At 29.9% G+C, this 51,898-nt stretch overlaps 4 protein-coding genes, 1 long non-coding RNA gene and 1 other non-coding gene across 9 annotated transcripts; 2 read left to right on the plus strand and 4 right to left on the minus strand.

The window, feature by feature from the left end:
* Positions 1-20,820: 20,820 nt before the first annotated feature.
* On the minus strand, positions 20,821-24,812 carry LOC105648203 (Thioredoxin superfamily protein). Of its 4 annotated transcripts, none has more exons than XM_012234518.4 (8): positions 24,652-24,812; positions 24,067-24,131; positions 23,645-23,734; positions 23,353-23,472; positions 23,176-23,254; positions 22,816-22,902; positions 21,796-21,858; positions 20,821-21,253 (listed from the first exon to the last, which is right to left on the minus strand). In XM_012234518.4, the coding sequence occupies exons 3-8, from the start codon at positions 23,698-23,700 to the stop codon at positions 21,176-21,178; spliced, it is 483 nt and encodes a 160-aa protein (XP_012089908.1). In that variant the 5' UTR covers positions 23,701-23,734; positions 24,067-24,131; positions 24,652-24,812; the 3' UTR covers positions 20,821-21,175. The 4 variants fall into 4 exon arrangements, with proteins under 4 accessions (XP_012089908.1, XP_012089906.1, XP_020540611.1 ...); XM_012234516.4 differs by having other exon boundaries at positions 24,063-24,131; XM_020684952.3 differs by having other exon boundaries at positions 23,645-23,750; positions 24,063-24,131.
* Positions 24,813-26,381: 1,569 nt separating this feature from the next.
* Positions 26,382-26,828, plus strand: LOC105648204 (cold-regulated protein). The gene has a single exon (XM_012234520.4). It carries the CDS (start codon positions 26,492-26,494, stop codon positions 26,714-26,716), a length of 225 nt encoding a protein of 74 aa, XP_012089910.1. The 5' UTR covers positions 26,382-26,491; the 3' UTR covers positions 26,717-26,828.
* A 3,576-nt stretch (positions 26,829-30,404) lies between these two features.
* Positions 30,405-31,097, minus strand: LOC110010958 (uncharacterized). Its single transcript, XR_002286011.3, has 2 exons — positions 30,896-31,097; positions 30,405-30,801 (listed from the first exon to the last, which is right to left on the minus strand). It is a non-coding gene; the product is annotated as an uncharacterized LOC110010958 (long non-coding RNA).
* A 3,183-nt stretch (positions 31,098-34,280) lies between these two features.
* LOC105648205 (plastid movement impaired 2) lies at positions 34,281-36,445 on the minus strand. The gene is made up of 2 exons (XM_012234521.4): positions 35,770-36,445; positions 34,281-34,549 (listed from the first exon to the last, which is right to left on the minus strand). Exons 1-2 carry the CDS (start codon positions 36,352-36,354, stop codon positions 34,484-34,486), a joined length of 651 nt encoding a protein of 216 aa, XP_012089911.1. The 5' UTR covers positions 36,355-36,445; the 3' UTR covers positions 34,281-34,483.
* Positions 36,446-41,806: 5,361 nt separating this feature from the next.
* On the plus strand, positions 41,807-41,878 carry TRNAT-UGU (transfer RNA threonine (anticodon UGU)). Its single transcript has one exon. It is a non-coding gene; the product is annotated as a tRNA-Thr (tRNA).
* Positions 41,879-46,825: 4,947 nt separating this feature from the next.
* On the minus strand, positions 46,826-48,220 carry LOC105648206 (transcription factor MYB3). Its single transcript, XM_012234522.4, has 3 exons — positions 47,974-48,220; positions 47,706-47,835; positions 46,826-47,589 (listed from the first exon to the last, which is right to left on the minus strand). Exons 1-3 carry the CDS (start codon positions 48,101-48,103, stop codon positions 47,145-47,147), a joined length of 705 nt encoding a protein of 234 aa, XP_012089912.1. The 5' UTR covers positions 48,104-48,220; the 3' UTR covers positions 46,826-47,144.
* Between the last annotated feature and the right edge of the window lie 3,678 nt (positions 48,221-51,898).

A 51,898-nucleotide genomic window follows, 5' to 3' on the forward strand; every position in this document is an offset into this window, starting at 1 on the left:
AAATTGAAAATTTCATGTAGAAACGAATAAATTATTTAGCTAAAGAATTTGGTAAAGGAAGTTGAGTTATTATGGTCTATTTGTTTGATTATATATTTTGATGGTAAGGCACCATTAGGTCAAGAATTAAGAAATTTTATTAAAAACCTCAGTATTGATATATTTAGGGCATGTAATAAATGGTAGGTTAAAATGTTAGCGAGTAGGTAAGTCATGAGTGATGATGATTAGTAGTATGGAAGAAACCAAGTGGATAAAATAATTAATAAGAGTATTTAATATCCTTAGGATGAACTAATAGCAACATTGGTGGAATGAAAAGTTATTAAAAATAAGAGCTAAGAGGGATGAAAGGTATTATTATGAAAGTCCATTAGGTGATAAGTTTTAGAGTAATTAGAGAGATTAAGTTAAAGAGAAGTTGATGGTTGAGTCAAAAGCATGAGAATCTTTGTAAAGGTAAGATATTTATGTAGTGCAGTGAGATCCTTTAGTCCAGGAGTCATCGAATAGTGGAACTGGTATAGGATAAGAATATCATAGGAAGAATAGGACTTGCATAGGTAAGAACCAAGAGAATGAGCTTGAGTCGCCCTGTGATACTAATAGACAACGAAAGTTACAAGACGACTTTTTCTTAAAGTTTTGGATTAAAGTAGTGGTTTCTAAACTTTTGATTAAGAAAAGTTTTAGTACTAATATATGTAATTAGACAAGTTCTTAGTATATAAATGAATTAAATTTCAATTGTTTTGTGTTTGAAAGCTATGTGTTAAGTTTTCCTGAAGAAATGCCTAGTGAAAGTTTAAATTTTCATATGAAATTATATAATATAGAAAAAAAAAAAAAAAAAACTATATATTTTCCTGTTAAACCCAGTTTTATCGTAAGATTTTATTCAAAAGAGATTTTCTAAAGAGATTTCAGTAGCTGTCTGAAGATAGTAATTAGAGAATTAGACAATAAGCTTAAGTTTCTCGTAAACTTCAGCCAAGTGGCACTAAATATGATTGTTAGCAATAGAAATACAATTAGAGTACTTGACTCTTTTCTTTCCTAGGTTCATATTATCTACTCTCGAGCTGTGCCCATGGTGTTGGGAGTAATTTCTTATAGCTTTGAAATTCTCTGTGTGTTCATTCTTACTCTCTCCTACTAGACTTCAATTCGAGGACGAATTGTCTTAAGGGGGGAAGACTGAAACAACCCGAATTTTTATTTTCAAAACATTTTCCAATTAAATTTAATGAACCGACAGCCTAGAAATTTATATTAGTATTTTAGTGCGAACACTGTGAGAAACCAAACCGAAAACCGATTGAAAAAGCCGTAAACCAATTGAAAATCAAAGATTTGGGCCGAACCGAATCAAATCGAACCGGTTTGACCCAGACCATCTAGAATTCTCTTCTTCCTCTATTTCCAGCGTATGCCTCACTTTCCTCACCCATATTTTTCCTACGCCTTCGACCACCGCGTAGCACCACCAGTGCCACCGCCATCCTCTCCTCTCTTCTTCTTCTTCTTCTTCTTCTTCTTCTCCTTTCTTTTTCTTCTTCTTCTTCCATTCTTTCTTTCCTTTTCCCTTCACTGCATCTGCGTCCTTGGCGAGACAGAGCTGTAGCAGCGCCGCGCGACACCTCCAGCTCAATCGGACTCCTCCGCGCGCCACATCCAGCCGCTCCACGTCGCAGCGACTCCACCAGCTCCCTGGATCAGATCACGCGGCACGAGCAGACCCGGTGTCACGACCCGTTTCCATGGACCGGACCGGCACTAGGGCCCAGGTAAGCTTAAGGCCCCCGAGGCCCGTAGTAAGCCTGAAACACTAAAATTTACTATTCCAATATAAATTTCAAGTATTCAGCCCATATTACTAAATAAATAAATCTCAAGATTTTATTACATCTCGGCTCAAATTTATCTTCTACAAAATTCCACAGTTCGGCCCTAATTAACAATACATCACATCTTAATATGGGCTCACATAATTATATCGTCTATGTTAATACACGACTAATTGTACACAAATTCTACAACTGCGGAGTCACTAACTATTTTGTATACATAGCTTTTTATACATATAATTACATAGTAAAATAATTATGGAACTAGGAAAACTTCTTAATAGCCCTGTGGCGAAGAAATATAGCTTAAACCGTATTAAAGAGAAACTTACTTCCTGAAAAATTCAAACAAGACAAGTGAGTTTTCTAAGGAGTAATAATTATTGCACAACACACGCAGTCACACAAATGTGTAAACATATCAATCTAGTCATCCGACTAGTTATATGCTCACGCAGCCAGTCACTCAAATGGCATATCACCAGCACTCACAATCATAAACATCTTCATATAATCACATCACGTGGAAATTGGTCTGCGGCGTCACCGAAACCCCCGATGAGCCGTCCTCCCACATGGCCCATCCTCTCACGTGTGCACAAGGGAGCTGATCCCCCATTCTGGCCGACCGGTCTAATCCTCACTTGACCAGCCCTCTCACTGTTTTTTTTTTCCATTCTCTCTTTTCTTTTCCATACCAACAGGTGGCTACCCGGTCGTCTCCATCAAATCTAGATCATCAGGCGCTCACAACAGGAGGCCACCCTGCGGGCTGCGATCAAATCTAGATTATCAGGTGCGCCCAATAAAGAAGTCAACCTGTGGTTTTACATATCATATAGATCACAACGGTAGGTGCACACGGGGGCGCCGATCTCCCATTTACCCGGCCGACGGTCCAGTTTCATAATTTATCATAATCAGGATCCATGCTTTATCGACCGTCCTCACAAACCCATGGTGACCCACTTCATCCCAATTCCACACAAACAAAGCACAACAATATCACAACACAATTAATCAAACATTGCAATTAAATGCAGACATATTGATCAACTACATATCGAAATGTAATGCACGATTAGACATTCATACTCAAATGCAAACAAACAAATAAATAAATAAATAAATAATATTGACAATAAACAACAATGATGAAATAAATAAATAATTGAATAATTAAATGAACAATCATGATAATAGTAAAATAATCATAACAAGTTATAGAATTAATCTAAATAAACTTATTAATTATATTGTTAATTAAAACAAGTCTAAGTTCTATAGAAATTTCGGCAGCACCTCCCCTAAAAATTGGACTATCTACCTGCTCAAATATCACAATATTATATATATTTATCAACTAATGCACACAGCCCATCCGTCGGGCGATCAGACAGTTAAATTTCCCTTCCTCCATCTAAATAATATTGTCAACATTCAATTATTAATTCACAACTTATAATAACCTCCAAACATGTTCCAATAATATTATTGAACATTCATTGCTTTACGTAAATATAATCAGCTTTTTTTTTAGCTAATTGACAAATAAATGAAATCGTTTATACATATACATATAAACAGAAGTTAATTAGCTTCTAACTATTATAAAACTCCTTATTAAACCTTTATTTCATCATCCTTGCTTAAGGTATAAACAACATCTTTAAACATTTACTAAAATTCTAAACTAGCTACTAAGAACCAATGCTTCAATTAAATTACAATTTCATAAATACTTCTACTAGGTAACCCAACTCACAACTTGAACATATAACTAAAGCTTCCTAAATTTCCTTCATCTTGCCACGAAAATACAATTTCTAGATTATAGTAAATTATGTTTACCATCGATCGTTACCTAACAAGATTGAAGCTATTGAGCATTAACCAATGGTATACATCACAAAAATATTAACAATATATCCATTCCTTCGTTAGTTCATATAAAAATGGTAACGATTACCTGCAATAGCTACTCCCTACCAAATGCAATAGGTTCTCCATAACTTAGACTTATATATATACACACAAATTTCACTCATTTCCCATCAAAACTTAGATTCTTAACATCCTATAATCCATATCAACATTAATTCATAAATTTTTCTTTAATTCCATAAACCATAATTTCCTAACAATTTATTTATTACTAGAATTAAATTCGTGAATTAACCAAGTAATTTGAATTAATCAACACTTACATTATAACTCAATTAACTACTCACAATTACTAAATTAAATTAACTAAATTAATTAACTACAAATAATAAAATTAATTTAATTAACTAATATTACTAAAATTAAATTATACCCAATATATATTATTACCGGAATTTTGATTAACCGGAAATGAAGGCTGGTGGCCGGAGGTTGACTGGCAGTGGCGGAGGGAGGCAGAGGCAGCGCGAAGGAGCTGGACAGGCTCATTTCTGGTGGTCGGAGGCACGTTGGAGCGATGGCTGGGCAGTGGCGATGGCGCGACAAGCTGGATGCGGCGCGATGCTTGCGCGATCGAAGGCAGAGGGAGGCCGGGTCTGCTCGTGCCGCGCGATCTGATCCAGGGAGCTGGTGGAGTCGCTGCGACGTGGAGCGGCTGGATGTGGCGCGCGGAGGAGTCCGATTGAGTTGGAGGTGTCGCGCGGTGCTGCTACAGCTCTGTCTCGCCAAGGACGCAGATGCAGTGAAGGGAAAAGGAAAGAAAGAATGGAAGAAGAAGAAGAAAAAGAAAGGAGAAGAAGAAGAAGAAGAAGAAGAAGAAGAGAGGAGAGGATGGCGGTGGCACTGGTGGTGCTACGCGGTGGTCGAAGGCGTAGGAAAAATATGGGTGAGGAAAGTGAGGCATACGCTGGAAATAGAGGAAGAAGAGAATTCTAGATGGTCTGGGTCAAACCGGTTCGATTTGATTCGGTTCGGCCCAAATCTTTGATTTTCAACTGGTTTACGGCTTTTTCAATCGATTTTCGGTTTGGTTTCTCACAGTGTTCGCACTAAAATACTAATATAAATTTCTAGGCTGTCGGTTCATTAAATTTAATTGGAAAATGTTTTGAAAATAAAAATTCGGGTTGTTTCAGTCTTCCCCCCTTAAGACAATTCGTCCTCGAATTGAAGTCTAGTAGGAGAGAGTAAGAATGAACACACAGAGAATTTCAAAGCTATAAGAAATTACTCCCAACACCATGGGCACAGCTCGAGAGTAGATAATATGAACCTAGGAAAGAAAAGAGTCAAGTACTCTAATTGTATTTCTATTGCTAACAATCATATTTAGTGCCACTTGGCTGAAGTTTACGAGAAACTTAAGCTTATTGTCTAATTCTCTAATTACTATCTTCAGACAGCTACTGAAATCTCTTTAGAAAATCTCTCTTGAATAAAATCTTACGATAAAACTGGGTTTAACAAGAAAATATATAGTTTTTTTTTTTTTTTTTCTATATTATATAATTTCATATGAAAATTTAAACTTTCACTAGGCATTTCTTCAGGAAAACTTAACACATAGCTTTCAAACACAAAACAATTGAAATTTAATTCATTTAATTCATTTATATACTAAGAACTTGTCTAATTACATATATTAGTACTAAAACTTTTCTTAATCAAAAGTTTAGAAACCACTACTTTAATCCAAAACTTTAAGAAAAAGTCGTCTTGTAACTTTCGTTGTCTATTAGTATCACAGGGCGACTCAAGCTCATTCTCTTGGTTCTTACCTATGCAAGTCCTATTCTTCCTATGATATTCTTATCCTATACCAGTTCCACTATTCGATGACTCCTGGACTAAAGGATCTCACTGCACTACATAAATATCTTACCTTTACAAAGATTCTCATGCTTTTGACTCAACCATCAACTTCTCTTTAACTTAATCTCTCTAATTACTCTAAAACTTATCACCTAATGGACTTTCATAATAATACCTTTCATCCCTCTTAGCTCTTATTTTTAATAACTTTTCATTCCACCAATGTTGCTATTAGTTCATCCTAAGGATATTAAATACTCTTATTAATTATTTTATCCACTTGGTTTCTTCCATACTACTAATCATCATCACTCATGACTTACCTACTCGCTAACATTTTAACCTACCATTTATTACATGCCCTAAATATATCAATACTGAGGTTTTTAATAAAATTTCTTAATTCTTGACCTAATGGTGCCTTAACATCAAAATATATAATCAAACAAATAGACCATAATAACTCAACTTCCTTTACCAAATTCTTTAGCTAAATAATTTATTCGTTTCTACATGAAATTTTCAATTTATACTTCAATCATGTAACAATAACAAGTCCCTAATTAGTACCTATAATACATAAGTTAATTGTTTTATTTTCCATCCTATAACCTATATATCTTCAAGTTTAAAAATATACTATCCATCCATTCACCTTATATCAAAACTCAAGCTAATGACTAGACAATTGTTACCATACTAAATTTCAATAGACGTAATAATTTCCTATTTCTACACCTTTATCAATTGTATTTACGATAAGAATCCACTCCATATATCAACTTACTTATTTTATCTATCTTTAGTCAATCAATCTTCCCCTTATTCAAGTCTAGTAAGGTGTTTATAAATTCTCAAACTTTTATCTACCACTTACTCCTCATATATATATTACAACTCGTTATATATATCGTTTCTATACCCTTAAATCATTCAAGTCCATTCCTAATGTTATGTCTTCCATGTATTACATTAAACAATCCTATACTCCACATCTAATCACCACTTACCTTCTATACCAAAATCGGCTACCCGACATTTCCAGCGTTCATGTTCTAAACTTGACTGCTAACTGTCTACTTACTTATTATTATCACCACCAGTCTCATTCTTCTTTTCCCAATCTTCTTTCAAAATTTTACTATCCTTGTAATCATTTCATTTCATGCTCTAATCCAATTCGCCCCGTGATATAAATAGACGGCTTTCAAAAAAATAATTTTCTATATAAATAATCAATTTCAAATTATTTATCATAACACAATTTGAATTCAAAATAAAAATGGGGTTTTAAATTTAAAATGTCAGGTAAATAAAATGAAAACAAAAATAAAAGGTTTATATTTTTAAATAAACTCTAAAGATATTCAGTAGCTGTGTTGAAAACTAGACACAAATTTCTAATGACCTCAAAGTTATTATTTGTGTTCATGAATCTACCATACCAATGAAAATCCTATTTATTCTCTACACTATCCTACTCACTGACAGGAATAGAGTTCACATGAAAAGTAGTGTACTGGGTGATCAGGCCAATCCACTACCATCAGGTATTACTCTATTCCCTAGCTTAAGGGTTGATACCATTCTAGCCCCTATAGGTACTGCGATAGATGTATCTTATTGTCTAGTGTTTTCACCTCAAACCTTGAATTACTTCTTCTATAGCCTATTGATCTACACAATAGGTGTGGATTTTCCCACCTCATAGGGTCTAGTGCGTCCACCATCCCTGGAGGGGAAAATCACAAGTTTCCTTCCTTATGCTGGTTACGGCCGATCCCAACATAAAGAAATTTCCTATACTCCGCAGTTGTGTCCTAGAATCCCTAACCTAAGCTCTGATACCAACTTTGTCACGACCCGTTTCCATGGACCGGACCGGCACTAGGGCCCAGGTAAGCTTAAGGCCCCCGAGGCCCGTAGTAAGCCTGAAACACTAAAATTTACTATTCCAATATAAATTTCAAGTATTCAGCCCATATTACTAAATAAATAAATCTCAAGATTTTATTACATCTCGGCTCAAATTTATCTTCTACAAAATTCCACAGTTCGGCCCTAATTAACAATACATCACATCTTAATATGGGCTCACATAATTATATCGTCTATGTTAATACACGACTAATTGTACACAAATTCTACAACTGCGGAGTCACTAACTATTTTGTATACATAGCTTTTTATACATATAATTACATAGTAAAATAATTATGGAACTAGGAAAACTTCTTAATAGCCCTGTGGCGAAGAAATATAGCTTAAACCGTATTAAAGAGAAACTTACTTCCTGAAAAATTCAAACAAGACAAGTGAGTTTTCTAAGGAGTAATAATTATTGCACAACACACGCAGTCACACAAATGTGTAAACATATCAATCTAGTCATCCGACTAGTTATATGCTCACGCAGCCAGTCACTCAAATTGCATATCACCAGCACTCACAATCATAAACATCTTCATATAATCACATCACGTGGAAATTGGTCTGCGGCGTCACCGAAACCCCCGATGAGCCGTCCTCCCACATGGCCCATCCTCTCACGTGTGCACAAGGGAGCCGATCCCCCATTCTGGCCGACCGGTCTAATCCTCACTTGACCAGCCCTCTCATTGTTTTTTTTTTTCCATTCTCTCTTTTCTTTTCCATACCAACAGGTGGCTACCCGGTCGTCTCCATCAAATCTAGATCATCAGGCGCTCACAACAGGAGGCCACCCTGCGGGCTGCGATCAAATCTCGATTATCAGGTGCGCCCAATAAAGAAGCCAACCTGTGGTTTTACATATCATATAGATCACAACGGTAGGTGCACACGGGGGCGCCGATCTCCCATTTACCCGGCCGACGGTCCAGTTTCATAATTTATCATAATCAGGATCCATGCTTTATCGACCGTCCTCACAAACCCATGGTGACCCACTTCATCCCAATTCCACACAAACAAAGCACAACAATATCACAACACAATTAATCAAACATTGCAATTAAATGCAGACATATTGATCAACTACATATCGAAATGTAATGCACGATTAGACATTCATACTCAAATGCAAACAAACAAATAAATAAATAAATAAATAATATTGACAATAAACAACAATGATGAAATAAATAAATAATTGAATAATTAAATGAACAATCATGATAATAGTAAAATAATCATAACAAGTTATAGAATTAATCTAAATAAACTTATTAATTATATTGTTAATTAAAACAAGTCTAAGTTCTATAGAAATTTCGGCAGCACCTCCCCTAAAAATTGGACTATCTACCTGCTCAAATATCACAATATTATATATATTTATCAACTAATGCACACAGCCCATCCGTCGGGCGATCAGACAGTTAAATTTCCCTTCCTCCATCTAAATAATATTGTCAACATTCAATTATTAATTCACAACTTATAATAACCTCCAAACATGTTCCAATAATATTATTGAACATTCATTGCTTTACGTAAATATAATCAGCTTTTTTTTTTAGCTAATTGACAAATAAATGAAATCGTTTATACATATACATATAAACAGAAGTTAATTAGCTTCTAACTATTATAAAACTCCTTATTAAACCTTTATTTCATCATCCTTGCTTAAGGTATAAACAACATCTTTAAACATTTACTAAAATTCTAAACTAGCTACTAAGAACCAATGCTTCAATTAAATTACAATTTCATAAATACTTCTACTAGGTAACCCAACTCACAACTTGAACATATAACTAAAGCTTCCTAAATTTCCTTCATCTTGCCACGAAAATACAATTTCTAGATTATAGTAAATTATGTTTACCATCGATCGTTACCTAACAAGATTGAAGCTATTGAGCATTAACCAATGGTATACATCACAAAAATATTAACAATATATCCATTCCTTCGTTAGTTCATATAAAAATGGTAACGATTACCTGCAATAGCTACTCCCTACCAAATGCAATAGGTTCTCCATAACTTAGACTTATATATATACACACAAATTTCACTCATTTCCCATCAAAACTTAGATTCTTAACATCCTATAATCCATATCAACATTAATTCATAAATTTTTCTTTAATTCCATAAACCATAATTTCCTAACAATTTATTTATTACTAGAATTAAATTCGTGAATTAACCAAGTAATTTGAATTAATCAACACTTACATTATAACTCAATTAACTACTCACAATTACTAAATTAAATTAACTAAATTAATTAACTACAAATAATAAAATTAATTTAATTAACTAATATTACTAAAATTAAATTATACCCAATATATATTATTACCGGAATTTTGATTAACCGGAAATGAAGGCTGGTGGCCGGAGGTTGACTGGCAGTGGCGGAGGGAGGCAGAGGCAGCGCGAAGGGGCTGGACAGGCTCATTTCTGGTGGTCGGAGGCACGTTGGAGCGATGGCTGGGCAGTGGCGATGGCGCGACGAGCTGGATGCGGCGCGATGCTTGCGCGATCGAAGGCAGAGGGAGGCCGGGTCTGCTCGTGCCGCGCGATCTGATCCAAGGAGCTGGTGGAGTCGCTGCGACGTGGAGCGGCTGGATGTGGCGCGCGGAGGAGTCCGATTGAGCTGGAGGTGTCGCGCGGCGCTGCTACAGCTCTGTCTCGCCAAGGACGCAGATGCAGTGAAGGGAAAAGGAAAGAAAGAATGGAAGAAGAAGAAGAAAAAGAAAGGAGAAGAAGAAGAAGAAGAAGAAGAAGAAGAGAGGAGAGGATGGCGGTGGCACTGGTGGTGCTACGCGGTGGTCGAAGGCGTAGGAAAAATATGGGTGAGGAAAGTGAGGCATACGCTGGAAATAGAGGAAGAAGAGAATTCTAGATGGTCTGGGTCAAACCGGTTCGATTTGATTCGGTTCGGCCCAAATCTTTGATTTTCAACTGGTTTACGGCTTTTTCAATCGATTTTCGGTTTGGTTTCTCACAGTGTTCGCACTAAAATACTAATATAAATTTCTAGGATGTCGGTTCATTAAATTTAATTGGAAAATGTTTTGAAAATAAAAATTCGGGTTGTTTCACCCGGCCTCCCTCTGCCTTCGATCGCGCAAGCATCGCGCTGCATCCAGCTCGTCGCGCCATCGCCACTGCCCAGCCATCGCTCCAACGTGCCTCCGACCACCAGAAATGAGCCTGTCCAGCTCCTTCGCGCTGCCTCCGCCTCCCTCCGCCACTGCCAGTCAACCTCCGGCCACCAGCCTTCATTTCCGGTTAATCAAAATTCCGGTAATAATATATATTGGGTATAATTTAATTTTAGTAATATTAGTTAATTAAATTAATTTTATTATTTGTAGTTAATTAATTTAGTTAATTTAATTTAGTAATTGTGAGTAGTTAATTGAGTTATAATGTAAGTGTTGATTAATTCAAATTACTTGGTTAATTCACGAATTTAATTCTAGTAATAAATAAATTGTTAGGAAATTATGGTTTATGGAATTAAAGAAAAATTTATGAATTAATGTTGATATGGATTATAGGATGTTAAGAATCTAAGTTTTGATGGGAAATGAGTGAAATTTGTGTGTATATATATAAGTCTAAGTTATGGAGAACCTATTGCATTTGGTAGGGAGTAGCTATTGCAGGTAATCGTTACCATTTTTATATGAACTAACGAAGGAATGGATATATTGTTAATATTTTTGTGATGTATACCATTGGTTAATGCTCAATAGCTTCAATCTTGTTAGGTAACGATCGATGGTAAACATAATTTACTATAATCTAGAAATTGTATTTTCGTGGCAAGATGAAGGAAATTTAGGAAGCTTTAGTTATATGTTCAAGTTGTGAGTTGGGTTACCTAGTAGAAGTATTTATGAAATTGTAATTTAATTGAAGCATTGGTTCTTAGTAGCTAGTTTAGAATTTTAGTAAATGTTTAAAGATGTTGTTTATACCTTAAGCAAGGATGATGAAATAAAGGTTTAATAAGGAGTTTTATAATAGTTAGAAGCTAATTAACTTCTGTTTATATGTATATGTATAAACGATTTCATTTATTTGTCAATTAGCTAAAAAAAAAGCTGATTATATTTACGTAAAGCAATGAATGTTCAATAATATTATTGGAACATGTTTGGAGGTTATTATAAGTTGTGAATTAATAATTGAATGTTGACAATATTATTTAGATGGAGGAAGGGAAATTTAACTGTCTGATCGCCCGACGGATGGGCTGTGTGCATTAGTTGATAAATATATATAATATTGTGATATTTGAGCAGGTAGATAGTCCAATTTTCAGGGGAGGTGCTGCCGAAATTTCTATAGAACTTAGACTTGTTTTAATTAACAATATAATTAATAAGTTTATTTAGATTAATTCTATAACTTGTTATGATTATTTTACTATTATTATGATTGTTCATTTAATTATTCAATTATTTATTTATTTCATCATTGTTGTTTATTGTCAATATTATTTATTTATTTATTTATTTGTTTGTTTGCATTTGAGTATGAATGTCTAATCGTGCATTACATTTCGATATGTAGTTGATCAATATGTCTGCATTTAATTGCAATGTTTGATTAACTGTGTTGTGATAATGCTATGCTTTGTTTGTGTGGAGTTGGGATGAAGTGGGTCACCATGGGTTTGTGAGACCGTTACCGTTATATGGATCCATTACCGTTAGCCGGGTAAATGGGAGATCGGCGCCCCCGTGTGCACCTACCGTTACCGTTACCGTTAACCACAGGTTGGCTTCTCGTCGTTGCGCACCGGACAGTCTAGATTTGATCGCAGCCCGCAGGGTGGCCTCCTGTTGTGAGCGCTTGATGATCTAGATTGGATGGAGACCACCGGGTTGCCTCCTGTTGGTATGAAAAAGAAAAGAGAGGATAGAAAAACAATGAGAGGGCTGGTCAAGTGAGGATTAGACCGGTCGGCCAGTATGGGGGATCGGCTTCCTGGTGCACATGTGAGAGGATGAGCCATGTGGGAGGACGGCTCATCAGGGGTTCGGTGACTCCACTGACTAATTTCCACGTGATGTGATTATATGAAGATGTTAATGATTGTGAGTGCTGGTGATTTGCCATTTGTGTGACCGGCTGCGTGAGCATATAGCTAGTCGGATGACTAGATCGATATATTTACACATTTGTGTGACTGCATGTGTTGTGTGATAATTATTTCTGCTTAGAAAACTCACAAGTCTTGCTTGATTTTTTTTCAGGAAGTAAGTTTTTCTTTAATCCGATTTAGGCTATGTTTCTTCGGCGTAGGGCAATAGAGAAATTTTCCTAATCCCATAATTATTTCACTATATAATTATGTGTATAAAAAGCTATGTATACCAAAGAGTTAGTGACTCCGCAGTTGTAGGATTTACATATATTTAATCGTGAATTAACATAGACAAAATAATTCTGTAAGCCATATTAGAATGTGATGTATTGTAAACTAGGCCCGAACTATAGAATGCTGTAGAAGATAAACTTGGGCCGAGAAATAATAGAATATTGAAATTCATACCGAGATAATAGATTCTAGTGTCTCAGGCTTACTACGGGCCTCGGGGGCGTTAAGCTTACCTGGGCCCTAGTGCCGGTCCGGCCCATGGAGTCGGGTCGTGACATTAACTGGATAGTTTATTTAATTAAATAATTTTGAATTGTTGTTAATTAGAGTACTCATTTATCAATGTAATCTGGGTATAGTTCCAGTGTAATCTTCATTTTTTTTTTTTTAATTATGATCATTTTAGTTTTGTATAGTAATGACATAGTTTATATGTCTTTATTTAACTTTTAAATTAGATTGTAAAAAAACACTCACGCGATGCACAGTCCTTTTTTCATTTACTATAATATAAATACATTTCACATAACTATTTGATATAAATTTTATATTAAATCAAACCTTATATATAAGGTGAGTGATTTAAAATCTAGAATTGTTACTATTAGAATGTTATATATAAATATCACTCCGACCAGAAACACAAATTTACTCTTAAAACTAAAATATTAAATGATGGTAAACTTTGGTTTTGATTAATTAATTTACAATGGTAAAAAAAGGTGGGCATGCCCTATGGGCCCTTGTTGCAGCTAGTTCAGGCTTTGTGCCAGATGAGATGGGCCACGCTCAAGCCTCCAAAGTTGTTGGGATCAAACATTCTTACTCACATTAGGCAATTATTATTTATACTTAACCAAATGAATGAATTTTATTTTTAAAAGTTCATTACTAAAAAACAGATTTTTAAATAAAAACTAAGCTGACATTAATTTTTATTTTTAATATAAATATTGCACTGAAAATACATTTAAATAATATAATGAAAATAAATGTATTTGTAATGTAAATTGAATTACATTGGTAAGGTAGACAAAACTTCATTTATGACAGTTGCGGCAGCTACCACTGACTCATTCTGACAGGTAGTAGCTGATCAAAATAGTTGCTCAAAATATAAATGCACCCATTTTTGATTGCTATCTCACACATTCATAGTCGATGACGACCTTCAACTAGCTCCTGCGCAAAATAAAAAGAAAAGGAAAAAAATTTTATTTTAAAGGTTTTTTTTAATGCATTTATGGATCAAACCATCTTCTTAATACTAATCCTTCTAATAGCTACTAATTAATACAATAATTGTTTATTTTACTCTCTCTATCCTGTTTTGTTTGCTTATTATTATTTTTTTTGAATGTCCCAAAATATTTATAAGATTTCTAAATATATATATATATATAATTATTTTTTCCATGATAACTTTTATGACATTTCGTTAAATGAAAGACTTTTATTAATAAATGAGTTAAGGATAAAAATGACAATAATTTTTATTGACTAAATTTTTAATATGCGTGTTTAATCAAACCATGTAAACAAAATAGGACGGAGAGAATACCAGTTATTAATGGTTATATATTATTATTATTAATTAACTCTTTATGTCGTACTTTAAAACATAAATCTTCAGTAAAAATAGTTGTTAAATATAAAATAATTAAAAATTTTCAATTAATTATTGTAACATGTTAAACGTTAGAAATGATAAAAAAAAAAATCATTTAACCTCTGAACGGTATTATAAATATTACGTTACTGTCAATTGGATGATAGTATAATTGATCTTCTCACTTATGTGAAGAGTGAAAGATCTTGAGTCCGAGTCTGTTACCAAAAAATATAATTAACAAAATTATCTCTAATTTGTTCCTCTACATAGTGTTTTTTTTCTTTTTTTTTTTAATTTTTAAAAACTGTCCTCATATTCTTTTTTTTTTTTTTAGTTTAAAAATAATTTTTATTTTGAAATTTATAATCGCATCCTTCGAAAAGTATTTTTTCACATGCTGAACTCCTAACACTATAGGAAGTCATTTGTTGAACTCAAATCTACCTTATAACTCGAGGCATTTCTAATGATCATCTAGATAATGTATACACGCGTGTGATAGATTTTTGGATTATATATATATATTGAAAACAAAAAATTAATAATATATGATTTAAGTTGGATGCTGTTTGGACTTTGGATAGTCTATCATTTGTATTTTCTAGGAAGAATTTATTTTAGATTTGTAAATAAAAAATCGTAAAATATTATAGTGTGTATATATATATATATATATTTTTTTTTTTTTTTTTGTTAAGAGACAGAGACAAAAAACACAAATCATATATATAATTATAAACTTATGCAATTGACTGATAAATTAAGTTTAATAAGGAATTTTATATCTTTTGGAAAGTTATGTGAAATTCTGATTCCTTTCTTGAGCAAGATACCATTTTCATTAAAACTTTTTGTATTAATGTTTATAAGAAACTTTAAATATTCTACTGGATAGCAAAACTCTAAAGAAGAAATCAATTAAGCTAAGTCTTATCCTTAAGGCAATACATTATAAGAATAATTTTTTCTTTTTAATAAAGAAAACCAAAAAAAAAATATTTATATACTATTAAGAATATTTCTTCAGTTTAATTAAAAAATATCATTCATTTTGAAGTTAAAATTTTATAAAAAGAAAAATACCTACATTATAATATTACTTTGAAACTTAATCATAATCAATAAAATGATATGTAAATTCAATTTCTATAACTAAGCTAACACATATATCTAAGGTGTTAGTAAGAACATTAGATGAAGATTAATTAATGTTTAATGATTGTTAACATTAATCAGTCAAATCTATGTTTTTTTAGAAAAGAAAATTGAAAAGATGGACTTTCTTTTAATTAATTTGTTTTTCCTTCTTTTAAATTAATTAATTGTCCTGCATGTTGTTTTGTGGCCTTGTCTTATTCCTAAACCTCTTAATACTTCAAGTAATCTTTTGCCACCCAAAACTCTGGCAAGGCGTATAGCTAAATAATGTAAAGTTGATATGCGAATATAATTTATATAAAATAATTAAAAAGTAAAGTAGATGGATTAATTAAACATTAATCAATTTCATATCAAATCCAATCACGATCTCTTTATTTTATTATTATTATTATTATTTTTAATGATCAGAAGGTGTAATCTATCGACCATAGAGTGTAAAATTAGCAAAATGCCATTTGCAGAAGTCGAAATTGTATTCTTACCCTTACGGGTTTGAGGTTGCTTAGCACCCAATCAACATCTTATTGATTTATTTTAATAATTATTTTACAATATATTACTCAAAAAATTATTTAAATTCTAAGACAATTTAAATATTGAATATAATATTTTAATAAATTACAATTAACATTCGTCAATTATTTTATATATAAAACACAAATTAATTATATAATAATGAAGTTTAGAACTCCGAAGCCAGTCAAAAGAAGCAGCAGCAACATTGTAAGAGAATTCTGTTTATTAGCATTACTGTAATAATCCCAGTTATTCCGATAAGGATCAATCACGTACAAATTATTCCCGGGCACAGCTGTCACATAAACGAACCTTGGCGGCGGTGGCGGAAGCTGCAGAGGAGGACAGTATATGGTCTTTGGCGGTGGTGGTGGTGGTGGCGGCGGAGGCGTTGGTGGAGGGGGCGGCAGTGCACATGGATTCACACAAGGGCATGATCCACACTTTATTTCTCCAGTATTTAGTTCTGGTGGCACTAAGGTTGGATCGTCCATCTTCTTTGTAACTTTAGTAGTAGCATTGATTATTGGAACTGAAAATAAAATGAAGAAAAGAAAATGCATCGCCATGAAAACCAATTGAGTGTTCATTTCGTGGAGAGATAGAGAGAGAGAGAGAGAGAGAGAGAGAAGTTACTATATATGAAGAGTTTTGAGGAGGAGAAGAGTGGAGGGTTATAATAGTGCTATGGGAGGGAGACTTTAGCATATAATAGATACATAAGATTGTGATCCGTTTATTAGGTTGATGTTCATATACCTTTAGATATTATAATAAAAGTTAAAAATTTTTATTTTTTGTAATTTTTAATGGTTGATTATTGGATTTTGAAGTAACACCAAATATTAATTTCTAATTGCTAACTGAAATAGGTCTACAATAATATTTTTGGTCATTAAAAATCAATTCGGTATTAATTAAATGTCTCTTTCTCCTTTAACTCCAAATGTCTCAGTTTTGAGTCGTAGATTTGAAGTACCTTTAAATTTTAAAAAGAGCAGTTTGTGCCTTCTTATGAACCTGTTCTGCACGATTTCTGATTAGTAAAATAAGTTGTGGATATCAAATGATTTTGATAAAAAAACGGATTAATTAAGATTCATGTTTCTTCTTTAAAAAATTTATTTATGTGAAAATATTATTTGGGTCTGTATTTATCTATTTTTGACTTTATTATTAAAATAAATGTAATTTGCATTAAATATATAGTGTTATAAATATATAGTCCTCCTCATTTTAATAATAATATCAAATAAATACTTATAACTAGTCACAAACATATATTATAAAAAAAAAGTCTAATAATAATAATCAGTCGTTAAAACGTATAACAATAACTAAGAGTGATGGAGCTTATAATCCAACTCATAAATCACAGCTCTGGACTTTTTTGAAAACCAAAATTCTATCTTTCTCTCTCTTTCAATTAATTCTAATTCCGGTTTCAAAATTTATCGATTTTACAAGATTCAGCTTCGACCCTAATTCTGATTTCAAATTGAACTTTGACTACCCCTAACTAATTATGGTCACTAGCATTAGAATATTAACTTGTCAAGTTGATTCATCCACAAACTGAACTAATTATAATAGAAATTTTTTTAAAAAAAATTATTTTCATCATTTTTTTTTTAGTTCATAGATAGAGTCATAGACTTTTTTAAGCAAGTCATTCTTGTGGGATTAAGCGGGAGGATGAACATTATTGCAGAAAGGGTGAGGTGTATAGGTGATTAGGTAAATTTAGTTGTTTGAAGAGACAGAAATTTGAATGGTGAGAGGACTTGATATTATATGAAAGACTTTGTCAATAGGTTATGTAATGTTTTGAAAACGAATTGCATGTGAGTGTTGTAAATGTAGGGGACCCTATTATCTCATCTTTCACTTTGTCATTTGGGGTAGGCATGCATGACTAGAAGGTTAGTTGTGTGAGTATATATAAATATTACTAAATATTAATTATATTTGTAAAAATACTAAATAAAATGTAAAAATAGTAAAATAAAATAAAATATATGGAAGAGGGGTGCTCGATTCACTGAATCAAATGTTTTGGTTCAGTAATTCAACGGTTTCAGGTTGATGAGATTTAATATTGAGGTCAAAATTACACTTCCAATTTCGGTTCGGTTTTTCTTTTCATTGAAATATGTCAAAATTAGAATCAAAACTAGCCAATTTCTATCTGGTTTCAGTATGATTTGAAATCAAATTCCTCAATCGGGTTTTAAGTCTAATTAAATTTAAATCAATTTCAATCAGGTACTGATTTGAACTGACCGGATGACACATCTATATAATAACTTTTCCACAGTAGCTTCTAAATATTTATACTTTAAAAAAAAAAATCTATAACAAAGATTTGAAGGAAGAATTTTACAGAATAAAAGAAGAATATATCCTTGTAGAAGCTTTACATTCATGCCATACGGTAGCATTGCATAAAATTGAAAGTAGGCTTATTCCCATTATAATGAAGCTGAAATGATTAGGTAATATCTTTTATTATTTTTATTTTTTAAAAAAAAAAAGAAGATTTAAGTTCTTTTTAGTTCGTCATCACCAAAATTAATACTTAACATTTAATTAAGTTTATCAAATATTATTTAAGTATTAAATTAAATTGATTATTAACCATTGATTCTCAACTGCTGCTCAAACATGCTCTTGAATTGAAAGAGTAGGAATGTGAAGCAATGCCCCAAATTAATTAAAATAAATAAAAACCAAAAGAAAGAAATAATTCCACAAATTCCTATTACTTTATTGCTTTCTGGATTATATAGATAAGGATTAAATTTTCAATTAATATAAAACAAATTATCTTATTATAAATTGATTCTCAAATTAAAAAAAGAGTCCAGCTTACATGCTGTGTTGTTATAAGCTCACCTTTTAATAGTGCTAGCCTGGCATTATTCTTCTATTCCATTTTCTACCTTGGGATAAAATAATCATTAAGCAATATCCTTCAATGATTTTTACGCATCCTTTTAATTCCTAAAAATTAATTAATTAATTAATTAATAATAAGACATTATTCAATGATCGGATAATTAAAATTTCTTTTAGTAATAAAATAATATTATAAATCAATTTCAATCATCTAAATCGAGCTAAGCTTGACTATTTTTAAACGAGATGAGCTCGAGCTCATCAAAACTCTGCTCGATTTGTTTACAGCCTTACTAAAACGATAATATATTGTAAGAGAAGCATTTTCCCGAAAAAATATTTGTTTACTATCACTTTCCAACCCAACATCAAGCAGGGGGAAAGGAAAAGTAAGAATCATGATAATGAAATCAATGTTGTAGCCATTTTGGCTCTTTTAATCTTATCTCATCAAGTAAAATCAAATCCTTAGTTGTTGTACATCCATTTCTTATATACTCAGTCAATAATTATTTAAAAACAATTATTTTCTATTATTATTTTATCTTATTTTATTCAATAAAATAATAAAACTACTCGCATTTTCTTATTTAGGTCGATTATCATTGTTAAATTTAGTAGATATATATATCGGTTATAAATAAATCTTTTTGGAAAATAAAAGGGAAGTGGTGATAAAAGATGGGAATTTATTTTGCTAATCAAATTGAGAAAGAGTTATTACAGGTTTCTTTGTAGAATGTTGGTCCTAAAAAGCAGTTCCCTGAGTGGCTCATTTTGTGTAATGAGGAATTCCTTTTTTTCTTCTTTTTTATAAGGAAGAGAATCATATGCCCTACCAAAAGATGAGGAAAGCAAAAGCCTTTTGCCCTTTTTATTACAGGCACTGAACCATTCTTTAGTGGCAGAATTAATTCCCCACAGTTAAGCACCTAGCTGATCATCATATTGTTCTGAAAGTTACCACAATCAATATTCTATATATTCAAAATGTCACAAACATGTAACTTGCAATCACATTTAATTTTAATTTGTATTCATTTTTTTAGTGGGTTATATTGATACCGATGGGCTTTCAAATTGTTGTAACTGCTGCTGATAGTGCAAGTGTATAAAATTTATCGTATGTAATATTGAATGGCAAAAAAAAAAAAAAAAAATCATACTTGATATATAACTAAAAGAAATTAATGAATATATAAATTGTAATCCCAAATCAATTCAGAAGTCTTGACGTTTTCTTAAACTAATTATAGTATTTCACATTTTCACTACATCGTTGATAAATTTTGAATCAGTTAATTTACTCCATTTATGTATATTTCACTCGTTAAATATTTGTATTTAACTTGATTTTGCGTTTAATTAGCACTACTATTTGAACTGTTTTTAATAAAATATAATTATAAAAATATCAAAATAGTTAAAAAAAATACTTCCAAATTTTCTTTTTTTAAATATGACTCAAATGGCTTACAAAACCTAATATTGTATTTACAAATTCATGTAACTTTTGCATTTACATGAATATTGAGATTATAATTAAAAATTTTGATACTATACATGTAGATGGTGCCTAAAACTAATCAATTCAAATCCATATGCAGAATTAAGTCCTTTTTTTTTTTTGTTATCAAATCAAAATTAAACGAAATAAAAGTAAATTATTAAAAAAAATCAAATTAAAACAATGGAAATTAAATCAATTTGATTCAGGTTTTTATTAACAGAACCAAATACTCATCCCAAGTAGAAGTTTATCATGTTATTGGCAATGTGGTTATGGGCTGACGCCTAATGGACTTGAAGCTTCAGCCCACTTACCAAAGGTCTCTCTTCACAGCGCCCTTTCTCACAAATGCTTACACAATATTAAGCATCATATAACATCTCTACAGTTGGAACATGAAAACTAAAGTTCAGTGGGTATAAGCTTCAAACCAAATGTTAAAGCAATAATCAGACATTTCAGGATCCTCACTGTAAACAATTTTAGACATGGTTTTTAAACTATAGACATTACATTAGATAACATCAATCCCCCACCATGCCTTATTTTGGGTCTGATGATTTTATGTTGTGGCGCTTGAAAAACTCTCGAAATCCATAGGAACTGAGGTCATAGTTGAACTGTATACATGAAAAAAAAAACGCTCAACCAGAGGATATAAAAAAAAAACAAAAAAGACAACATGTCACAGAAAACTTTCAAATGTTTCATATTTCAATTTCAACTAATTTTGCTTGACTAAGTTTCAGCTCTTTGAAGTAATTCTGACCTGAAACATCAAATTTGTTCACCAGTCCGCGAAATTTAATTTTATCCAGATACCACATTACTCGGCAATAATATCCGATGCATTGTCCAGTTGTGGGCCAATTTTGTTACCCTCCTTTTAACCAGAAACAGACAGGCTGGCTGGTCTCATCCCAGCCAGTTACTGCAATAGTTATTTTTTTTCTAATCCATTTCAGAACCAGGTGGTCCAGTTAGTTTTTGAGGGGATGAAGTGTTGGTTCTGGTCCAGTTTGGAACCATGGGACTATGTTTCAGGTCCTGGACCAAGTCCAAATTAAAGACAATTAAATGAGATGAGTTGCTAAATGTGCTGTGATGTGGGCACTATTTGAACAACGAACATTCTAAAGGTTAAACATGATTCTGTACTCACAGGTAGAACTTTTACAGAGTATCTTGTGATCCCTGGATCAACAACCCTTCCTTGATTGTTTGCCTGCATCAGAGAGACATGAAATTAAGAGAGGAAAAAGGACTAGTTTACAATTCTAATATTGGTCACTGTGGGAACAATATGGAACAAAAAAATATTCAAAGGATCACTCGAATATTTGTCTTAGTGGATGCGACTCTATGCAAAGAACCACAAGGCAAAGAAACAATTCAACAATCACTAGTACTACCAATACCACTTCCATCCTTGCCACTATCAGCCACCACACTATACTAGGTCTATGTCTGCAACTAACTCGTCATAAATGTCTCACTTTCTTCACCCAGCATATAAATCAAAAGGCCATTGTTTGGATAATGTCCATTGTAATTGCAAAGCAAGTTTATGCTAATCATCTTCTCCATTCTCACATCTGATTTCTCTCCAAAATACCTCCACAAATTGTGGGCACTCGTAGGTGATAAAACACCTAATATTGCTTCTGTCAGCATAAGATACTATTCTTCAACCAAAGACAGCAATATTATGCCAAAACTTTAAGACTGAAAAAAGGATAATTTCTACAAAGTTATTAGTTCATGCACTCACAATGACTTAATTGACACAGGAGAAGAATGTAGGATAATTAGTTTTCAACAATTAGGGCTACAATAGGGTGATTGCAGTAGGAATAATATAAAATAATTGATTTTAAAGAAAATCTTAGAATTAATATTTTTCAAAATTAAAAGATAAAATACAACATATAAAACTGATTGTTCATGCTATTCATATTAGTTAATATTCTATTACATAGGAATCCTAAATAAAAAAGGAAAATTGAATACTTCCTAATTAATTAACATGCTTTATAGGAATTAATGAAGGAAAACTAAAAAACTTTCCATATTAATTTGGATGCTCCGGCATCACTAATGCAACTGTTTGGTTATGGAGGCAAATAAATGGCACAATCATATCAATATAAGAACAAACATGATTTGCTAAAAACCTTCATACTTGTTCAGGACTATGGAATATTTCAACAAATGGATATTCCTTCCTCTGTCGTGTTATACAGAACCCAGGATATTTTGGACATTCAACCTGGAAAAATAAAACATAAAAAATCTTGATTAACAAAAGATTAAGGGTGCTAAAGCACAATGTTCTATAAGAATCACAAATTAATCCAAAAGAAAGTTTGGCAAAGGAGTCTACACCTTGCAAATATGTATGAAAAAGATGGTTCAACTACAACATGGTAATTTCCAAAATATAGAACAATTACAAGGTTGTTTGATAAACTGTATCATTTTGGTTCTGTATAAAATTTTTATTACATCATCAAGAATAATTCAATTAGATGAAACAACTTACACGGACAAATTTTACATGTGGATAAAATTCAGAAGCAGCTTCCTCAAGTACTCTATCAAGATGTTTTGTATAATTACCTCTGCATTACACAAAAACAATAGTTAAACATTCTAGAGCTACTATTTTTACTTTGATTGAATGCAACAGAGGAAGATTTTGGCATTTAATTCCTATTACCTAATGGTAAAAGCAACAACAATAGGACGGCCCTCATGAAGAAGCTGGACAAATTCACGCTCTGACTTAAAATGAACAACCTTTGATGGCCCAAGATCTTTTGGATACCCGGTGTAATACCTTGCAATTCATATTAGACAGACCAAAAAATAACAATGCGCTTTCAGTACTTAAAATGCATTACATAGATAAAGAAAGTGAGATCAGCTGTTGTCATGAAGATATTTTATCCTGCAAATAATATGAGTAACAATTTGCATAGGCAGAAAATGAAAGGTGAAATAACAATTACTTGCAAGTGCTGCGAAGGTGGCTGATCATTTTATCAAAAAAAGCTTGCTCCTCCATTTGATTTACGAATGCAACAAATCCACCTCTACACCTGCAAGATGTAAATTCTTTATCTATTATTAAATCCCTTTGAAGCATTTTATCGAACATTAAGAATGCATTTCTACTTCTCCAACCCAAGATATAACTCAAACAAAAAGGTAAATAATCATTAAATAGATCCAAATTGAAAAGGGGAAATAAACAAACATTTGTTTTTAAAAAATTTAACACAAGGAATCAGATATCACTACCTACGCAAAAGGTTAAAAAAAATTCCTCCGAAGCATTTTAACGAAAATGTAAATGCATTTTAAAAAACAGTAACTAAAATGCTCAGTCCGGATGATTGCCTGGAGGATGAAGGAAAAGAAACTTACTAACCGCTGGGATTAAACTTAATCTGCGAATGAGTCACAGAGAGGGCATGTTCTGGATTGTTCATCAAGCTGAAACACCACCATACAGAAACCTCAATATCTTATGCACTAATCTCCAAAAATATTAAATATCCATTTGTCAAAATGAAAACCCATAAATATCAATGCTTGAAAATGAAGTACCCCACAAGGATTCTCCTCAAACATAGACATATTCACATACAAAAACCATGATTCTAACAACTGGTTTGAAAACCAATTAATCCAATAACAAAAAAAAAAAAAAAAAAAAAAAAAAAATCTTCTAGAATTCTTTGAGAACTTTTATCAAACGAAAAGTGAACCAGCAAAAAGTAACTTTATTATAAGCCAGTAACTAGAAGAAACCCTCGATACAAATGTAACAAATAGAATAACCCAACTTAGTAAACGCCCAAACAAACGAAGTCAACAAATGAATCAGATCAAAATTGAAAACAAAAAATAATAAGAAGAAAAGACTACTGGTATTCCTGTTTGACGTGATATATAAGACTGCAGTGATATTACTGGTCTGAAGATAACATAAATTGAAAAAAGAAGAGATTACCGGAAGAGAAAAGAGAAAGAGTGGATCTAAGAAAGTAGTGATTTTGTTTTTTCGGTTTGGCCCTCTTTCGTCATCGGAGGTTTTGAGGGTTTAGGTACCTCTTCTGGTTTGGCCTTGCTTTTGTTAAGCGTCAGCTAGTGAGACGGCGTGGAGTGCTATGTTTGTTTGTTTTAGATAAACTCAGTTACTACGGGCTTGCATTAACATGAAATTTAGAGGCCCAATCAAACTGAGATGGCCCATATAGTATTTGGATTTAATGTTAATCTTTTAAACGAGAGATTATAATAAATGCCCTCTTTTGAAATTTTGATTTAAAAAAATGTCAATTTGATCCCTCCGTCTAAAAAAGATAGTCTTTTTTTTATTTTTACATAAATTAAGAAAGTAGCTATTATTATGATTAAAAAACAATTTTATGTATATAACTTTCTTATTATGTCTATCTTAAAGAATACATGAGTAATGTGAGAAATTATTATATTGGAATAATAATTAAAAATTAATGAGAATTATTAAAAATAAGATAAAATGTAATGAAAGTATGATAAATAATTTAAGGATTAACTATAATGTAAAAAAGGGAAGTGGACTATGTTTTGGGACAAATTAAAAAAAAAAAAAAAAAACTATCTTTTAGAGATGCAGGGAGTAAAATAATGTCATTTCCGTTATTCATGTTAGCAAAACATGAGTAAATGGCTTATATATGTTTAAAACAAGTTTGTTGCATGGTTGTCTAAAAAAAAATTGTTTTATTATGGTTTATAAATTCAGTAAACTTAAATAGGTTACTTGAATCCAAATTGCTAGATGACAATTCTCAATCACACTCAATACTCAATTACGATGGTTAACAACCATTTTATCATTTTATTGTCTTCGTTGTCTTTCGTTATCGTCGTCACTGTTGTTGTCGTCGATTGCCATTGTTATCGTCGCCTTTGTCAATGTTAATCATTGTTGCTATTGTTGTTGCTAGTAGTTAGTCATCATAGTCATGGTTGAATTGCCGAAGTTGAGAGTTTTTGGATTTCTGATTTATTTTTGACTATTATTGATATTCTCTTAATTTTTATATTGTTTGTTGACATCTTGTTAATATAAAAACATAATTTATGATTTCTTAAATTGCCCCATTTTAAAATATAACCGGTCAAATATTATTATTAATATTATTATAAAAATCCAGAAAATATAAAAACTTCCATAAATTTTTCAAAATTTATAAAATTAAATAATAAAGTAAGAAAATTATTTGAAATAAATTTATTTACATGTTAATTCAGTAAAAGTAGACTGCACCTTAAAGTGAATTTTACCTGTGAAATTAAATTTAAACTTTGAAATTATCGGAGGATATGTTATTTAATCATTCTTCACCTTCATCCAAATATACTCTTAAAATTTGATTTAACTTTAGGAAATGTTATTCTTTAACTACCATGGAGGAATTTGGGAAAGACAAACGGTGCATTAGTAAAGCAAGAGCATACACAATTGGAGAGAATTTAAATTCTTCGCGACACTTATTCATGGAGGAGGGTTATTTAATTATTTAGATTCAGACATATGTAGCCAGAAGCATGTATTTCCAATGCAAGAAAATAACACGCCACGTGTGCTACTTGCAATTTTAGGTGTTGACACGTATCGTTGTCACCGACCTAAATCAACAACCCACTCTTATCAGCTTCTCTTCTTCTCCTTCCTCATCCCTATAAAAACTCAAAACCTCTTACATTTCTCACACGTCCGGTGTTATTGTTGCCTCTACTTAAGCTCCTCAGTTCCATACTCAGTGTTGTCGTTTGTGTTCTACACATTTATTTGATCGTGTATGGCTGGAATTCCAATATGCGTCCAATGCGGCACCACTAGCAACCCTTGCCGGTGCAAGGTGGTTGGTCCAACTCTGGGGTTCTTGGCGTTTGCCGTGGCGGCGGTGGTAGAGTGGCCGGTGGGAGCTTTTGTTTACCTCTTTAAACACAGGAAAGGTCGCAGGATCATGGCACATCCAGCGACTGTCGTTTACCCATCAGTCACCAATTCAATTCCCGTTTAATTAATAGATTTGATGCTTTTGTTTTGTTTTCAGGTTCTTTGTGTTCCTTTTATGTAATGGCCACTGTGTTTCTTATATATGCTATAATAAAATAATAGTGTGGCTTTGTGTACGCTATTTAGTATACATTTTTGTCGTTTTGGCAAAATATGGTCACTTTTTATCTCAATTTTTCTATCTCTTATATTACAATGTAAATATTCGATTAGGAAACAGCTAATTTGTCTTTTTCTTTTCTAGTGCAGACCACAAACTTTATATTGTTTACATATTACAATTTGAGAAATTTCTTTTTATCTAAAAAAAAAAAAATCTGTATGTTGCGTAAGCATTATGTGTTTTCTATTTAAATTAATATATTTAAATTAATAAAAAATTCCGCTCATTTTTATTATTTTATGTTGTATTTTATTATAGTAACATATCAAATTTAATTTAGTGCTTAAATTACTAAAAAAAAAATCATTACACTTAATTAGGATATAGATTTTTTTTAATATAAATATATTTTTCCAAATTTATAACATGTTAATATTGAACGATATATATATATATATATATATATATGTATGTGTGTGTGTGTGTGTGTTTATTTTTTTTTTTACTTTATCAACTTGCATTTGACGTTACTCATACTCATTAAATCATATGTATTTCGTAGTTTAATTTATTTATAGATAAATATTATAGAAGTACTATTAAAATCAATTTCATAAAAAATAAGATAAACATATTAATCAATTAATCAAATTAAGATATTTCATAAAAGAAAATTACAAGCACAAATTACAGCAATTAACACTAAAAAATAAACTTATTAGGAAAAAAATTAAATCAAGTTATTCCACAAGAAAGAATCAGAAGCACAACTCAAATTAATTGACATATTTTACTATCTTATTTATAGTTCTAGTGAAATAAAAATTTGAAAAATATAATAAAAATAATTACAATTAACGACAAAATCAAAATAATATATTTAATACATGTTTAAAGAAATTTATAGATAATTTCATATTCTCATAATTTTATTTACGTTAGTTTGATTATGTTACATTACCAAATAATAGATTAGATGTTTAGATGTGGAAAATTATTTTCTTCCAATGGAGTAGATAATGATTCATGATCATATTAGACTGACTTCGTTAAACCTTTAAAGACGACTCGGAAGTGGAGGCATTGGTCAAGTCAACGTTGAACGTGAACTAGACGCCTGGAATATATTTCACTACTATGCACCACATTGACATGTCAGCATCCGCGGTGGGCCTACACAGTGCAACCTCATTGCGCGTTCCGATTTTTGACCTTTGAAGTTTGAACACTATTTTAACCGCTGATTTGGAGACTAGTCTAGATTAGGCAATTGATTAAAGAAAAATTATAAACTTCTTTCCATGTTATGTTAATTAATTATTTTTTCTTTCTATTTTTTTTAAATACACTATTTTATTTTCGTCCAACTATTTCATCATTCCAAAAATATTTTCATTTTTTTCCCTTAAATTTTCAAAAGGCTAAGATATATTTTTATATTTTATTTTTGTTCACTCTGAGTTGTTTTTCATTTCTGAATTTTGTTTTGAAGTCTAATGGAGGAGTTGATCATATGGTTTTAATTTTTATGCTGGGAATGCCTTTTAATTCTTTTTTTCTTGAATTTATTTAAATTTAGATAGAAAACACAAATTTATGAGGGATTTAAGAGTATTTATATCTTTTCACAAGCTACTTAATAGAAAAAAATTATATTTTTTAAAGGAAAGATAATAGTGTATAATGGTAAAAAAAATATAGACACAAATTAATATAATTTTTAAAGAGATAAAAGTAGTTAAATTCTTAATTTTTTATATTCAATTCTTTGTAATTAATAAATACTCTGTTGATTTTTTTTCACGATGTGTTTTATGCTCAGTTGAGAGTATCATTAAGGTAAAATTCTTACAAATACACTAACTCTTTATCTTAAAATCCTAAAACTTGAAAATAAAGTTTATCTGAAAATGTTGTCCACTTTCGTTAATACAATTTTCTTCATATATTTTATTGAGTTTACGTTAGTTAAACCAATAAATAAATTAATTTAATAATTAATCAAGATACAATAAAAATATTAGTTTCCTAAGTTTTGACTTATATATCTCGGAATCCCTTTTTTACTAATAAAAAATACATATTGATGGACCGGATTATAAATTATATACAGGATCTTGAAAATGAAATTGTAAAGTTTAAATCTCAACCAAAGCCTATCTATTCTCTATATATAGAGACGGCAAGGCCTTTATTAAGCCTCCACAACCAAAACCTTCCAACATACTTACATAGCAATACTCAGTATGTTTTCTCTTACAGCTTTTCCATGTGTTTTTCATAATAAGATCAAGAGATCAAGTAGACAAAAAGAGGAAACAGATAGTTGTTTTTCATCATCATCACACTCGAGTGAAAAAAGACTCCTCTCAAAGTTGAGCAGTAAGGCTCATTTAATGGTGAAGATGGTTTCTTGGAAGAAGATGCCAGCAAATCAAGAAAATTCTTATGATGATGATGATGATGATGATGAAAGTGAAGAAGCAATTTGGAGGAAGACAATTATGATGGGTGAAAGGTGTCGTCCTTTGGATTTTTCTGGGAAAATTGAGTATGATTGTGAAGGTAATCTTCTACTTGATCAATCGCGTGATGAGAATCAAGAAAACATTAGCGATAAAATTTTTTCTTGGAAAAATTAAGGGGTTTTCTTGTAGAGGATCGATGTCCATGTTAACTTATTATTATGCGTTGATTCTTCTTCTTCTTCCTCTGTTTCCTTTCTTGTGTCTGTGCTTACTGCAGAGAGCTAATAGCTTCATTTTTTTTTTTTCCCAATATATGTAAAGAAATAATTTGAACAAAGTGTTAATGAAAATTTTTAGGATCGGAGTTGTTAGGTTTTGAAGTTACAATCTTCTATAATACAAAATCAAAATTTAATTATTATAATTTTCTTTTAATGCTTCGGATCATGTAGGGTTGGATCATTTCAAATTTGGGTGTTATGAGTAAATTTATTAGGTTAACCCACAAAGTGATCTAAGCAAAAATTTAAGGTTGTTTTCTGCAACAACTTTTTAAGTAGTTTTAGGGTTTTGAAATGCTAAATGCTATTTTTTTATAGTGTTCGATAACATAATGTTTGAACTAATTTTTAGAGGATAATATAACATTTTATTTTGTAATTCGCGGCAAAGAATACTATTCTATTCCTCGAATCAATGTATTTTTTATATTTCTGGGATCATGCTTATATTAGTATTGAAGGCTTCATGTAATGTATGACAGTATCCCTTAAGTGAAATGGAATAATTTTTGTTCTTATCCAAATTTGACTATTTAATTGAGAAGTTTGTGCAATTGTTAATGCTTTCATGCATTTTGTTAAACAATGTATGGAAGTGATGATTTTCTTTTAGGCATTTTGTTAAATAGTTACAGTGCATCATTATGGCCTCTGAGACTTTGTTGCTTTTCATTTCAAATGCAAACACAAAACAAATAGAAATTCATTAGACATTTTATCAAACAAGTGTAAGACTTTATTGCTTTTCATTTCAAATGCAAATAAAAAATAAATGAAAATTCTTTTAGGCATTTTACCAAAAAGGTGTAGGAAGTGTAAGAATAACAAATACAAAACCCATTTCAGAATTTGTTTTCTTTTTCATTCCATCAAAATTCATTACAAAAGACAAATATGAGAATCACGGTGAGACTTCCTTGAAATCCTACAATAAACATCGCCTATCTTAATTTCAACTACATTAGTTCACCGATAAAAAATCATCACCAAATTAACACCTCTCATCGCCTCCCATGATCATTACTATAAACTATTATAAGTGAAGTCAATTGAAAATAATAATGAGCAATGAGATGACCACCCACAGCCAAAGCAGCTTCTCCTGCCTCCAATTTATCTACAATTGCTCTTCTAACTCGTTCTTGCTCCTTAATAGGCATGGTATAATTTTCGATGCTGTATCTCCCATGATCAGGTCCATCCACTGAAAATAATCACATCCCCGACTATGATCCACCTTTAGGAAAGTGAAATAGATGAAATTAACTGAATTTTTTTAACTTTCCACGACATAAAGGCTTCAAATTTAGAGAACAAGCTAACATACTAACCGAGCGAATTTCACAGGCCACGAAACGCCTTCCTTGATTTCATTCAGTCCATGAAATTCTCATAAGGCATCCCAATCCACATCTACAGATGCTATAGTCCATTGATTCTTCTTCTGCATTCTCTATTCGCAAAGGTAAAGGATATTTTGCCCTAAAATAGTTTTGAACGTGATGAGAGATGGGAAAGTAATGGTATTTTTGAGATTTCACAAACATATCTACATGGATTCAACGTGTATTTTTCTTTTATTACACGTCGTGTGACACGTCATTAAAAATGGGGCCCACATCTGCGCAGTTAGCAATCTGGTAATGGAAGTGGGCTACAGACACCTGATTATATTTTTAAAACATTTAGACACTGAAAATATTTTCCGGCTACGCACTCAAATAGAAAAAATTAAAGAGTTCAGACATTGAAATTATCAATATCCCTTTTACAATTAAAATCAAATGTGATCTTTCTTTTATATTTTTCTTTTTGATATAAAAAATCCAATTTCGGTTAAAAATCGAAATCGTCAATTTTAATTTTAAAATATAAAGAATTGCAACCAAACCTTAAATATCCAGTTTCGGTTATAATTTAAAACCTTAAACCGTTGACAATGGTTTGGTTCTAGTTTTGATCGGTTTAATTTCGGTTCAGTTTCAATTCATAATCAAACCGTGATCATGCCTAACTCTATTACGTAGCCCATAGTGTTTTATTTTTAATAAATAAAATTTATAAAAATTTTTTCTGTTTAACCTGATAATATACTCAAAATCCATTAATAATTTTAACATTTAGTAAAACTGAAGTACTTGATATGTGCACAAAAAATTAATTAGTTTACATCCATTATTAAAAGCATTTGATATGAATTTAATAGAACTATACCTCAAAAGCTAGATATGAAAATTGAAAATTCTAATTCATATATAAATTGGAGCCAAGCCTGGTAGCGTAGGCTTTTAGTCAAACGATGAATCTCATTCTTTACGGTTGGATACTAATCATTAATCAAATTGAAAATATATAAGTTGGAGTGGATACTAATCATTAATCAAATTGAAAATATATAAGTTGGAGATTTCTAGGATCCACTTTGGGAAAAATACATCTTATTCATCAACATTAATTAGTTTTGATTTAATAGTGTTTGGCTTCAACACATTAAAAATTATGTGACTAATATTGATTCTATATGTGAATAAATATATATGTAGTCATTTCATAAGTAGGTGTATATAAATTAATTTTATGTTATTAAGCAAATAATTTAATATTAGTCGTTGGAGTTCTTGCTTTATACAGTAATTGAAGGGCTAAAATACTTTGATATAGAAAATGAGAAAACCACTTTTTTTTTTTCCTTTTGATATAAGAGAATCATTTTATTAAATTTATGAAAAAATGACAAACTCAAATAGTAAACAAAATAATGTGTTGAATTGGTAAGCCAGTTCTATTATGATTTTCATGCCTATTATAAGCCCTTTTTTTTTTTTTTTATTGGGTTGTACTCATCACCATTGGACTTGGGCTAGTCCATCCATGATCGAGGACCAGCCCATGACAACTTTGGCACTTCTCCTCCTCCTCCTACGCTTTAGGTTTTGTGCAATTTCACTCCGATTTGATTTTTACATTAATTTCACTCTAAATTTTAATTTTTTATTCGAATAACACCCTAAATTATAATTAAGATTTAATAAATTATAAATAAAAAATATGTTCACTCTTGACTTTGGACTTGGATTGCTTAATACATTTGTGTAAATGAAAGAGTTTGGGTTAATAGTAGGGACAATTTCTATTATTATTTTTAATATTTTTAAATTATTTCTTTAATTAATAATAAATAATTTTTAAAAATTAATTATTTGATACAAGAACATTTTTTAAATTAGAATATAATTATTATTATGGTTTGATTTTAATATAAATTATGAAATAATTATAAAATCTAAAAGCAAAGCTACTATGAATTTATTTGACTTATAAATTATTAGAAATTGTCACATTTTTTTTTTGTCAAAATAGAATACGAGATATAATTATAATCAATTATAGTTTATAATTGTAAAATGAAAAAAACTATATATGTATTTAAGATTGAATTAACCCATAGTTGATAGTAGGTTTCATATTAATGTTTTTTTTTTTTTTAATTTAGGTTTTAATTGCAATAGAATATCAAAGTTCAAGGTGAAATTAATATAAAGACCAGAATAAAGTGAAATTGCAACACAGTTCAAAGTTCAAGATGAAACAATATATTAAGCCAAACAGTGTTAGAGAAGAAAAGAAACAAGATTGAAGGCTTGAAGCAGATAAATTCTCCACAACACTTTGTGCATTTAGGCAGGGAACAAAAAGGGATTTTTCCATGGGTGATTAATTCGTAGATCAATTCAATTGGTGATTTTTTTTGTGCTAGAACAGTAATTCAAGTCCAAATTTTGGAATCAACATTCGGTTGATTCGCTTAGGGGTGAGCAAACTTTCGAAAAAGCCAAAAATTGAACCGAATCAAATTATTTTAGGTTTTGATTCGATTATTCGGTTTTCAGTTTCGACTTCGGTTTGAAATCTTTCATAATTTCAGTTTTCGGTCTTTGAATCAGTTATTCCAAATCATTTATTTTTTGAGTAAAATCAAACCGTTTGATCGAACTAATGTCTATCGAACTGACTAGTTTGGTTCGATTTTTGAATTTATTTTGGTTTAGTTCAATTTCAAAGAAAATCTTTTTTTGGTTTGGTATGGTTTGGAACCGAACCGCCCATTTACAAGCCCCTAAATTCGGTTAACCATTTATCAAATTTGAGCTCTGAGTATAAAACATCTTTAAGATTTGACAGAGAGTGGGCTTTAGACACAGATGGTAGGAAAAAAAAAAAAAAATCTTCAATCCCAATTTAATAGATATGAGATTCATTTATAAAAGAATCCCTATATTTCTTCAAGTGTAGACAAAGAAGCTTTTAATTTCTAATATGATGTTTGAACTGATACATAAGATTATAAATATCTCTAATATTAAAAATTATTACTTTAGTTTTGAAAATTATTTTTCTAAATATATATATTTTCCCATGTTTCCAACAACTTCTCCCATTCTTTTGTTTCTAAGCTTAGTTTGATAATATTCTTCTGCTGATGTGATTTGCAACCATATTTGGCCAAGTTTACATAATTAATTTATTTTTAACAAACATATATTTTGTCTTATAGTGAAATGTTGACTTTGCATTTTGTTTATATACAAAAATGATATTTCATTACTTAAATGCTAGGTTGAAGATTATTATCCTAAAACTTAATTAGTTGAACTTTTTAAATCCATTTGACATAATTAAAAAAAAATGCTAAGAAGGTAAGAAATGCAGAAAAAATTTAATGGAGAAGGCAATTAATAAGCTAGGTAAATAGTTAAAAAAAGCACATGCATCGATGTCCACTAGCTAGCTACATACTGATATAAATATATACATCTGTTAACTAATACATATGGAAATTGCATGCATAGCATTACAAAAGGCACCAAAAAATAACCAAGAATTCTGGTTTTCTTCTGTTGAAGCTTTATTCTTGTTCATCATTGCCAATGGGAGCCTACAGCTAATTGAATTTCTCCATCATCTGGTGCAAAATTCACTCGCTTCTGCAAATTTACATCATAAAAAAAATGGGGTTAGTCATATTTTTCTTAATACTTATCGAAAAAAATATATATTGAGTTAATTTACGCGCGTCATGGCTAGTCGCCTCGCTGAACAATTTCAAAAAACATACTTAAATTTATAAGAAAAATTTGACATTTTTCAAGTTCAAACAGTTTTTAATCTCTACATAATAAAAAAAGTAGATTATTATATTTCAATGGCCTAATAAATTATGCTTAATTAGGCCATTTACCCTAAAGTAAGAGTACCAAATTTGAAAATTTGTGGCTCATTTGGCATTAAAGGACAACCAAGGACAACCAAATATTTGGTAGTTGCAACGGTGGAGATAAAAATTAGACTATGTCCAAAGGGCATGTGACCCACTTGAGCCTACTTAAATAAAACCACATGTTGTGCCTTAAAATTAGCCCCCTGGATTTGACTTCTTACTTACATTGCTTTCAAAGTCAAATTGGGCACCTTAATTGTCTTTATTGTTCTGTTTTTAAGGGCCATGCATAAGATTAGGAAATATGTCTTCTTCAATACCCACATTATGAATACAGAAAATGAAAGCCGCTTCAACCTCAACTTTTTTTTTTACATAATTTTATTTTTTAAAATAAAATAAAATATTTGTTATAATATTTCCTTATTTATTTTTTTAAAAAATTTGTAGTTTCTGCAGCAAATGCCCATTTTTTAAAAAATAAGCTATATGCATTCTAATTATGGCATAATTACTACAGTAGAAATTAAACTAAATTTAATAATCCAATTAAGAAATGCAATTTAGTAAGAAGAATGAAGAAATGGCAATGTACCATAATCACCTTATTTATTATAATATATTTTCACTAATTGCTTAATTTGCTCCATAATTGAGGGGATATGCATGTACTGCCTCCATTTCATACTTCTCGCATTTAAGAAAACAATTTTTTCTAAAATATCTGTAGTTTTAAAAAGTAATAAATTTAATTTTTTTATATTTATCCTTTATATATGACTAATAATAATTACTTCAATTTAATGATTTTCTTAGAAAAATTAGTATCAAATTAAGAGTAATATAATCAATTTACTCAATAATTTATTGTAATTTAGACAAATTTTAATAATTTTCTTAAAAAATACGAGATTCTAAATGTGATAAGTATTATATTAATTATCAAATTCCAATAAATTCAAAAAATAAAATATAATTTCACCATACCTCGCGTGGCTTAAGGTTCTCTCCTATGCTACCAAGTTCTGGCTTCCACTGCCGCCGATTCCGGTCACCGGAATTCTCCATAAAAAGATCAACAATCTTTTCAGCCACCTCAACTTCATCTTTGCTTTCTTCTACCAATTTTTCCATCTGGGCTTTAGGAAGCCTCATTTTGACTCTGACCGGCCCGGAGCCATTGTGCCCGTCGTCAGGAATTTGACTCGGTAATGGTCTAACAATAGAAAGGTCAGAAACTGATCTTCTCGACAACATCAAGAACTCAAGCCTATCTTTAGCACTCAAGTGAATTCCTGACCGGACCCGTCTTGTAATACTGATAGGCTCTTTCTCTTCAGGAAGTTTTGGCAATTCAACTAGAAAATATATTTTCTTGGGGTTCAGTTCCATTTCAGGCTCCAATGGCTTGGCACGAATCCCGAAATGCTTAACAGCGTCGGAATCTAACAAAACGTGCCCTGGATAGTCTTTGACTACGTCCATAGCCTTCGCCGGAGTCTTTAACTTGAAGGTTTCGCCGTCAACCTTCATTATCTTTGCTTTCTTTCCTCTGCCTATGCTATTTCCCATTTCTGTCTAACACTCAGTATTGTCATATATGAGACATTGCAACACGTCTTTTGTGTATATATATATATAGAGAGAGAGAGAGTGAGAGATGTGACATTGGTGTATAGTAAGGTGAAGCTAAATATAACAGGATTAATATAGTAATTGTAATTAATAGCTAATTAATTGAATTAAAGTTTGGTGTGGTGTGAATAAGAGGAAATTCTCTCTTTTCTTTTTGTTTTTCTTTTTTTAAGTTTTCTAAGAAAGTCATAATGAGCATGTGAAAGCAATATAAAAAGTGGAAAATTCAAATCCATAACGACAAAATTTAATATTGTCTGATATTTTCACTTTTTAGAAAATAAGTTGAATAAATAATAATTATTTAGAATAAAATAATCATTCAAACACTACTTATATTTTGAAAATGAAAGTATAAAATTATAAAATTGTAATTTTATTTAATAAATTAAGATTATAAAATTATGAAATCTTAAAAGTTCGTATAAAATTGAATAATTTTTTTAATTATAATTTTATTTAAGATTCCCACTAAGCAAACTTTGATGGGTTTTCTTTCCATCTTTTCATGCAGAAAAGCAAAAGACGCTGTTGTGTGGGGCTATAGATTGGATTGTTTTTGGAGCACCAGAAGGCAGAAGTAGAACTGCAAGAACGGATAAGCGTTGCACAAAAAGCAAAGAGGATAAATGTTACACCGTACTATGATCTGAAAAGGCTTGGCTGCTAAATCCACTACTTTGAAATTTGAATTGTAAGATAAAATTTTTTTTTTAAAAAAATATTTATAAACAACATCATTGTTCTTCTTTAAAAAATTATTATTGATAAGATTTAAAAATTGACTTTTAATTAGTCTGATTTTAGTTTTATCACTAATCTAAAATGATGATTGATAATATTTTTTTTTTAATTCGTGAAATTTAAGGTATTAAGATATTTAACTTGTCATTAAATTTTAAAAATTTCTATTGATATAAATCAAATACATAAATATAATTGCATTCATCATCTCTATACAATTTTGAAATTAATAGTTGAGATAAGCTCGTTTTTATATAGACAAGCTCATAAAATTTACACTCAATAGTGAGTGAACGATTCAAATCAAAGAACTTGTTACTTACTCACATAGAAAATCATATCAGATTGAATTAATAATTTAATACATTTTATTAATATTTTAAAAATTGGTAAATTCGATTAGTTCAACTGGTGAAATCGAAAATTAATAGCTGAGATCTCACTCCTAAATCCATTTTAATCTAAATCCATTGAGAATCAATCCACCCGCTCAATTAAATTATTAACCTAACTGAATTGAATAAAAAAAAATTAAAATAACCGGATGGATCAACCGAATTTAGTTGATTTGCTAATAAAAATGGTAATTACCATTTTTAAATAAGTTCATTTTAATAAATCTTACAAATTTTAATCCATTTTAATTTAAATCTACTTTTTTTAGTAAAATTTACTAATTTTAAGTTATATTTGTCATTTAACATATATTTAATTAAATCCTTGGCCTTCTATCTTTACTAGATGGGTGATTGACTAAGTCCGTGAAACAGGGGTGTCAAAATGGATCATGATCCGGGAATATAATTCATCTAACATGAAAATTAAATAAAAACGTGTCGTGAAGTGATTCATATATGACATAAATTTAAACGGGTCACGTGCTATATATTTTTGTGTAACCCTTCTAACGCGTTTATTTAAGGATAAAAATATAATTTCATATATATATAAGACGTGCTATACATGTCGTGTTTCTGACCTGTATACGATCAATTTAATTAAATATGGTTGAATTTTTTAACTTATATATCAGCGATTTAATTAAGGGATTACACGCGTGATGTTTATGTCACTCATTTAATTTTCGTGTTTACCTTAATCGTGTCGCATGTTAGTTATGAATCTTACACGTTAATTCATTTTAACACCTTTATTCTAAACTTTACTTCTTTTTTTACTATTTACCAAACTAATTAAAGAGAGTTTCTAAAAAAATAAAGAGAGATAAATAATATTCCCTTTTCTCCAAATTATAGTCTAGTTTTGGCACCAAAATTAAGAAAAGCATTTCCAATGAAGCACTTTGTCAATTATATATTTTGATGTGTATACTAAGCATAGTGTAATAGAAACTTTAATGTGAGTAGTTATTAATTGTGGCTATTTTAGTTTGCAAAAAGAGAATAAATACAGTTTAAAAATATTTATTTATAGAGCTTAATTTGTATTTACATGGTCACTTGTATAATGGGTTTGTATATCGCTAGTGGACCAGTATGGTAAGACGGTTAAAAATATAAATCTAATCCTACAAAAACTTGTGATAGAAAGATCATAGGATCCTTTATAAATAAGCTAAGTCTAGTTTCCATCTTTAACCTAAATATGTCTAGTTCATTGGCAACCGCCTTGTGAATAAGGAAAAGAAACAAAAGACATCTCTTCTGAATCGCTCTTTTATAAATTGTAATAATTATTTGAGTGTGTGATTGCAAATAATCGTAACAAAATAAATAGTAAACTCTATTTTAAATCACAAATTAAACATTTAAATTATTTCTCCGTAATTAATTAGTTGGTATTCTAAACTAATACAATGGATACGATAATTTTCTTCTACGTTAATGAGCATGAATTATTTGAAAGGTTCGTATTTTTTACAATATCCTTTTAATTTGTTGATTTTTTTTATTAAAATAGTGAAATTGATAACTAATTTAGGATATCCAAATTAGTGATGTGTGAACATTATTTGAGATAGGGAAAATATCTTGTACGCAACAAAATAATCAATAATAACAATCAGCATAATAATAATAATAACACTCCACTATCTAAATGTTCTTATTCTTTCTTCATCCACTAATAATTAGGGCATCATATCGCAGAAAAACTTTTTTACTCTCAATGATGACATTTGAACAGTAATATTGTCCTACTTGGGATTATCTCGCAAATAATCATATTAATCAAGTAAATCCAGTGATGGTCTTATTAGTTTTCATCTTGGTATAATTAATTTCGAAATTTTAATACAGTAATCATTCATCCTATTTTAAAAGTTAAAAATAAGAATAAGTGCTATAGTTAAACAATTTTAATTAACTATTCTTAAAACCATGCAAAAAAATCTGGTCTATAATTTTGGAATAAAGGGAATATTTTTTTTTATATATAATTCAACTAAAAAAAAAGTAATTATGGAGCAGATTTTGATGGAGATTTCCTTTTTTTTTTTAAAAAAAAAAAAGGAAAATGAAATGTTGATGGGAAAAGGATATTAGGTTGATGGTTGACAATATCACAGGTAGTGGTTCAATCTGGGTTTCAAGGAACCTAACAGTTGTTTGGATTATTAGGCACAGGTTGAAAGATCTAAGTTGAAATTAATTAATCGTTTGAATATATGCATAAATGGTTCAATATGAATTAGAAAGATTCGTTTGGCTGAGTCTCGTTAGTCGTTATGTTCTAGTTAGATCACATGATATTTGCTTGAATTTTTCAATCTTATTCTTCATTTATATTTGAATTTAAACGGTTTTGTTGGGGCAACAGTTGCAGTAACATGGGGTTTAGCTTAATTATTTATTTATTTGGTCAAAGGTTTGGTTGGTCTTTGAGGTCTACAACCCCAAATGCTAGGAAAATGACCGACAACAGTAGTCCATCTTACAGAAAAATTCAATCGAACTATCCTATTTTACCTTTTGTTTTTTCGAAACGGTCAAGAGCAAGGCTAAGAATAATTTGATCCAACTGACTGAACCGGTTTGATATTTAACAAATAAAATTTAATTGAATTTCTATAAATAAAAAGCTAAAATTTTTATTTCGACTCGATTGGTCCAGTTTTTATAAATATAAAAAAATACGCTCAAAATCATAAGAATAGTTAAAAATCAATCAATTCGATTCAATTTTCATTTCAAATATTTCAATTTGTCTTACTCCAGTTAGGTTTGATTTAAACCAAACTGACTATTTTGCACACACTAATTAAATTATTCTCGGTACTTTATGCATTTGGCAAGATTAAATTCCTGTTTCTGAGTTCATTCAAAAAAAGAACATATTTTTCATATTCATCTGAATGCATTTAGAAATCACTATCAAAATATATACCGCAGGAGATAAAATATGCTCACTGCCTCTATTAGTCCACAACAATTTAAAAAGTCCCCGAGGCCGAATGGTCTAAATCATGCATTTTACTCAGGATTCAATGTCGCTATTCCTCTATTCTTGGATCTCTAGAAAAAGTACACGTTTACTCGGATAATAAAGTGCATTTTGTAAAAAAAAAAAAAAAAAAAGAAATCATTAAATTATTTTTCTCAAATTTAAGAACTGCATTCTGTATTAAAAAATAATAATAATTGTGGTACATTTGTTTTTCGATTGTATCAGGAATAGACAGAGGTTGACTTGTTGGATCATAAGAGTTTTGATCAATTTGTTAGTAAAATAAAGAGTTTTTCCTTATTGTATAATCTACAATATTCTTCGAGCCATTGAATTTTCCGGTGATAAGAAAATAAAAAATAAAAGATAAGCTTACAATTTTGTATTAAATTGTTTTTTTAGCACTTTTAATTGGACCCAATTACTCAAATACCAAATTTTTATATACATCTTGGGTTAATTTAATCACAAGAAAGCCTCAATCAGAACGATATAGAAGAAGCTACAGTGTAGAAAAGCAAGACAAGTAACATTTCTCATGGGAAAGAAATATTAAGATTCAATTCATGTGTAAATAACTTTTGTTTCTAAGAAAATTTGCTGTCGCTTTTCTGTTTATAGCCTGTCCATTAAGGGATCCTATTTAATAAAGTGCTAAGATTATATTGTTGAAAATACAGTTGAATATAACTTTTCTCATCCCAAATTCTTATAATTCACATGCAAACCTAAACTTTTCAATGGACCTCGAAGATTCCATTCATACGAAAAAGCTATTCTTCTTTTATGATCTTAATGTTTATTTGTCGAACTCTTGACCCCGAAAGACATTGTTTTTTGGTAAATACAAATTAACTGGAACATAAGCTGTTATTGGCTCCTATAGCTCAGTGGTAGTGTCTGTCTTATAAATTGGAGGTCCATAATTCGATTGTCCATGAGGGCACCTTTTTTCTTTTTTTTTTTTTTTTCTGGTCCATTGATATTTTTTTTAACTTATATTTCCCTTTGTCCACTCTCTTTTTTTCTTTTTAATTTTCATTTATTTCTTTACTTAATATCCCTTCGTCGTGGGCCCTTGTACCTCAGTGGTGGAGCGTCGAGGCAACTTTTTTGTTTTTTAAGTCCATTGATATTTTTTTTTTTCACTTAATATTTAACTTTGTCCATTCTCTTTTTTTCTTTTTTTTTTTGTTTTTAGTCTTAACTTAATTTGCTTCGTAATACCGTTCTGTTGTGGGCCCGTATAGCTCAGTGGTAGAGCGTCAGTCTTGTAAGCTGAAGGTCCGTAGTTCGATCCTACGTGCGGGCATCTCCCTTTTTTTTATTTTTTTAAGAATTTTACATTTACTTTTTTTTAAGCCCATTGTTATTTTTTTTCCCTTCACATTTCTTTTTGTCCATTCTCTCGTGCTCTTTTTTTTTTTTTATTTTTTTTTTTTAATTTTACATTTACTTTTTTTTAAGTCCATTGATATTTTTTTTTCCTTAAGATTTCTTTTTGTCCATTCTCTTTTTTTCTTTTTTTTTTTTCTAATTTCCATACATTTCTTTCCTTAATATCCCTTTGTCCATTCTCTTAGTTGGTAAGGATGAAAATTTTACTCTGTTGGAACTTTTTATGAGTTTGAATAATGAATAAATAGATAACGAGACAGATTTAGATAATAATTTTAATATTTATGTTGGACTTGGAATAAATTCAAACTTATGACAAGTTTGAATGTCACAATTGATACCTAGTACTTCGAGCTACACATGGGTCGGGTCGAATTTATCAATTTAACGTACCAAACTTGTATGATCAATGCTTGTTTACTCAAATTAATCCATTAAATATATGAACTCGCAAGTTATGAACGAGTTAAGTTGGATATGAGTTCAACATAAATTAACAGATCAAAATAAATAATAAATAATAAAAATAATTAAATAAAGTACAACTATTTAAGATGAATAACCAACAAAAATTAAATTTATTGAAAAATATGATTATGCAACAAATTTTACAAACTGTAGGATATTCCAATAACAAAATTTTAAAATAAATTTCTTAATAATAATAAGCAACAACAAAGGAAAACTAAATTTTCAAATAAAAAATATAACTAATGAAATTTAAAAAAAAGGTCTTAGTAACATAATTATTCGAGCAATTTTAAACTACGTAGAATATAGTTGATTAACAACATTTTAAAACAAATTTATATCAAAGAAGAAACAATAATTTTAAAGGTAATAACTGATAAATAGTTAATTTGGCATAAAATATTCTTTGTTTAAATAATATCTATAGTTACTTTTTGGTTTAAAATGAGAATTTTCATTTGGTTTTCATATTTTAAGTAGATTATGCTAAATTCATTTAGAAAAGAGCTTTGGAGGCCAATTGCTGGAGTTTTGAAGAAGTTTACCAAGTTGGAGAGCTGATTGGGATTGATATGCTTTGCCAACTAGAAGGAAATCATTTAAAGCAGCTAGTACACTATTTAAGGGATTAGGAAAGATAATCATATTTAAATATTATATTTTCTTTTAATTATTGGATTTTCTAAAGATATTTAGGTTTTATCTTCCTAGCTTATGATTTCTTTCCCTTGTTATAAATAGGACCTTAAATTTATTGAGGAGGGCATCTAGTTTTCATCTTAGAAACAACAGTTATTCTAGAGTTTATTTTTCCTTGTGTTTTCTCCATGGCCATGCATGGCTAAGTATTTTATTTTCAATCAAAGGTTGAATTCGAAGTAGAAGTTCTTCTGTGATTGTGAGATCTTAAATTATTTATTTTCTTCTTTAATTTCATCAGTATTTGTTTATTTTTCTACATATATGAGAAACTCATTCTCCATTGTTATCTTATTATTTGTTCAATATGGCCAATTGTAATAACATATAGCTAATCAACAAGATTAAATTCGTAATTGTTTAGTTAAGTTGATTCAAGTAGCAAATAATATAATCTGATTGTAACCGGGCTTTTGGGTTATATTATGAAAAATTCACAATCTAGTTTAAATGAAACTTGCTTGTAAAGTTTGTTAATTAGGGCAGGGTCTTTCTAATTCTTATTGCTACTAGCAAATTAAACTCTATCGCTTGTTTAGGATTGTTTGCTAGTTAGAGATTATTCACAGCGCTTGTCTTTTTTAATCTAATAATACAAAAAGATTGATCGGCGACGCTTGTTTAAAGATTATAACTTGTCTATTGCTGAAATTATTGAGTTATCTTATAATCAATGATCAATCAAGAGAATTTCTTACTAAGAATTGCTTTTGACCGAATTCATCTCCTATGATTTAAACTTTTTTCTTTATTATTTTAATTGTTTGATTCATTCTCTACTACAAATCTCCCATTTTTATTTTTATTGTTTTATTTTCTGGTTATTGAAAGATTTAATCAAAACTAGTCCCTAGGATTCGACCCTAGTCACCCTATCTACAAATTACTTGGAATAGGAAGAGCAAAAATTATTTTTGGTGGCATCGACACCCCCTTCAATACCTACTAGATATTTAAATGATTTAGTATTTATATATACAATTATAAAATAAATCAACTTAATTTAAATAATTCATAATTACAAACATATATACACATATATGATATTATTTAGGGGTTCGATTGGTCTACGAGTTTACCTAGTAAATTTGTACCCAACCCAACTAATGAATTATAGAAATGACACATCCAACCCAATCCATTATGTTATTGAATCGGAACAGAACATGTGTAGCCCTACTAGTACCTATTTACTAAAATATTTCAAGTCATAGGTACCCAACACATTATTCATCATCTATAATCTGTAATCATACAATATGTAAATGTGGGAATAGAACGGGGATAATGAGATTTCCTATACTAGCCTTAGTTTAATTTAAAATTTCTAATATATCCTTTTAGTTAGATTTTTATAATGCATTCTAATCGGAGAAAATAAGTTCATTTATCCTTTTGAAGATCTTTTTGGTTAAATTTTTTTTATGTCTTTTAAGTTGAGAAAATATATTGCATTTATCCTTTTGAATATTCATTTACTTGTATTTTTTTATGCATTTTAATTCTAGAAAATATGTATATTTATATTCTCTATTTGATCTTGCAGCATTATTGTCCAATAATTTTTACAATTAATAGATTTTGATATTTTTAATTATAGCTTCTCACGTGATATTGCTTTCTATGAGATAAATTGAAAACCTTAATTCAAGTATTGAAAAATAAAATTTAAATTATTTTAATTTATTATGTTCTAATTTTTTTTTAAATATGGCTAAATAATTTACTATTAGTATATTAGTTGAATACAATGAAATTAAAATAAAAATTTTTAAATATATTATTTTTCTTTGATTTAGACTTATTTGGATTATATACACACTATTGTATTTTAAAATTTTTTATAATTCTAATTTAATAAAAGAAATAGAAGAATGGAATTATAGTATTTGACTAATATATCAAATAAGAAATTTCCTTTTCGAAATCTTTTTTTTTTAAAAAAAAAAATAGACTAAAAAGTTTGAATTAATGAAAAAAATGGCTATTTAGGCATAGTTGCTATTATTTTTATTTTCAGATTTTATATATTAAGGATGAAATAAAGAGAAAATTTAGGACTCTCTTTTTTATTCAATATTTTATTCTACTTTTTCTGAAATTTATTGAATTTCATTTAATTTTTATTTTTAAATTTATCCTATTAATATTAGTTTCTGTACCATCAAGCCCAACTACCAATAACTTTAGTTCAACCGGCTAATCTGACAAAACTAAATCCCCTTGAGCAAGCTGATCGAAATAAACCGAAATGAGTTTGTACGGTCGGATGTTTTGCAAACCACTAGTTGAAATGTTTAATAAAAAAAAAATTATAAGTTTAAGTATTTGATAAATCAAAATAAAAATTGATGTACTTTAAAATAAAAATAATAATAAATTTCAAGGATGAATTTATGTATTTACTCGTTAATATAAAATGGAAAAAATTATAAATTTGGAGTTTTTTTTTTAATTTCAATGTCTAAACAAAAAGATATTGGTAAGTGTCTGAATTAATAATAGTATCACATTCCACTTTCATTTAAGTAAAATAGACGGTTTTCATCAACTACCTTGTTTTTTTTTTTTTTTTTCTTCTTTTTGGTAAATCAACCACCGCCACCCTAACCAAAACTAACAGTTTCACTTTTGATAGGTGATAAAGAATCACATGCATGACCTTCCAGGCTTCAAAAGCTACTTTTCCCTCTCATTAACTCATTTCCCATTTAATGGTTTTCTAATACTTACTTTCTTCTTATTAATATGCCACTGCCACTCCCTCTAAAAGCAAACCTTTCGATTTGACAAATCAATCTCAAAGTCAAACAAGAGTAGGGAATTGTCTTGACCTTTTTTTTTTTTTTCAAATCCAAATTGGTAGAGCAACTTATTTTTCGAGCTTTTTCTTTTTGGGATTTTGCAAAATTATTTCATGCATTTCAAAAAAATTATTTAAAAAAAAAAAATGTACCATCCATTGCATATCATTTTTCTCAATTATAATGAAAGGTATTAAGTCCTTAAGCTATCACTCGAGATCGATAGCCCCAACAGAATCTGCATCCAAAAATTGTCTAGCCACCATCGAGGGATGATCCAATTTCTCTATCGTATATCATTTGAGCAAAGATTTTTAAACTTATTTATAGTCATAGTATATTATCTCCTTTAATTTTAAAATTTAGGTCTTGAATAGATGTATTTTCATTGAGGTGCTCAATTGCAAACATGAAATGGAAACTCTCACAGATTTAGATAATCCAAAATGCCAATCTACCTGTCCCTCAAAAAAATGCCATTACCTGTTCTTAATTCGTATCAAGTTAATGTTTAATGTATAGAATGATTTCTGAAATATTGAAACATTGATTATCAATGTAGGAAATAATATCATTTTTATGTTAAACATGAATACATCTTCACGTGTTCAGCATTAATATTTCACAAGCATCATGCATGCAAAAGAAAAGAAAGGAAGAAAGAAAAAGCAAAGGAGATGGTAATTTTGAAAGGGTATATTGCATAAGCTTAATGGCCTGAGTGTAGACATCCAGCTTGTTAAGCTCTTTCTGGCTATTTCAATTTTTTCAAATTTAATAAAATTTAAATGTCTTTGCCGATTAAAAAATTTTATTTTAAAAGACTATATACTCGCGCATAAATATTTGTATGAAATTAAAGAGAAATTAAGCAATAGAGACAAATGTTATATAATAACTAATATATTAGTTTTAATTTTGCCTATTCAAAAATACAATATATAGAGACAGCTTCCCCTTTCAAATCATGATTATTTTCTATAGCTAATCTTCTGCACTAATTAGCTTCAATCTATATCTGTCACACACAGTTGCAGCTCAAATTAATACAGCTGCATATGTTTTAATCTGTACATAAAACACATTAGTCGAATTTTCATGATAAAGCTAATCAGCCAATCTCTAATTTATATCTATTATTTCTTTAAAACCCATTAAAAATAGGCTACTTATCAGAATCCTAAGCAGTAATTGGCCAAGATTGCCTCATAAGAAGAGAAGCAAGGAAGGCGAAGTTTCAGTTTCTACTTCATTAAATGAAGTCATTTTGCAATTGTCCGGCCTGGACTGTATAGTTGTAATATGAGTAGGAGAAGGAGCAGCAATGGTGAGATCAAGATTTAGGTCAAAAGAAGCAGTAGTAGTAGTAGTTTCGTCTTCCTCGAGAGAACTTGCTGCATCATCAGAAACCCCATCGACATTATTATTACAGGATTCTTTGTTGGGTTTACATGAATGAACAACATCAAGAGTAGGAGTATTAGAATTAGAAAGATGGTCTGGTTGAGGAGGACGAGGAAGAATTTGGTTAAGACGATGATTGTTAGGGTCAATTCCCATTTTCATTAGCTTTTTCCTTAAATGAGAATTCCAATAGTTCTTCACTTCATTGTCTGTCCTTCCTGGTAATCTTCCAGCTATCAATGACCACCTAAAACACCACAAATCAACACAACACTATTAAAGTGTCAATATCGTAATACAGAAAATCAACAATTCAATCCATTTTCACTTTCCATTACACCCAAAAGACAAAAAGAGTAGTACCTGTTGCCAAGAAGAGCATGAAGTTTAATAATGAGATCTTCTTCATCTTGACCAAAGTTGCCTCTTTTAATATCAGGTCTAAGATAATTTATCCATCTCAGCCTACAACTTTTGCCACAACGGTGCAATCCTAATCAATAATTAAAAACCCATCAGGGTAATTAACTAGCACGCGCAGGCGCGTAGACACATATATGAACACATAGATAAATACATATATAAATACGTATAGATAAATACATGTATAAATATATATGTATCAAAATACCTGCAGCCTTAGGGAGAGAACGCCAGCAACCTTCGCCATGAGTTTTAATATAATCAATGAGTATTTGGTCTTCTTGTTTAGACCAAGCTCCTTTATTGTTGCCTTCTTTATCACAGCAAGGTTTTCTCATTTCTTTCTTTCTTTCTTTCTTAATTAATTTGATTCTCTCTTTCTCTGTTTGAAGCTCCAAGAATAATTGCAGAGAAATTAAAAGAATTGGAGGAAGGAGAAAAGAGTGAAACAAGTTTCATTCAAAAGACACCGAAAGCATTTATAGTGATATATAGTGTAGTTGGAGAAAGACGAGACGGTTGACTTTGACTGGTGGTTTTTCGTGTTTAGGTGAGGTGGGTCGCAAATGCCCTACAGTGTGACTGGATTTAGATTTAGTCTTTCTTTTTATCTTCTTCTATTTTGTTTTACTGTTAAGTATCTGTCTCTTTCTTAGCTTATATGTCAAATTAGAGTTATTAGTGCTCTATTTACTGCATAGATCATTTCAATTAGGGTTTATTCAGTAGTAATTTCATTTGAATAGTGATTATCTTAAGGTAACTTTTTTTTTATTGATACATTTCTCTGTGCTCAGATTTGAATTATGATATTCAGATAAAACCCTTTGTAACAATAATGATTCTAAGTAAAAAAAATTATTAATTAATATAAAAGTGAAAGAAACCCAAGTAATATGCAAGTTTAATTATGCATAGATCAATTTCAGAAGCTGTTCAATTAATAAAAAAATTAAACATAAAAATATAGATTTTAGCAAGGCTTTTTTAGTAGTAGAATCTAAAATAATATTAATTTTTTTGAAAGAATAGTTTCAACCTCAAAACTAAATTCCAATATTGTCTTACATAAAAAGTGTAATTTTACTTTTCCTTTTAAAGAAAAGAAAAGAAAAGTTTGAAAAGAAAAGAAAAATATGATTGTCATTACCTTCCTTTAGTCTGGTCAGCGGTCTATCTATTTTTTACAAGAACTATACATGGGGATGAGATTGGTAGGTTTTACCACTCGAACTAGGTTTGGTGGCTTTTTCACCGGAAACAATATATATATATTGAAGAATTATTGGTGGACCAAATGTATAAATTTCTGTACTTATCGTAGCACCCTCTTAATTTTTATTTTTAATAATTAAATATTTCAGTTTATAAAATTATATATATTAAATATTTTAACTTGTAAATTTGATTTGTTGAACACTTTAATTTCTAAAATCAGATTAATTTAACAATTTAGTATATAATTAGATAATGTGAAAATTATTGTTTAAAAAATTGTATTAAACAACATTAATTTTAATATTTTTATAAACAAAGCCAAAAATTTTAAAACAATTATAATTAATATACAGATGTGTACAATGTTATCAAAATTTATAATTTTAAAAATATAATTGATCTCTCGTAAAGTTAAAAATGTTATAAATCTCTTTTGTCATAAATGTATAAATAACTTTATGTGTTTGACTGTTTTTCGGTGCCTTTTCATTGGAATTCAATATATACATATTGTACATATATATTATTTATGAGCGGTTTCTTTTTCTTTTTTTTTTACTCACCGAACAGTTTATGAAGTTTGACAATTTTTTTTAAAAATATAATTCATTAATAATAACATGGAGAAATACAAATAAATTTATAGATCAGACATAGAACTTTACTAATAGTAGCTAATAGAGTTCGCTGATCTTTTAACGAAACAAAAGAATTCGTATCCTTTTGAATGAAACTAAAACTAAAAAATATAATATTAGCTCTTTCCATTTAAAGTTAATCTTGACAAAATATATAAATTTTCATGGCAACAATTAGTCCTTTAATTGATTTGGACGTCAATATAATAATTCTTCTAGATATTCTATAATTGGATTGTCTTTCCAATAATTTGCAATATATGACGAATATATGTGAGTTTCCGCCGTTATACATCAATAGTATCAATGAGGAACATGTTATATTACCAGACTCCATCGATCGAAGATCCATACCTGCAAGTTAAAATCTAAATCTCCAACCAAATAAAATCAAATATCATAATTTTGTTTAGTATAAAACCCTTATAAAGAAGGGACTACCCTCACAAAGAAGTGACAAAAAAAAAAAAATTCTAAATACGGAGATAACCAAAAAAAAAAAAAAAAAAAAAAACAGATTTGTTATAGAAAAAAATCTAAATTTATTAAAGTAAAAGAAGGTGAAACGAAAAAGATATTAAAAAGTAGGAGGTAGGGGTTACCGCTGATAAACAGTAGCAGCCACAAACTAAAACTAAAGTTTAGAAAACAATTTTGATTAATAAATGAGAATTTTAAGAATTTATATATAAAAACATGTTATGAAGATTGGCATTAAATCTTATTTTCACACACATTGATTCAATATATACAAAAGTATATGTTAATAATTAATTACAATTTATTTAAAATATAACTAGAAAATGATAAAATATGGAGTATTTCTATAAAATAAAAAAACCAATAATTAAATATAACTAAAATTTCATAAGCTTGATTTTCGGGAAGCGCACTTTGTTGGAAAAATAAAAAATCTTTACGCTCTACGATGCGAATTACATTTACTGATTATATAAAAAAATATATATAACTAAAATTTAGTAGTAATAACTAAGTGAATACACTTCAAGTTTCCCACTGTCTGATACTTTGAGCTGTTAATGAGTTATATCACTTGTAAATTACTTGAGGTTTAATTTTAAAAAAATTCATATGCAATCGTTTGAATATGGTGAATTCAAGTTTACTTATAAGCTCATTTAATAAATAAATTGTAAATAACTATATATTTATTTTTAATTATATAAAAATTAATCTCTAATTCAATTTTTGAATAAGCTTATATGGGTTGGTGCAGCTTATTTGCAACCTTATTCAAATTAATACTTCAAAAACGAAAAAAAAAAAAAAAAGTTGAAAATTGAATTTCGGATATTTGATTTTGGCCTAGCTTCGGAGGTTATTTAGTGTGTTGAAGTAAAAAACTGAAATACATAATTTTAAATGGTAAACTTGAAAATAACAATCATAGAATCGCCCGAACAGTGAAATAGACCATTTTACCACCTAAATAGTATTATTTCACCTTTTCACCTCATTTTACATTTATTTCTTGCTTTTATCTATTTTATTTTTTCTCTTTTTCTTTAGAAAAAATTCAATTATTTTCTCTTCCCATCTTTCTTTTTTTTTTTTTTTTTTTTTTTTGGCTTTCATTTTCTAGGTAACGACCAAGCAAGATTTTGTTCCCATTTTTTCTGTACTTTCTTGGAAAAAGTTTGTTCTTTTTGCATTTTCTCTTCACCTTTCTTTTTTTCTTTTGCATTTTCTGGACAAGAAAAGAATATGTAAAACATGTTATAACTTATTTGTAGAATTCGGTTTCAATTTTCGGGTATGTTTGGCAAAATTAGCTGTTTTGTAGCTATTAGCTATTTTAGTAGCGTTTAGCTGTTTAAATAGCTTTTCATAAAACGCTACAATCTAAACGTTACATGAGTTAACTTTTCACAAAACGTTTTCATAACTTTTAAAAGCTTGTCCAAACGCTACCTAGAAAGTTGTTGTCGAACATAGTTTTAATATATTATTTATATCCGAGTGAAAAAAATATATCAACACACGAGAAAATGATTTTGAAAGGAAAAAATAAAGAAAAAAATGTTAAGAGAGAAGAAAAAGAAAAAGAAAAAGAAAAAGAAAAAGAAAAAAGGGCATTAGTGGATTAGAGACCTATGAAGATTACGGTATTTATACAGGTAGTCAGATGAGTAACTCCTGTCAAAAGCAGTAAAATAAAAAAATTTTAACAGTTTAAAATTTGATTGCAAACAAGAAAATTTAAACATTAATGTTCCGTTTGGTATAGATGAATTCAAAAAATGGAATTCATTTATA

The sequence above is a fragment of the Jatropha curcas genome, chromosome 4, assembly GCF_041381405.1.
Source record: "Jatropha curcas cultivar XTBG-Jc1 chromosome 4, XTBG_Jcur_1.0, whole genome shotgun sequence".
Lineage (NCBI taxonomy): Eukaryota > Viridiplantae > Streptophyta > Magnoliopsida > Malpighiales > Euphorbiaceae > Jatropha > Jatropha curcas.

Coding starts and splice junctions, on each gene's coding strand:
- LOC105648203 (XM_012234518.4), bottom strand. CDS start 23,700: ATGGAGGAGCAAGCTTTTTTTGATAAAATGATCAGCCACCTTCGCAGC. Junction 23,473..23,644: donor CACCTTCGCAGCACTTGCAA/GTAATTGTTATT, acceptor ATGAATTGCAAG/GTATTACACCGGGTATCCAA. Junction 22,903..23,175: donor CACATGTAAAATTTGTCCGT/GTAAGTTGTTTC, acceptor TTATTTTTCCAG/GTTGAATGTCCAAAATATCC.
- LOC105648204 (XM_012234520.4), top strand. CDS start 26,492: ATGGCTGGAATTCCAATATGCGTCCAATGCGGCACCACTAGCAACCCT.
- LOC105648205 (XM_012234521.4), bottom strand. CDS start 36,354: ATGGGAAATAGCATAGGCAGAGGAAAGAAAGCAAAGATAATGAAGGTT. Junction 34,550..35,769: donor AGAACCTTAAGCCACGCGAG/GTATGGTGAAAT, acceptor GTAAATTTGCAG/AAGCGAGTGAATTTTGCACC.
- LOC105648206 (XM_012234522.4), bottom strand. CDS start 48,103: ATGAGAAAACCTTGCTGTGATAAAGAAGGCAACAATAAAGGAGCTTGG. Junction 47,836..47,973: donor TTCTCTCCCTAAGGCTGCAG/GTATTTTGATAC, acceptor ATTATTGATTAG/GATTGCACCGTTGTGGCAAA. Junction 47,590..47,705: donor CATGCTCTTCTTGGCAACAG/GTACTACTCTTT, acceptor GTGGTGTTTTAG/GTGGTCATTGATAGCTGGAA.